General features: G+C 47.0%; 1 protein-coding gene across 1 annotated transcript; it reads left to right on the forward strand.

Annotated features, from left to right (window-relative positions):
* Positions 1–15,700: 15,700 nt before the first annotated feature.
* LOC144100633 (uncharacterized) lies at positions 15,701–44,564 on the forward strand. Its single transcript, XM_077633516.1, has 5 exons — positions 15,701–15,736; positions 18,626–18,730; positions 27,911–28,078; positions 41,625–41,708; positions 44,279–44,564. The coding sequence occupies exons 2-5, from the start codon at positions 18,665–18,667 to the stop codon at positions 44,369–44,371; spliced, it is 411 nt and encodes a 136-aa protein (XP_077489642.1). The 5' UTR covers positions 15,701–15,736; positions 18,626–18,664; the 3' UTR covers positions 44,372–44,564.
* The last annotated feature ends 27,525 nt before the right edge of the window (positions 44,565–72,089 follow it).

Here is a 72,089-nt window from a genome sequence, read left to right on the forward strand (position 1 = left end):
CGCGATACCCATCGCCGGCCATCGCACCACCGTCCTCTGTTCCGGGGTGCAGCACCAGCGTGACCCTTCTCTATTTAGCGGCACCGACGACAAGGACATCGACGATTGGCTGGCCTTCTACGAGAGCGTCAGCAGTTACAATTCGTGGGACGATTTCGTTAAATTGAGCAAGGTCCTCTTCTACCTCACGGACGTTGCCAACTCACGGTTTCCTAACCATGAAGCCGGCCTTCCCACCTGGCCCACATTTGTTACAAGCTTCGCTGACGTTTCAGCCGTCCCGGCGTGCGGAAACTCCGCGCCCAGCAACGTCTCCGTGCTCGCGCTGAGCTCCCGGCCGAAACCTTCCCGAGCTATATTGAAGACATCGGTGACTTATGCAAGCGCGTAAGCCCTTCCGTGTTCGAGAGAGGCAACTTTAACCATATCCTTTAAAAAATCTCCTATGACGCTTTCAAAGTGCTCCTTTCGAAGAACCGCACCGCAGTCACTAACGCCATCCAACTGTGCCAAAGCTTTGACGAATTACGAAAACAACGCGCTCCACGCGGCAGTCTAGCGTGTCTTTGCCCTTCCTTCCTCATCTAATGAGCAATCCCTGCTCATGCAGCACGTCAAAGGCTTCATCCTCGAAGAAGGCATTCATAAAGCGACCAGGCATACACCGCTCGCGTCATTGTGAATTTCTGCCGGACAGGCGGGATAAAAATGGCGAAAGATTGGGGGGGAAGATCAGCAGGCGCCCTAAATTGCTGAACGCGGCATCGCGGGCTGGTGACCAAGACGGGAGGTTCGGGCTGCCGGCAAGAAGCTGTGTTAAAGAGGCGATGATACAGACGAAATTTCGGATGAAGCTGCGAAAATATAAGCACGAGCCCATAAAACTGCAAGGTTATTTTAAGGTGGTCGGTTTGGGGAAGTCAGTGACGGCGCGAGGTTTGGCAGGGCCAGGAAGAACGCCGTCCTTGGAGATGACATGGCCTTATATCGTCAGCTTCATAGCATCAAAGTAACATAATTTCAATTTGAGTTGTAGCCCGACTTCGGTAAGGCACGTCAGTACGCGGTGAAGGCGCTGCAGATGGAAAGAGAAATATTTTGAAGAAATGACAGTGTCACCCAGGTAACAAGATTCCCATTTGAGCCCGGTGAGAATATCATCCCTCATACTCTCGAATGTGGCTGGGTCATGGCATTGGCAGAATGGCATCACACTGCATTCATACAAGCCATTTGGGATACGAAGGCGGTTTTCGGCCATTCAGCGGTGGCCATCGGGAGTTGCCTGTATCCGGAGCGTAAGTCTAAGGGCGAAAAATACTCTGCTCTCTGCAAGCAATCCAGTGCATCGCCGATTCGGGATAGAGGATAAATATCCTTGCGGGTAATTTTGCCGAGACGGCGGTAGTCCGCACAGAACCTGATGGCGCCATCTTTTTCGACACCAGGACAACAGGACAGGCCCAAGGGGTGCATGATGCCGCGCCGAAAGATATCGTCGACATTGTCACGCTGACGTGGCGCTCAGTGGGCGAGACACAATACGGTCGCTGGCGCAAGGGGGTGTGCGTACCTGTGTCAATTTCGTGAGAGACGGCCAACGCACGGCCCAAGGAAGGCTGGGAAATGTCAGAAGACGTGCTGAAGCGTTGGAGAAGTGTCAAGATCTCATCACGTTGGGCGGGCGGAAGGTCGGCAGCGATGGTGCAATGAAAGACATCGACGGGAAGCGGATCGGGCGTGGTCGCACAACATGCCAGAGCAGCAACCTCGGGATAGGTACAGGGATCAAAGAACTCGTAGGCAAGAGCAGGGTCCAGGTCTTCAATACGGCCGAGGCATTCACCTCGAAGGACAGACTAAGGGCAAGCAAATGGGTTGGAAACAGATGGCACAGTGACCATCATAAATCGCAAGAATGGCGAAAGCGAGCATTAGGCGTTGATGGCAAGTGGCAGCTCCAGTGGGTGTAAAGAGAACAGGGCTGCTGAGGGCAGAGTCAGGTATGAGCGGAACGAGGGCAGAAGAGAAGGGAGGTATATCTGTGTCGGCAGCGACAAGAAGCTTAGCAGAGCGCACCGCAGTTCGCACAACCAAACGTTACACACGGAAGAAAGCGCAAGTTCAGCACGGGCACAATCAATCACAGCACGGTGGGTTGAGAGGAAGTTGCAGCCGAGGATGACATCGTGAGAGCAGTCAAGCAGCAGCTACTTGACGACAGAAGAGATGCTGGCACTGGAAAGCGACAGCACGGTTTCGACGAGAGAGGCTTAAAACGAAACCAAGAGGAATTCTAAATGCTCGCAAGGAACATCCTTCAAGGCGTGTAAGCGAGAAGCCGGAGCCCAACATGGCGCGTGCTCCTCAGGAAGCAGGTCGACGTGGAGCTAGGTGGTGCACGATAAAAGACCTCCAAGGCGAACCTCACGCGTATCAGAGAGTGTTGCGAAGCTTAAGTCGCACCGCCAAACAAACTCAACAAAACCGTGCATCATTATCAGCATCATCAAGAAACATTATCATCATCATCAGCGTGATTACGCCCACTGCAGGGAAAAGGTGTTTCCCATGTCTCTCCAATTAACCCTGTCCTTTCCCACCTGCGGCCACCGCATCCACGCTAACTTCTTAATCTCATCAGCCCAGGTAACCTTTTGCCACCCCCTGCTACGCTTGCCTTCTCTTGGAATCCACTCCGTTACCTTTAAGGACCAGCGGTTGTCCTGTCTTCGAATCACATGCCTGCACAAGCGCATTTCTTCCTCTTGATTTCGACCAGGATGTCATTAACACGCGTTTGTTCCCTCACCTATTCTGCCCGCTTCCGGTCTCTTGACGTTACACCTATCAGTTTTCTTTCCATACCTCGCTGCTCTGTCCTTAACTTAAGCTAAGCCCTTTTTTTACCCTCCAGGTTTCTGCTCCATAGGTGAATAGCCGTAAGATACAGCTCTTGTATAGACCACAATCCAAAGGCGTTCTTTGGCGCGGCCATTTTCCTCCGACTGGCGGGCCACTGTGCGCGTGTTTCTTTAGGCACGGCGGGGCTGCGGCAGCTCCGCGGCGGCGCCTGTTTACTATAGCCGCTATTTACTGCCATTATGGCGATAAAAAACCTTCCCGAGCTTAATTCCGCTGCACCGTTGTGTTGCAGGCAGTCTTTGCGTCATCAAAGGGATAAAACGGATTCATTAATCATGACATTTAGTTTGACATTCACGTCAGTTGTGCCGGCGCTTAGCACGTAATCGTGCTATCGCTATGGCCTTAATACTCCATCGCAGAGAAAACGTTTTTAGTCAGCATCAATCATTAGTTGTATGGCTAGCATGCAGTTCCAGTTCCAATGCTCTCTTAATCCTTCCTGTCGGCCTTAAAGCACCCCCACAAATAGGGCTTCGTTGGTGGTCTGTGTGGTGGTGCGCCAGTTAGATCTGAAAATTATCGTCGAGTGAGTGCCCAACATAATACAAATTTTGTCATGGCTTATGCTATCTGGCGCATGAAAACGTGTTTTTTCTTCATTTTTCAAAGCTTGAATAAAAATTAGTAGAGAGAAGTCAGCTTCCATAAATTCTGCAGCCCGAAGCCGCCTTTATTTTATTCGGAAGTTCTAGACGCGTGCGACAGTGTAGCGTAGCCGTTCGGCCAAGTGTCACAGAACGTAATAAAATACTATATATTTTGCTGTGATTCAGGCAGATACCAAGAGCAGAAACATACTACCGTCAGCCGTTTACCTCACCGATCCCTCTGACATAGGAGCGGAAATAGCAACTTAAATTGGTAGCGGTCCTACTTACATTCCCGTACACGAAATGAGTTTGATGGGAACAATAGCATGCTCAGCGCATAGATGCCGAAGACATACTAGTGACCAAAAACTCACGCTTCGCCTAGCCAACCTTCATTCTGCGGCTCGCCGATCCGGTTACCTCTTATACATCACTACACCATGGAGTTGCAGCGACCTACTACGTACTACAATGGTCAGGCCGAACAAAAGGTCGACTCGCGCCAGCTTACGCGCAGTGCACGGGCAGAAGAGATTCTGCAGTGTGCGGACCGTCTGGTATATATATGCCTGGCTGAGTGGGCCTGGTAAAATATAATTGTGGACACCAGGCAATGAGGTCTGTCTCGTTCTCGTACGCCACAAACTGGTGACTGCGACTTTTGTGCCTTCGCTATCAGCTCCCCCCCGGCTTCTGCCTCAGCCTCTCTGCCAGGCTTCTCGCTGCCCGGAGCGCGATCCCCACACTCTTCGCTTTTCTACCTCCTGTGTGCCATGACCTAGGATTCTGCCCCTTATGCGCCGCCTTCTTCGCAACTAAAGCCAGTCCTTCCTGAGTCCGTGGCATGTGCCCTCAAGCTTCCCGAATTCTGGTCGTCGGACACCAAACTTTCGTTCATTACTATAAAATCAGTTCCATCATCATCGCGTAAGCACGCAGTTGACCATGTACGACCTTGTCGTCGGAGCGTTCACGCCCGAAACTGCTGCCTGTGTTCGTGACGTTCTACGATCCCCACCATCCGTGCGACCTTACCACTATCTTAAGGCTACGCTCATCCAGCGCACCAACGACACCGAACAGCGTCGATTTCCGCAACGCATTGCCTCCGAGGAGCTCGGTGACCGCAAACCTACTACCGGCTTACTACGCCGCATGCGCGCATTAGATGGAGGCCTTGCTACATCTACCCATAGCACCCTTCTGCGGGAACTTTTCCTGCAGCGCCTTTCACAGCAGATGCGCATGCTGTTGAATGTGTCTTCATCTACAACCCTGGACTTCCTGGCTCAGCAAGCCGACACGATCATGGAAGTCGGTTTTAGCTCTGTGGCTCCAATGCACCGTGCTCCTGACTCTCTGTCCCCCGGTGCGGCTGCTGGTGATTGCTATTCGCGACTCCTCGATGCTAACACGGAGATCTCCCGACAAGTCGCGCAGCTTACAGCTCACGTTGCTGCTCTTCGCACACGCCGGACGCGTTCTTCGCAGAATCGCCATTCCAGCCCCGGTCATGCCAGCTACCGTTCTCACCCCTCAGTTACAATTAGCCGGTACCACCGTCGCTACGGCTCTGGTTCCCGGCACTGCCGCCAGCCCTGCTCCTACGCGGAAAACGGTCGGGCCGAACTGTGGCGGCGACCGGTGTTCTCTGACCAAGATCAAGTTTCCTCCTCTATGTCACTGACCGTAGCACCAAGATTCGCTACCTCGTCGACACTGGTGCCGTGCTCTGCGTCCTTCCTCCTACACTAGCCGAGCGCTGCTGCCCTGCTGCATCGCCTCCGCTCACAGCTGTCAACGGATCGACCACACGGACCTACGATCGAAACTCGGTGGCTATGGACATCGCTCTCAGACGCATCTTTCGGTGAGTGTCTGTCATCGCGGACGTGCGTCAGCCAATAATCGGAAACAACTTTCTCTGGCACTACAAGCTCGTCGTCGACATGCGGCATTCCCGCATCTTGGACTCCGAGACGAGCTTAGCTGTCCAAGGCGTTTGCTGTCGAGCTCCAACGCTCTGTCTTCTCCAGGCGCACGCCACCGTTCCCGACCCTTGGTCAGGCGTCATTGCTGAATTTCCGGACGTTTATCGACCACCCTCTCTTAATTCTTCAGGCGCCCATAGCGTGACACACCAGATCGTCACTACAGGCCCCGTTGTGTTTGCTCGGAATCGTCGCCTAGCACCAGATCGTCTGGCTGTCGCCACAACAGATTCCGAGCAAATGCTGGACCTCGGCTTCATTCGTCCCTTCTTCAGTCCTTGGGCCTCACAACTTCACATGGGGCGCAAAAGGACCGGTCACTGGCGACCGTGCGGTGATTACCATGCTTTAAACACGGCCACCGTCCGAGACCGTTACCCACTTCCCCACATCCAGGATTTTAAGTAGGCACTGCGCGGCTGCAACACCTTCAGCAAGGTCAACCGGGTGAAAGCATACCAACAGATTCCTGTGGAGTCCTCTGATATTCCGAAGACTGACATTATGACACCCTTCGTATTGTTGGAATATCTCCGCATGCCTTTTGATCTCTGCAATGCCGCCCAGACCTCTCAGTGTTTCGTCAACCAGGTATTGTGAGGTCTCACATGTTGCTTTGCCTATCTCGACGACATCCTCATCTTTAGCTCTACCGCCAAGGATCACAAGCTTCACCTACGGCAAGTGCTCGCACGACTCAGCAAGTTTGGCCTTGTGGCTAAGAGAACCAGGAGCGAGTTCGTTGTCGCGTATTTGGATTTCTTCGGTCATCGCGTAAACGCCAAAGGCATTCGCCCACTCCCTACCCGTGTCACAGCCATCCGTGAGTTTCCTCAGCCGTCCACTATCAGGCAGCTAAGCAAAGTTCTTGGCCTCGCTAATTATGGCCGCCGCTTCATCCCTCGCTGTGCTAGCATACTGCAGCCTCTCCACGACCTCCTCTCGGGCCCCAAGACGCCGAACACTGTTGTGGCCTGGACCCACAAAGCTGACCGCGCATTGAAGGCATTAAAAAAGCCATTGCCGGTGCGCAGCTCCTCGTACTTCCCAAATGGGTTGTTCCCACTTCTGTCATGGTTGACGCATCAGACATCGCGGTCGATGAGATCTTGCAGCAGTTCGCTGCTGGTGCATGGCAACCGATTGCCTTCTTTTCCAGGAAACTTGCATCACGTGAGCGTCGCTACAGCACCTTTGGTCGTGATCTGCTGGCCATTTACTTGGCTCCAAAGCACTTTCGCCATATCCTCGAGGGCCGTCCATTTCATGTCCTCGCTGACTAGAAACCCCTGACCACCGCGCTGGCATCTGGTAGCATCTCTTATGCTCCCCGCAAAAAAGGGCAGCTCGCCTAATTTTCTGAATACACCAGCGACATTTTTCATGTCAGTGGCAAGTCCAACGCTGTTGCCGACGCACTTTCTCGCGCCGCAATCCATGCAACGGCGCACGGCGATGGCTGCCGCTCACAGTACAGATGACGAACTCCGAATGCTTAGCACAAGCAGCACTCTCTGGTGTTCGAAAATGTCCTTCTCCTTGACTGCAACGTGTCCCTCGTTTGTGATACGTCGACCGGCCCTCCCCGTCCCTACGTTCCTCGCCCATTCCGCCGGACCACCTTCGATGCTCTTCGTTCCTTGCCTCATCCTGGAATTCGCGCAGCCCAGCGGCTCGTCACATCTCCCTACGTCTGGCCGAGCATCAATGCAGACGTTCGTCGCTGGTCGTGAGCATATGCCTCAGCTGTTACCAAGCTCAGGTCCATCGCCATACTATGAGTCCTCTGGGCGCATTGCCGTCCCCGGACGCCCGCTTCAGCCATGTGCACGTCGTTATTGTCGCTTCTATTCCTCCCTTACGGAGCAACCGCTACTTGCTAACCTGCGCTGACGGATTCACCCGCTGGCCTGAAGCGACGCTGCTCTAGGACGTCACGTCGGAGTCGATAGCTCAAGTGCTACTCACTCTCTGGATTAATCGCTCATAGTGTACTTTTCACCATTACGACTGACAGTGGATGTCAGTTTGACCCCACATTGTCCGCTAACCTCTGTCGGCTGCTCGGCGTGAACCACATCAAAACTACTTCTTACCACCCGACATCGACTGGCGTCATCAAACATTTTCATCGAGAACTGAAGGCTTCACTCGTGGCTTCGGCTTTCCCTTCCACGTGGATTGAGCGTCTTCCTTTCGTCATGCTCGGCATCCGCACCACTCTTTACTGCGACTCTTTCTCCAGTGCCGCCGAGCTTACGTTCGGCAACGCTCTTCGCGTCCCGGGCAAATTCTTGGCCCCTCGCCAAGCTTTCCTACTGACGTTTCTGATTACGCCTGCCGTCTGCGCAGCGCTATACATGACATCGTTCCTCCTGGTCCTAGACAGTCTACTCGTCGTGTGTTCATCAACCCCGACCTTCAGAGCTGCACGCACGTCTTTGTGCGAAACGACGCTATGCGTACCCCCTTACGCCCCGCTTACGTCGGTCCGTTCAAGGTCCTCAAGCGGCAACACAAGTACTTTCTGCTGCTTCTCAACGGCCGGGAGGACAATATCCCCATTGATCGCCTGATGCCTGCTTCGACTCTTGCATTCATTGTATCACCGGTGCACATGGCTACCCGGCGGCACTGGTGATCGAACCCCGCACCTCCCGAATGTGAAAAGGGAATATGTAAGTAGTGCAGTAGTGATGCATAGCATACACCCACATACATCAGTTGATGGAGCGCATCAAGGACGGAAGCGAAGAAGACGTAAGCACGCTTTCTACGCGCGGAGCCGGCGCGACCCGCAGTTTACTTGGCCGCGCGCGCTGTTGCAAATGGGTTGCAAGCCCCAAGGGTAGCGTTGGCCTGGCGGCCTGGGGCAAAGCTGGAAACATCCGAAGGTCCCGGCAAAGGATGAGTCGACTGGCAACAGAACAACTTGTTTATTCTGACATCGCAAAAGAGCAGCCGGTCAGGGCGACCACGTTACTCGAAGGAAGAAATCGAAGTCTCTCTCTGGCGTCCGGGGCAGCGGCTTTTATACCCTCGGAGTCGAGGGCAAGAAGGAACGGCTTGGGATGAGTCGCCCGATACGGCGACGCTCGTTCATGTTCAGACGTGACGTGCGCGTCCGCCGGGCCGGCGCCGGTCAGACCTCCTCGCCTCCCAGTTGGGGAGCTCCTCTCCCCGGCTGCCGCGCTTTGACAAGCGTGGGCACCAACATGCACACACACACACGCACACACGACGACACGTGGCATTGAAACCTGCCTGGACGCGCTTGGCGGGAGGCGTTACGGCAGCACTGAACGGGCCCAAAATGACCGCCACTTTGAACGAAGCCCCGGCGTCCGTAGCATCCGCGCCGGCTATACCGCGGGTCGTAGGCGAAACGTAACAGACCGCCCCGCCGGGAGAAGGAGATCCCGATGGTCAGGGGACTGCATCCGCTGTCCAGAGGGATGTCGCTCGATGATGCTCGTAATCGAAACCGGTCGTCCCTCGACGTTGCTTGAGCGCAGCGCACAGAGAAGGCCTCGTTCTCAGGTTCAGGATCACACAGGACACTGCAAAGTCACTTCGGGAGAGTTGCCATTTTTGTGCTCGTTCCCAGCAAGCGTTAGAACTACGCCGAAACGCAACCGCTCAGTCAGCAAGCACGAGACAACCCTCACTAAGCTCTGCCAGGCACTTTCCCCTGTTATACTACTGCCTAGTTCCTTACAGTAGTCAAGCAGCACTCAGAACGCGCCCACAGATTGGAAAATTGCACTAGAAAGCACATAATCACTTTGAAACACTAAACAAAAGCAATATGTTAAAAATCCTGCCTCAGGAAGAAAACATCAGTAACAAACAACTTTGAGGCGGATTCCTACGTTAGGGGCCTCGACTTAAGCCATCGGCGTTACCGTTGAGACTCCCCTTTTTGTAACGCACATCAAAGGAATATTGTTGCAAAGCGAGGCTCCAGCGCAGGAGGCGGCCATTTTTGGGAGAGATGGTCTGCAGCCATTGGAGAGGGCAGTGATCCGTCTCAATGATAAACATCGAGCCGGCTAGGTAGCATGACAATTTCTGAACGGCCCACACGAGACACGCACACTCTTTCTCGGTGGCGCTGTACGCCTGCTCACGACAGGTCAGCTTACGACTAGCATACAGGACGGGGTGTTCCACTTCTCCATTGTCCCTTTGGCACAGTACAACGCCCATGCCTCGCTCACTAGCATCGCACTGAACAACGAATTCTTTTGTGTAGTCTGGCGATCGTACACAGGCTGGCTTGTTAGGGCGCTCTTTAGGGCGCTAAAAGCTCTTTCCTTTGTCTGGCTCCAGACGACTGTTTGGGGCTCTGTTTTTCTTAGAGCATCCGTCAGGGGAGCCGCGATATCGGAGTACCTGGGGATGTACCTCTGATAGTAGCCGGCGACACCTAAGAACGACGGAATATCGGTCTTCGTGCGCGGTTGCGGGAAGTCTCGCACAGCGGCCACCTTTATTTCAGAGGGGCGGCGACGACCCTGTCCAATCACGTGACCGAGGTAGACAACCTCGGCCTGTGCTAATTGGCACTTGGGAGCCTTGACTGTCAAGCCCGCTTCTCGCAGGCGGGTTAGCACTGCCCGCAAGTGTGCCATATGCTCAGACCAGGATGCGGAGAATATCGCTACGTCGTCTAAATACGGTAAAGCGAATTCTTCCTGTCCCAGCAACACTTTGTCCATGAGGCTTGAAAAGCAGTATGGCGCGTTCTTCAAACCAAAACTCAAAACTTTAGGACGGAATGTTCCCATTGGTGAAATGAACGCCGCATACCTACTAGCCTCTTCTGTAAGTGGAACCTGCCAATAACCCCTGACAAGATCTAGGGTGGAAATAAACTGAGCGCTACTAACTTTCTCAAGGCGCTCCTCGATGTTAGGGATCGCATAAATTTGATCCTTAGTGATGGAATTAAGCCTGCGGTAGTCGACGCAAGGACGAGGTTCCTTGCCCGGTACCTCAACTAAAATCAAAGGGGAGGTATAATCACTCTCACCCGCCTCAATAACACCGAGCTGTAGCATTTTCTTTACCTCAGCCTCCATAATATCGCGCTGGCGGGGTGACACCCGGTACGCCTTGGATCGTACTGGCTCTGGCGAGGTAAGTTCTATATCATGAGTAAGGACAGAAGTCCTACCAGGCCTCTCAGAGAACTGACCTTGAAACTCTTGTAAGAGTTGGTGTAGTTCGGTTTTCTGCTCAGGCGACAGCGGTGCTTTAATGATTAAGTCACTAATGACCTGATCAGTGTCTTCCCTGTTCGTCACTGAGCCTAGTCCCGGAAGCTCGACCGGAAGCTCTTCTAACTTGCCCGTGTCGGGAATTTCCTCTCCAGTACCTGGTGCCTTCAACGCTACAGGCTCAATTTTATCCAGTTCGGACGTGCTCGGAATATCAGCTTGCTGCGCCTCCGACCCTTTTTCATTTTTCGACAACGTCGGCCCCGCAACTACCGCCTTTGCAGCGAGCTCCCGAACTCTCGATCTGGTTTAGGCCTGAACGCTAGCCTCACCAAACAAAAGCCCCTTCTCGCGCAGGAGGTGACCGGACCTGTTCGGAAATAGGTACGGGTACTGGGGGGGGGGGGGGGCAGCATAGATGACACTACGGCCTCCGTCTCAAGTGCTCCGAAAGGTCCTTCAATAAGCACTTTTGCTACGGGCAGACACACGCTATGAGCTTCCACGGCTTGCTTGATCCATGCGCACTCGCCCGTGAACATATCGGGTTCTACGTAAGAGGGGTGAACTACATCCATTGTAGCTGCGGAATCACGAAGCACTCGGCACTCTTTCCCGTTCACGAGGAAGTCTCGCATGTAAGGCTCGGGAAGCTTCATGTTCTCGTCAGTGCTACATAATGACAAACACACGACTTCTCTTTTTGTTTCTGGACACTGCGCCGAAAAGTGACCCGGCTTCTGGCACGTATAACACACGCGCGCTTGCCTCGTCTCGAACCGCTTTCTGCGTTCGGCTTCGGCTGCCGCCGTCTCCTTACGTTCGGTCGGACTGCTTTCACTCGCATCCGCACTACCTGTGTCCCCCCTTGCTCTCATGGGTGTGAACTTCGGCCTCTCAGACTTGGAGCCAAATTCACCCTTTTGACCGTCCTTAGCTCCGCGAGCCCGACGCGTCACAAACTCCTCGGCTAGCTCGGCGGCTTTAGCCACTGTACTAACGTCTGGCCTATCCAAGACCCAGTACCGCACGTTCTCAGGTAACCGACTGTAAAACTGTTCCAGCCCGAAACACTGCAGAATTTTCTCGTGGTCACTAAACGCTTTCTCTTCTTTGAGCCACTCCTGCATGTTTGACATAAGCCTGTAGGCAAACTCTGTATATGACTCACTTCTGCCTTTTTCATTTTCCCGAAACTTCCGACGGAACGCCTCCGCTGACAGCCTGTACTTTTTTAGCAGACTCGATTTCACTTGGTCGAAATCCTCTGCCTCCTCTCTCTTCAAGCGAGCGACTACGTCGGCCGCCTCGCCGGGTAACAAAGTGAGCAAGCGCTGTGGCCACGTTTCCCGAGAGAACCCCTGCTTCTCGCACGTTCGCTTAAAGTTAACCAGGAACAAACCAATGTCCTCTCCAAGCTTAAACGGCCGCATCAGGTCAGTCATTTTGAACGATACCCGTTCTCCTGCACCGTGTGCCTGACTTCCATTACGAGCGCGTTCCATCTCTACCTCGAGACGCTTCATTTCCAAAGCGTGTTGACGGTCGCGCTCTTCTTTCTCTTTTTGCTCTTTACGTTCGCGCTCCTCTTTTTGCTCTTTACGTTCGCGCTCGTCTTTCTCTTTTTCTTTTTGTTCTTTACGTTCGCGCTCGTCTTTCTCTTTTTGCTCCCTCTCCTCAATGGTCTCAAGGCATTCCGACAGCTCGTCATCCTCAGCCTCCAACTCAAGAATAGCCATTAGCAGTTCTGGTTTTCTGAGTTTGTCTGAGACATCCAGACCCAACTCTCTTGCAAGCTCCAGCAATTTCGGTTTGCGCAACGACTTCAAATCCATGGCTGCTCCGAATGCTGCTTTCTCTACTGCCTACTATTGCCTTGCCGCAAACTAACCCGGCAGCAACGACAACACAATTACCAGCTCTGTTTCTGACACTAACAAAAGCCTGGCAAAACTCAGAAGAAGAAAGTCCCGCACTCACCAAACCTCGCAGCCAAGAATTCAGCGCAGTCGTTCCGCTGCAGGCAACCAGTCATCACACAGGGCTCGTTGCACTGCTCCCGGATGGTCGTTGTGCTGCTCAGCATACAGTCGACCGCATATCTTCGCTGCTGGCCTCCGTTGTCGCGATCCCACCGCTGCCACCAGTTGTTGCAAATGGGTTGCAAGCCCCAAGGGTAGCGTTGGCCTGGCGGCCTGGGGCAAAGCTGGAAACATCCGAAGGTCCCGGCAAAGGATGAGTCGACTGGCAACAGAACAACTTGTTTATTCTGACATCGCAAAAGAGCAGCCGGTCAGGGCGACCACGTTACTCGAAGGAAGAAATCGAAGTCTCTCTCTGGCGTCCGGGGCAGCGGCTTTTAAACCCTCGGAGTCGAGGGCAAGAAGGAACGGCTTGGGATGAGTCGCCCGATACGGCGACGCTCGTTCATGTTCAGACGTGACGTGCGCGTCCGCCGGGCCGGCGCCGGTCAGACCTCCTCGCCTCCCAGTTGGGGAGCTCCTCTCCCCGGCTGCCGCGCTTTGACAAGCGTGGGCACCAACATGCACACACACACACGCACACACGAAGACACGTGGCATTGAAACCTGCCTGGACGCGCTTGGCGGGAGGCGTTACGGCAGCACTGAACGGGCCCAAAATGACCGCCACTTTGAACGAAGCCCCGGCGTCCGTTGCATCCGCGCCGGCTATACCGCGGGTCGTAGGCGAAACGTAACAGCGCCGACAGTTGGCGACTGGCGTCGAGAGCAGGAGCGCACCCGCAGCCTGCGTGCGAGGGTATAAGAAACTGGTCTGTACCTTCCTCTATAGGTATACTGGCAGGCCATGGAGAACACATAATCGGCCCAATTTTGGAAGTGGTTGGTATCTCTCTGGTCCTTTGTAGAACCTGCCTTTGCCAATATGTTTGCAATATTGGGCCAAATAGCTGTGCTGTTTAGGTAAGCTGCCCTTCATGATCTGAGAGAGCTTGCCAAATGCGCTCCACCCAATTAGTTATAGTTGTTTTCCCCTCATGATCCAGTTCAGCAGATCAGTAAGAAACACAAGCGAGAGCAAGAAACCAGTGACATAAAAATGGTGCCGAGGCTGACTATATTAAAGCCGAACAGGATAGGATTAAACAGTAAGAGAAGTAAAAACATTTTTACCTCAAACGCGGTTCCAGATAATAAGTTTATGAGGATCAGTAATCCCTGTGGTCCCCATTACTTCGCGTCAATGATATAACGGGCCCTATGTTGTAAAGAAAAATTGGAACAGAAATTAAATATTCGGCGTTCTACTTCTTGTTTACTGACCAACCTAAATCGCTCTTCTTTGAATAAAATGCGTATTAAGTCCGCTCAGGTCACCTGGAGTATATAAGTGGAACCAGATTAAGAGTGTATATACGGACGCACTCGGAAGAGTCAGCATAACCGTAGCGAGTACATTTAGAACACTGGAGCAATTTGCAGTTGTTGCGCACAAGACCTGGGCCGCAGCCGCTTGGTCACCGCAAGGGCTTTCCAGACAACGCAACAAGGGCCAATCACCCAGCAAATCGTATTTTGTGAGGCAGATATCGTTCAAACCTTGTTTTAACTTCAGGAGTGGGGTGCTTGTTGTTGAGCCCTTGCCGCTGGCCCATCCCACGCACCGTACCGCTCCTGAGTCACCTCCGTCACATTTCGGAACACCTTTCAGGCTGTGGTCATCGGCCACACCATGTAGCGACAAGTGCACACTCAGCTTCACCTGGCTTGACATGTTGGTTGTCCGGGTCTTTTATGGTGCAACGGCGTCGCTTCAAATGAAAATACTTAGGTTGGCTGCTTCGGCATTGTTGAACGTCCCCGCCCCCACGTTGATGATTTGATACGCTCTGAAAGCAACCATGTCGGGCAGCGCTCCGGTCCGGGACAATTCGGAAGTATTCAACACAAAATGACTTTACTAGCAAGTCGTCATGAAGGAAAACTGTGTACATAACAACATGTCCGGTGGGCAGCATAGCTTCGGTAACAATCTAAGAAGCAGCAAACGTGCCGCCACAGTTGTCTTACAGCTGAGTAGAACTAGAAAGAACGCATAGAAATGACGTTCTTTTCTCCGTTCGTATCGTTTCTCCGTCCGTTTGTCTTCGATTACTAACGGTCGTCGTTACTCCCGAAAAGACAAAAAATCACTTAGAGAGTGTCATTACTCGCTGTCCCTCTTGGCGTAAGCCTTTGGAAAAAACCGTCTTGCTGAGAGTGACATAAACACGCCCATGAGGCCACTGCGCCCACGTCTGAGTCGCAATGGCGGTCCGGCACCGACGCCAACGGCGGTCTGCCATTCCGGTCGAGCTTCATCAGCGCTAACCGTGTCCATGCTGAAAAACTGGGCGTGAGTTATGCGACAGTTTCGCGCACTATTATCTGTGTGATTCAGATGGACTCGATGTTGCTCCGAGGGATCTGGCGCTGTCACTGACGGGCTGTTTACTGCCCCACCTAGTACTGATTTTGTCCAGAGTGTCGCCACCGCCCAATGAAATTGAAAATGAAATTAATCGTTAGGGAATGCGGCCTCAATTCGCGGTTCTATCGCTCGTAAGAAGAATGTTTGCTATTGAATTCATCACCAGATAATCAATAAAGAGGACGCAGGGGAACCTGATTTGTAATGCCTACCTTTGAAACTCTTCCAACAATTTGATATTTTTGTTTTCTCCTGAATATTTACATTTTGGAAGCACTTGATACGTAGTTACAATTAGCTGATACTTGCCTGCTATTTTGGTACCTAGATTATCAGGCCCTCATAACAACTAAATGTGCTTATGCCTACCAATATTGGGAGTACGTAGTTCAAGTTTATATCCGACCGAACTGATTACTGAAAAATTACCAGCCGTATAAGAAATGAGGTCTGTGCGCGAAACTTATCAAGTTAGACGCAAAAAGGAGAAAACGACGAAGTGAAACGTGAAGAAGAACGAGGGGAGAAGAGGAAGACGCTAAATTCTGCCACGGTGAGTGCGCTAAGCGTGTTTTTCAAGCCAATGTCAGTCCATGGTTGGAATCGTCACTTTGCCTTGGGATCTTGATAGCTGCGTTGACTTACTTTAGTAATGTGCCAAAATTGAAGGTATTAAGAATTGCTCATTGTGGCAGCGTAGGCTTTACTGATTCATGCACAACTCACCACTCTTGGAAAGCTGCTCCCACTTTTTTCCTTTCGATTTTAAATGCACTTGTCCGGATTTATAGTCTCGCCAATTCGGCTAGCTGATACGCTTGTGACCCAAAAAGACCTAAAGAATACATGCTTTCAAAACGATAGATGCATGTGGGGTATTCTCAGAAGAGTGGTGCAGCGCCACTTAAAACGACGTACAGAGTAAGTCATAAAAAAACTTCCTTTTTTCCTTTTTTTAGTAGATAATGGAGATCAGCTTTGTGGGTCACGGGATGGACGTTATGAAAATTGACTATTGCTGTCATTTAAGCCGTTCTGTTCCTGTTTTAATTATCCACCGGGCGCTTCAGTACACAATTACCGCTGTGACTTTTTTACTCAAGTAGTGTGCACTATGTTGCCGTGAATTTTTCAGGAAACTTGTCCCTATTCGGGGTTCAAACTGAAACTACATTGCTCTCAAGCTCTCGAGATTCCCTACTATCAAAATCGATGAAACCCAATTGGCTGCAACTCCAAATTGATTTTATAGGTGTGCAAGGCCGAATCTAGGTTAGCTTTAAATGTTTTGAAACAAAACACACCCTCTTGTGAAGGTGAGAGGGGTAGCATTTCGCCCACACACTTTTCAGGGGTATCATGGATAGTATTGTTCATTACGACAAGAAAAGGAAACCCCAGTCTCAGGCAACGGTGAGAAGGGCATCGGGCTGCGTGAACTGCCCGTCATACGGCGTGCTCCTGGATGTGTCTGTAGATTTCATATTCATATTTCTCTCAGTTACGACGTCTCGCCTCGCGTTATATCTATAAGACTTGACATCTTCAAAAAATGTGCCACTAAAACTTCTGCGGTTTCGGTCCGCTGGCCTCTCGGCCAACAAACATTCAGCCTGGTAACTTTATAAAAGAGTTGACAAAGAACGGCAGTTATGATATATACACTAAAAACAAATTTTATTAACCATGAAGGTTACTTTGCAACCGGCCTTTCAACAACGGCATATAGAATTATTTAATTATTCCCTTCAACGGCTTCTTTCGAGAAAAATGTGCACTTATATTTTTTGCGCTATACTTCACTATGGCATGAACTCTTGGGGACGAAAGTGTCCTGGACGCGTGACCTGGAGCCGTTGTCGATATCTGCTATTAGCCACTGGCTGTAGATCATGCTTGAAGACGTGAAGGTCTCACAGAAGGCTTTGTTTACCAAATCTCGAAGGCAATATTGCAAGTGTCCAGCAGAATGGAATGTTAGGCTAGTTGGATGCTGTTCATGATGTAAACAGGAGCGCAAACAACGCGGAGACACAGCAAGAAGACCTGTCCTGTGGTGGCTTGTACTGTGAAACCCTGTGAAGGCTTCTCCTGTGGTCTTCTTTCTGTGTCTCTGTTCTGTTTTCATCAAAATGCCAGTGTGTTGATCATTTTATATAAAAAAAATTTCGCTGCAAATAATTCAGTTATATTTCTCCTTAGATTTTAAAGGCCATGCACGCATGTTTGTGCAATGTATTTTAACCTTCTGTGCCTTTCACGTGGCGTAAGGTATCGTTACTGAGCATCTAAACTTTCCCGCCATGTGACGTTAACACAAAGAGCTGTGCCGTTGGTGCTGTCGGCAACACGGCCCCGAGAACGTTACTCTGTGACTGCATAAAACTAAAGATACAGTGAATTTGTTGTGAAAGCTAAAACACAGCCGAGAAGGTTGCACGAAGGTTTGAGCTAACGATTACGGGAACCTTTTATGTGTAGTTAGTGCATACGGGAGGAGACAGCTTTCCTCCGGGGTTTTTGCTTCGGTTAACACGCATGCTCCAGTAGATTGCAGGATTTAAATGTGATCGCATTTACGTTGTCGTCTACCAAGGAATTTTTGACTTCTATGTCACGAAATTATTTCGTTGATGCAGATGGTCTTGACATAATAAACACTATGTGACCATAAGTAAACCAATCATAGGGCACCAACATATTTGAAAATTAGATGGCCGCGAATTTGAAACTCACGCCTACCTCCGAAAAATCCTAGTGGACTCCAATATTTTTGGAAGCGGGCTCAGCCCTTAAAAAGGATTAGGGTGGATTATTCGGTGTATTAGGGTGGATAAGTTGGTCGGATTGGTGTAATCCTCTATGACAATGGAACAGTGGACCAGTCGAAGGCCACCGATAAATTGAAAATTTGAGGACTCTTAAAATATGAAACTTGGCCCACCCCCAAAATTCGAAACGAACCCGAAAATGGATTAAGATGTATTAATATTAATCACTCAAGGATGAATTTATATGCATTAGTGGGTTGGATTGGTATAATCCCAAATGATATTCTAATGACAGATACTCGAACATTCTAGAAGGGCAATGGAACCGGTTCCAAATGCAGTTCTGGCGGGAACATTTGAACAAAAACATTGAATACTCATTGCAGACAACACAGTAGGCAACCTAGTGTGTCACATTTTCTTCTTTAAGATAGTGGTTAAGAGAGCCCCCAAGCTGTTTTCTTTTTTAATTTCCGCCCATTATCCACTGAGCTTGAAATCGGCTTCTTAGCAACGTCTATTGCTGGAAATCACCGAAACGGGTCTCAGAGAGCGACAACGCTTGCACTAAGATTGGCAGCAGCCTAGGCAGAATACATTACTTCAGTACGTACCGTTACTGGACGGCGGGAAAACGTGACGCTGTCCACCATTATCGAACACACGCGCAGAGGCCTAAGACGAGCAGCGAGATAGGAGGGCCAGAAACCATGGTACAAGTCTACCTGCGGAGCTACACCAGGACCGCTGACGGATTATTCAACCTCGTGGAAATAGTGAGTATGGTAGAGGGGCGCGCACTAAGAGTGTACAAGGGCACTTGAACTTCGTGGTGATGAGGACGCGCGTTGCCGCCCTCGATGAGGCTCTCAGCGATTCATTCTCTGCTTCTGGCTAGGAATTTAATCCGACAGCAATAACCTTAACGCCTTCACCCGACGAGCAGTGCTTTGTGGGCAAGCGTAGGCTCCCCGTCGTAAAAAAAAAAAAATGAGAAAGTCGCCGGCCAAGTGAACGCACGAAAATTTCCAAGAAAATGAGTTCAGATGGTGGAAACCTTGAGGCAGCGGCTCTAAAAACAAGTAAACCACATCATTCATTGTCGCACCAGGTGGCGGTACTCAAGGAATTCTGTTTTATTTTTAGACTGGCATAAACAAGCTACGATTTTCCTTTCTTTGCCAACACTCTGTTATCTGCCGGGGAATTCACCAGCGGGCAAGAAATTTTCTTCGCATAAAAAGAAGAAAGTTACAGGAGCCTTGTTTCGGAACGATTCATTTCGTTTACATACGATTTATATTTGATATCAATTGTGTCGACGGAAACCGTAGGGTAGGTAAGCATACGACCGATCCCAAGAACTGTCGCTTGGTGGCGGCGTTGCCTCTAGTCACCCAATCGCCCTGGCACCCAGCCCTGTGGAGTCACAGTGACCGTACTCGCTACATTTCTCACATAACCAGCGCACAGTTTATTTGGCAAGAAGGCATTTCCAGCTGTGAAGTTGGTGAAACATGCCATCACGCTCGGTAGGAAACGGTGTCAATATACCAGTGTGATATGGGCATGACAGGTGTTTATTCAAATAAGCGCCATGATGGGTATGCTTCTTCCTTAGGCCAGTGTGACGTTATCTTCGCTACGGAGAGCAGCATCTTATTGCTGGGGCGACAAAACGAGATGAATTGTTTAATATTACAGCTACTGGTGAAGAAACTGTGCCGAAAAATGATTTCAAAATATGGAAGTAAGGTTTACTGAGAGCCTATGTCGCAGCGAGGATGTCACTGCATTCAGTGGAAATATAGAGTGACTGTAGGAGTATTATGGTAACTATACTCAGTATTCCAACGTAAAGACAAGATTTTTAACCGTCTTTTCGAATTATGATATCTTATTTTTCTCTCGTCTGGGGTACTGCCGCAGCCAAAGACCTAAGCAAGCTTGTCAGCTTACAGAAAAAGGCTTTCCGAATAAATACGGATGTCCCCTTCTTGAAGTGCACGGACACGCTCGTTACACATTTCGAGGTTGTTCGCGCAACCGGCTGTGCGTATTTCGGAGATAATTTCAATAGAAGTTGTGAATAAAAGCTGTGATAGTCAATTAGTTAACATTGCTAGCTTTGATATGCACTTTTCAACGACACGACGTTAAGGATTCCTTTGTGTAAAAACTCTGGCGTCGTCCTCGTCGATATTGTAAGCGAAATATTCCCGGAGGAGTAACCTAAATGAGCCACCCAGGTAACGTCACCTTTTGGCGTCATCACAACCTGCCCACCAGATTGTGTGCACATTTACCATCATGGAATCATCATCATCAGCCTTACTACGCCAACTGCAGGGCAAAGGCTTCTCCCATTTCTCTCCAATTAACCCTGTTCTTTGCGAGCTGCCCACCATCATGGCAGGTGGCATTAAAATATATTGACTGGTCACGAGAGGTTCCTAGGGAAAAGATACCTGGGTCGCACAAGCCACTGCGTTAGAAGTGGTTCGGGGACTTCTAGGAATGAATGTAAAGTCGAGAATGACCAATTGCGCTATGTAGCCGTTAACCATTTAAAGCCGTCTCGTTATACGAGCCATACCATTAAGGTGGAGCTTAAGTGTTCCTTTCAGTTTTTATGACAGAAGCACTCCTGATATCTGGCCTGACCCACACCCATGCACAAGCTGCAACCTTACATCTATCGAAAATAACATTATATCATTACTGTGGAAATTAGAGTAAAATGATTTGTTCTCCAATAGACTAGACTGCCATTTGATGTTTGTTCAGTGCTCTGTATACTTTGTGAAAACCACCTTGCCGCTCTTATTGCTATAAAAATAGAAGCCGCACCGGGAAGGAAACCCTTCTTGTATCTTTTAGTGTGTATTGGCTGGGACGCGCATGACGTCATGCACACATTAGAGGAGGCCCGCAGCGTGTGAAGCGGAGCCACAAGCAGGGCCGTTGCGTGCTGTGAAAAAATCCCTAAGTGGAGAGTGCGCCCATTTGTGTGCGCTGCGTTTATGTCGCGTGTGGTACATTTTTAGTAGAGTAACAGTCACACGGAGGCGCTTTTTCTGTAGCAATATCTTGGGTAAGATAATAGGTGTCACCGAAAGTTTCCGTCAGCGAATACTTTTTTGTTTTTGGCTGTTGTGATTGTTTTTATTTCGTGTAAAAATCCCTCCAGAATGAAATAGGCGACTGTCTGAACATAATATTAATGTTTACTCCATAACTACGCGTGACAAGCAAGCCTTTTCGTGTTTTCTAACAAGATTTCCTCTCGTGTACAGTACCCAAAACTAATTTTCAACTTAAGAATGACACAATAAAATCTTTTTGGGCAATCAGATTGGTCTTTTTCACATGCAAATAATTTTCAAACTTAATAAGAAGATTAGGGGTGCCGACAAGAGCTCTATGACACTTTGACGGGGCCCATGCTCTATAGAAGACGTACAGGAGAGAGCGTGGGATGGTGCTAAAGAGGAAATATATTTGCAGGAGTTACAGGTTCCTGAAGAGGGACTTCGTTTTGAGGGTCGCAGTGTTATAAAAGCAGCTCAACTGCAGATTTTTTCGTTTTATAAGAATATCATACATCTTTACAAGTGTGAATTAAGTTCTAGGTAAGTTTGTTTTTTGCAAGAAAATTTCAACAAGATTTCAGAGATTTTGTTACGCGCATGTGACATTTGTAGTACTCTTTCCGTCCGCTGACTACTCGCAAATTGAAGCTCAAATCCTGCCAAGCTTGGACTAGAGTAGATTTCTGCCTCAGCACCTCGTTTCTTGCTAAGGAAGCAAACAGGTGTTAACTGTAAACAGAAAAGAGCGCACCTGGAGCCCTTGATGTTGTGAAAAAGTCTAGAGACGCATTCCTGAAGATGTCATATCTTTCCTTGCTGCCTCACTTTTCGCCATCGCAGGGTGGGTGTCCAAAAAATACTTTTCGAACAGTCTGCAAAATGAGACAATGCGAAAATATGTCTTCACTCGCCATCTCTTAGCAGCAGGTATAGCACGTGAACGATCAATAATTCCAAGTGAAGCGAACCTTGCCCAAACGAGCGGCGCCATTTTGCTGGCCCAGGTAGGGTTTTACCTTTTCTGCAAGGAACTGCTCTGCGATGCTTGGGTTGCTATCTCACAAACTGCAACTCGTTCCTGAATTGCATGGCTTAAGACTTTAAAACACGAGGGACATATGTAGTTGTAATGTTATGATGAACGACGCATGTCCTGGTTTTAGCACTGAGACACAAAAGCTGCTGTTTTAAAGAGCCAGCCTAGTCTCTCTCCAGATGGGCAGATTAATATCCTAAGAGTGTTGCCCAGTGACCGCCAGGGAAGCCTTGCCAGGCATTGCTTTCTTTCCCGATGCCGTTATGCTTGAGCTGGAGGAAATGACAGGTCGCTGCGCAAGCCCGTCATTAAGGGGGGTGGTACATCGCAAGGCGTAGATGTATTTTTTCTTTAGCAATTTTTTTGTTCGGTGGTGATAAAAAACATGAAACTTGCCTGAATTTTGATTTATATGTTTGCATCAAGCACACTAAGATATAATAAGAGTTGTACCTAATTGATTACTTGAAATCGATTACTTGCCACCAATTACATTTTTCTGTAATTTCGGGATCAATTGATTACTTTTTCAAACGGTAACGTTTGGGGTAGATCAGTTACTCTTTTTCTGTAATGGATTACCGGTAATCAATTACTTCTTTGCAAAAAAGGCTACCGAGACGAAGCGTTCGTGACGATGCGATTGCGTCAAATAGTACGGCCGCGCACGAAGGTGCCCATGGCTGGCTTTGTGCCATGTTGCGCTTCGTACCGGTATAAATGGTGGTCTTCGTTCCTGGTTTAGTTAGCGCCATCTATGAACGCTTCTTGCAATACGTCCTGCCTACCAAGTTGGTTGTGATAAAAATGCTCCGTTTTCCTTGAAGTCTTACAAACAGACATAACTTCACCAGCGAAAGCACGAGACACCAGGTGAAGAAGAACACAGGACAACGCTGGACAATGCTGTGTTGTTGTTCTCCTGGTGTCTCGTGCTTTCGCTGGTGAAGTTATGTCGAAATACACCAACGAGCTCACGTGGTTACCTTATTACAGTGTTACAAACAGCGCCAATATGGGGTGGAGGACGAGAAGAATTACTAACAGGACGGGCGCTGACTACCATATGATTTCTTTAGTTTAAGAGCACATATTTTATAGGTACAACCATCGCCCGTTAAAAACATCACATGATCAAGCGATGAACCATATTTATTCGTAGAGTCATTGCTTATTAACAGCACTCGCCATAATTCTAAAATACAAAAAAAAACAAAATCGATATGAAACCGCCTTGCAACCTGAAATAAAGGATAAATTACCTGTGTTTTACAACGCATAATTTTATACCTCTTAGCCAGGCTTCATCAAAAGAGAAAAAGTAAAAAAGAAAAGGCGAAATCAAGGAACCAGTGCAGTTAGTTCAAACCACTCATAGCAAACCCGTGTCAAAAATAAAAAAGGCAGTCCCAGTCAAAGGGTATTCAAGGCATATCAAAATCGCAGAAAAGAAGACAGGAATCACCTTCCACAACTGAGAAGCAGCCTGCACGTGTCCGTCTAGAAATCGCCGCTATTTTTCGATGAGTGAAACGGAGGCTGTACTGACGACTTGCCTACCACTGTATAGAAATAAGAAAAGAAGGGATTATCTCTTGCTCGAATTTGTGTTTGGTGTGCGCAAGAAACTTGGTTTTGTTGAAGAGCGGTCTACAACGAGAGCTCTAAAAATTGTATGCCAAGAAACCACAGAATTTTTTTTTATGTTCAAGTAATGTTCTCTCGCCCTATCGTTGCAGCATGTTCCTGTTTGTACAATTTAAACGCTATTGAAGGTGAAGGGATTTCATATATAAATTTGATCTTACATTTTCTGTACTTACTGACATGCTTTTCAGACTATGATTCGTGCTTTCGAATACCAAGCATGGCACAGACCTTGTCGAGCTTGTTTGCGGATAGAAAATCCCGCAAATGTGATAACTATTTTCCATCTTTTTAATATTCTGCGATAGCCTGCGGAAATACGGAAGAACTTGGCTGTTCGCTTTGCTGTCTTTGTTGTTTGGCAAAGCAGGCCTTCTCATATGATGGAAATAAAACGACGAATAACCAGCATTAACTAGGCGAGCTACTTGGTCATCGAAGCTTTAACTTAACAGGTGTGTAAAATACTTATTAGGAGCTGCCTGACGATTAGTGCTAGCTACTTCCTGTTTAAACGGCTTAGGATGAGCGTTGTCGAAAGGTAGTGCAGTGTTCTGCGATCTGGGGCAACACGTCCAGCACATGTCTGACTCAAAGAACTTGATGAAGACATCGAAATACTGTATGGCATTGTCAACAGGAAACTAACAGCTGAACTTGAGTCCTACTGGCAATGGGCTGTAGATGCGTAGAATTTAAAGAGTGGTAGTCACCATGCTGTCAGGTTACACCTCTTGTAGGAAGACAAACTAATCGTCTACGCAACGGTACACCTTGCTCAGATGTAGGCCAATGAGGTTTCCTCGAATTCTTCGGCTCATCGCTCGCAGTTATATCTTGCACAACGCCGGAGCAACTGAGGAAGCTGTACATATTACGGACTTGTGTGCATAAAACTGATCACCGAAGCTGACCGCTGTGGATTCTAGATAGAATTAAAGTATACCTACAAACTGATCGGCACGACGCTCGGCGCTTTGTAGAGGACGTAGAAATTGGCATTGAAGCATTTTGGAACTACAAGCTGGAGCGCAAAGACTTACCCTCCAGAACTTACATCGAAAGTGTTCAGTGTAGCAGCTGATGTTTTCACGAGGAAACGTTGCATGCGGAATCAGCATAAAAATATTGAAAAAAAAAACAACTTCTGAGGAAATATAACAACGTGTAAAAATATCAAGCAAGCCGCACTATAGTTTAATGTAGTTTAAATCTGCATTATGATAACAAAGTTTGAAGACAAGTAACGCAACAGTAGTCGAGTACTGTTCTGTAATTGTTAAGTTACTTTCTGGGGCGGTAATTGGCCATTGTGATGAGTTACACTTTAGATGAAGTAATCGTAATCGATTGCCCAGCTACCATGGCGGCTCTCTGGTTATGGCTCTCGGTTGCTGACCCGAAAAACGCTCGTCCGATCTCGGCCGCGGCGGTCGATATTCGATGAAGGCGAAATTCTATAGGCCCGTCTATTTTGCGATGTCAGTGCACGCTAAAGAACACCAGGTGGTCGAAATTTCCGAAGCCCTTTGCGACTGCGTCCCTCATAACCTCAGTTGCTTTGGGACTTTAAACCTCCATAAACTAAAACAGACCGTAATCGCTTACTTATTTTCTGTAACATGTACAAGACTCGCTACCATGAAAAACTTTGCGCCGATGTAAAGTTAAACGAACAAATATATCTGTGCAGTGCATCATTGAGAAAGGCACAGTGGCACAGCAACTGTTCATCAGAACAATGAAAATTTACATCCATATTCTTAATTACGGGTTTTATTAAAAGAACATGAAGAATTGCGCAGGGATGCATATGCTTGGAAAAATAAATTTTTGAATTTTCATATTCAATTGATCACACCTGTTTCACCGATACAGATATTTATTAAGAAAACCTTAATTTTTATCCTGGTTTTTCGAGCTCAGTAGATGGATGAAGAGTACATTTAAAATTCTCACTTTTCTTTAGGTTGAAGACAAAATGTCCCTTAAATGCACAGAACCTGCGTTTTCAGAAGCTTCCTATTAACACTGGTTGCGCTATACCAATCCAAAACAGTGCCTGACGTCCAGCCGCCTTCACACTCCTTTGCTTGAAGTGGTTTATATAACCCTTTCTGGCACATTTCTTAATCTTCTACCTCTTCTTCCACTCGGCACAGCCGCTATTCTGCGGTTTTGTTATGAGGTTGTTGTCCATCTGCTTCAGCATAAAATGACAAAATGCATCTATACCTCTCAGTGGTTTTTCACAAATCATGCGCCTTTCTCACAGAATTAGAAGAGGAATGAGACATCACTGTCTCAAATCCTAGCCGCCAGGATTTGTAAAATGCAAAAACTAGGCTTCACATCTAGCAAAACAGCTCATGGCGGTCCAACACTAACGAACATCTCCAGTCAACCAAAAATGTCACTATTTAAACGTATTTAAAGGAAGACACGCTTTAGATCTTTTCCTTCTTTCGAAGCAATAGAAGCTACGAAAACGCATCCTGCATCAAGTCACACTTGGTTTAAATAGTCAATGGGTGAGGTTTAAACAACCTGAAAACATCTTCCATTGCTCATACGAGCACGATATTTGGCGGGCATGTTCCTTTAAGAACCCCGGCATTTGAAGTGCGAAATAAAGTAACTTTCTCGGTCGGCTCCCATTTTGCGTTTGCGTCACGCCTGCTCTTTATCCGGTGTTCCGGTGCAGACTGCCCAGCCATAACCGTTGTCTGGTTAAGCTCCCTGGTTATCCTTTCTATCTCTTCCTTAGTGGCAATCGCCAATGACGCGCAGCTGTTGGCTACTGGTGCCTCTAGCGACAAATACGCACGCCTTCAGACCTGCTGAGCTCTCTGGCTCAGCAGCCTCTCTAGCCTGGCTTAACATATAACCCCAGATTGTTGCTTCATGCACTGAGCTGTGGCAGCACCGCCGGTGGTAACCGGCTCACATGTGCATTCTATGCTCATCTCTTCTGACCGGCACAGGCACGCCCCGTAGGGATGCAGTTTCTAATAAAGCCCCTAAATAAATTAAACCTAACATCGTCTTCTGAAATGTACCGCTTTCCTCTCCCCTCTCTCTCACTATTAGAGTTGTTGCTCCTACTTATTAAATCTTCAAGTCGCATGATAGCGAGCGCATTATTTGCCGGCCAATGCTGCGGCATAATTCTTGGGAGTACGGCGCAAAAGGCCCCGAAGGTCCGCTGGTGCATTGTTTTGATGGGGAATTTGGTGATATCTGCGCTCTTTCCTGGTGGACTTCCATCCTGCAGCACAGCTTTTGGGCATAAAAGCATAGAAGGCACTTGAGAGGTATACCTTTCGCAGTAGTATCAGGGAAGAGGGACGCTACTCGTCAATTGATTGATACACAAACACACACTGACTTCTACGCAGAAGCATGCGCACGCAAGCGTTCATTTACAGACGAAGGAGTACACACGAATACGCGTGCACAGATATAAACAAATACACCTTAATGCACACAAACAGAAATCTCATGCAAAAGCACACATCAGCAAATGCAGACAGCTTAGACCCGCACATATACACACGGAGGACCAAGGCTGTGGAAACCGTAAGGCTCAAACGAAATCAATGCATACGTGTGCGCGACCCTCTGTGCCCGAATACAGGGAGCGTTTGCAAGCCAGACCCGATCTAGGTGCCGCCACCATCGGCGCACGAAAGGAGCCAGAGAGAACGAGCGCGGTCGTTGGAGGCGAATGATGATGTCGCTGCTTTTGCGCGAGGGATTGACTACGTGCGCTGCTACCGAAAGTTTTTTGTAGCGATAGCTACATTACGGTAGCATTTCGAGCCTTCAGCGTGGCGGCGCAGCCACAGGGTCACGTGGTTGGTTACGTGGTGCGGAGCAGCTGCCGGCGGCGCGGCGCCGTGGCTGATCACGTGGTTCGCCACGTGGTTGTTCACGCGGTTGGCCTCGTCAAGCTGTCCCGAGCAGCTTTTTGCCCAAGAGCTCCTACCATTTATATATGTGGTGAAATAAATGAATTTGATTTGAAAAAAAAAAGTTTCACTCACCCAGCTTAGCTATCGCGTCAGTCCAGGTTTAACCAGAGGTAAACCACCACCAATTTTTTCTGGATGGCTGCAGTAGCTTGGACTTATTGTAGAATCAGATAAGCTCACCTTGCACGATGCCTTACTTCCTTGCAGACTATGGGTTCCCTCTTGTGGGCGCTGTACAAGGCCCTGGGTGCCACGACCTGGAGCGAAGAGTTCCTATACTTCGCCGCCTCTGCCATTGCCATCAACTGCGGCGTCTTCCTGCTCGCGTCCGCTTTCAGCCTTCCAACGGCGCTTGTGATGCCAAGGCTCTTCTACGTGAGTACGCATTGACAAGTTCCTCAGATTTTTATTATGCAAGGGACACAAGCCCTGCTGCACTGCACACGAGAGCGGAGAAAATTTATTTCTCGCCTTCGGAACAATTGCAAATGATTTTTAGGCTGCGACAAACTTACCTTCAGATGGTCATGTAAGGCAATTATAAACAATCGATAATAGCCGCCGCGGTGGCTGAGTGGTTATGGCGCTCGGCGGCCGGCCCGAAAGACGCGGGTTCGATCCCGGCCGTGGCGGTCGAATTTCGATGGAGGCGAAATTCTAGAGGCCCGTGTGCTGTGCGATGTCAGTGCACGTAAAAGAACCCCGGGTGGTCGAAATTTCCGGAACCCTTCACTACGGCGTCCATCATAGCCTGAGTCGCTTTGGGACGGTAAACCCTCATAAACCATAAACCAATAAATAATCGATAAAAGCGAAAAGAGCTGGTAATTAGAAAGGACAGGCAGACCTCTAACCTACCGGTAAGATATCGTGGCTACTCTTATTGCACCAGAGAGCACTAGGGCGTTCATAAGAGGAAGAGAAGTTTGATATATTTCCTTGCCTTTTCTTGAGGGGGGTGGTGTCACATGAAACGATTTATGCCTTAGCCTTTTGTTGACGGATGCTTTCGTTCTTAGTCGCAAATGTTAATCGAAAGAAAAATTTTACTGTTCAACATAGGTCTCAGTTTTGTACAAGAAACATCTCATTTAGCCGGCCATTAGCTGTTGCTGGGTAAACGCGAGGTAAACACGGGTGGAAAGTCAGCCTGAAAATATAGCCTTTTTATTTCATATTACATCGCCTAGATTACAATCGATTAGCTGTTTAGCATTTATAGGGTCCTCCAGGCGGGTTCATGAATTCACGTGCTGTTGCAGCAGCCGTAGAGTGGACAGTTCATCCGCGGGTTTGAATCGCCACGCCACCACAATATTTCACCTCTAAGAAGAAAAGAAATCCTAGCTTTGAGAAAAAAGACTAAATTGTTACTTGTGGGGCGTAACTTAAAAGAAGCTACACATAGGCATTGTGGATCGCCGTTGTGAGTAACCAGGTCTGGTGCGCGGCGAGATCCCAGATCCGAGGAGCGCGGAGATTATGCTGTTGAAGTGTCAACGCAACAAGTAAGTCTCACTGATGCACCAACGTAGACGCACTACTTACTATGACAAGTTTTTTTGAAATCGGGTAACACACATGGGTATATCTCGTATATGGATTAACCATTCAAGGTAACTGGTGCAGGCATAACGCTGTTGGAATTCAATAGGAGCAGCATTTCTTTTGCTGTGGCCGTATTTCTATGCTAATGATGATTACGATATGTTGAACGTTTAAGGGAGCGGTACCGTGTGAGCAAAAAATTGAAGCAGTTCAAAAGTTCTCTTTCTTGCCGGCAAGCACGGACTGCTGGAAACAGTGTGGCCTGAAATATTGTTATCAAGTAGCGACAACGCACGTCCACAGTTTTTCACGTGCAGTCCACGCGGATCAAGCAAGGGTAATGCGCAGGTCACCACACAACACAATGTAAAAGATTATGCAATCTTGGCATCCTAAGAATTATCAAAACGGCGTTGTCTCGGCTGCTGGTCAGAGTTGGCGGGTGTGTCATCCACCATACGCAACTTTTTTAGCAGGTGGTGTTTATATCCATGTCACACTCAAGTGTAGAGCGGCAAATGTTTATCCTTTCAACATTTTGTATTTTGAAAACACTAAGAGACAATGCCCGCAAACTAGGTCGTGAACGGTGGCTAGTTATTTGCTGCTCCTATTAAGCTTTTATCTCATGATGTGTCGTTGCCAAAGGTCGTATACCGTTGACTTAATGGCCGAGAGTGTGCCAGCCGTGTGCGCTTGAACAACAGGGCGGACGTGAGCCTCGGAATGAGCGGTCAGGGGAATGGTGCAGTTTGTGCTCATGTCATTCATGTCGATTTCGGAGTGACTGCTTTGTTCTGGATTGGAGGTCAGGACCCAATGCAGCCTTCACTCACTTCGTCGTCCCTGGCTCGGACGTGGAGACGGGGGGTTGTTTTTCTTCGAGAGCATTATCGGGCTACGTATTTTCGCAAGTTCAATGCGAGGGATTTAATCTTTTGCGCATTTTCTTTACCCCGCGTGAAATATGCAAAAGTGGCTTCGCATATGCTTCCTGACGACCTGAAGAATGTGACGTTTTCTGTACTGAACAAATGCGTCAGCGCAGGAAGAGAAGAGGGGACCCGAATCTGTGGCCCGCTCGACCTTGCATACTGCTTGCCATTATCGCGCAGCTGTAACACGGGGTACACATTGACACAGTTTCTTCGTCACCATACTGCTGGGGCCTCGAGCGCGCGGAACTTATAAGACGAAAGATTAGGAGTGACTGTTTAGAGGATGTTGTTGTGTTTTTGAGCGAAAGCTCTAATTTTCGCGTAAAACGCTGAAGGTCATGTGGCTATGAAATTTGGCCTTCAAACCAGGAAGAGCGGTTGGCTCTGACGTCACGCAACGTGACTCGCCACTCCTCGCCACAGCTGCGTATGCGAAGCCGACGGCACTCTCGCGGCTGCTGCAGATCACGTGACGCGCTTTTCGCTATATAAATGCGTGTAGCGTCTGCATACCTACACACAAAGCCATGAATGATCAATGTGCCGGAACTAGTCTTTCGACGTTGTATCGTCGTCGTCCGAGCTAAACCACTGATATGCAATAAAGCTTTTCGCTCGTTTTAGTAGGTTCAGCCGAGTGTAACCACAGCTAATTTTTTTCGCTTACCGATGTCATCCGTCAGCGCCTTGCGGTTCTCTATATGCAGACGCCCCGAACCCCACATGACACCTGGTACAGAGGCTGGGTACTCTCTCAATACATCGGACTCCCCCAGTAAGCCGAGATCCAAGACCGCATGGGCCGTATGCCATTGAGCATGCGCCTACACTTTGAGACAGCAATGGCGTAGAGGCAGAGTGTCTGCCTCGCGTGTAAGAGCGTCGGGGTTCAAATCCCAATGCCGCGCCAGTATTATGTATATATGCTTACGGAATATAATTTTATATGGCTACAGAGTTGCCTTACGAAAACAAGAAAGCTTTTGGGCTACTTAAATTCTGAAAAGCAACATTCAGCAAACGGACGCCACGCAGGAAGGAACACACACACACACGAGGTTGACTAACAACTGAGCTTTTATTCAAGCAAACGAGCACATATATAGTGAAATGAGGGGGAGGGGCAGCGCGGTCTTATCCTTTGTGATGATGATGTGACACTGGGCACGTGGTCTATGAAAAACACGGTATTGGAGATTTTCACGCATTCTGTCCTGACCTAGCATTCATGTCGAAGCTTCCGGAGGGTCGGAGAATCCGCTTCTTGGACCCAATGCTCATTTTCAACCCTTACCACGTCTATTGGAAGTATGAGCCTCGTTCCATGAAAACGTTCCTACCATACGACTCAGCTCCCTCGAAGATAGTCAAGCGAGGGGTGGCGATGGCGGCACTTTTATCTGCACTGGAGCGTTCTTGTGAACGCCCTAGCTCTGCCACAAAGACAGCCAGACTGAAAAAGCTAGCTTTCCTGCGATTGTCTTATCTGCAGTGTATGAAATGTTATTTATGCGCTACACTGGTGTTTTGCAACTGCCGAATCTCCAGCCTTTCAACGGACGGCAACGCGCGAAAACCAAGACTCGTCATCCCGCATGCTCAAGCACTTGCGCACAATGTTAAAAAGGTTGCCGCAAGATGTGGCGTCTCGGTGCTCTTTCGGCACCTACGAATGCGATGTCGATGTGTGCACAGATCAACAATGATAAAGCGAAGCGCAAGTGGGACAGTAATAATTCATGCGAAGTCGGCATGGTTTATAAGTTACATCTGTCATGCGGGAAAATGCATATTGGCCAGACTGGTAGGTGATACAATGAACGTGCTATGGAACATGCAAGATCTGTCAAGAACACTGCTGGGAGAAACCTGCCTAAGCACTGTGAACACTATGGGCCGAGAGGATGTACTACCTCTCTTCAAGAGTCTCTATTCCTGGCAAGAAAAAATTAAGAACTAACAAGAGAAGTTGTGGAAGCAGTGAACCACAAAGATTCCTGCATTAGCACTCCGTCCATCGCACTGACCTATAAAGAATTCATTTATCTGGGACAATGTTATCGTTTTTAAAGACCACTGCTTTCAACCTTTTACCTTACTTTCGGTGTGGCGCTTTACCCCCCATTGTTTTTCTTGTTTGCATAATTTTCACTTTTTGATCGTGTTTCACTCTATTGACGCGACTACTTCTGTTCCCCCACCATCGCGCATCATACCTAACCCTCTATTAACCCCTCCCCCTCACTTCACTATATATGTGCTCGTTCGTTTGAATTAAAGCTCAGTTGTTAGTCATCTTCGTGTATGTGTGTTGCTTCCTGCATGGCGTCCCTTTGTTCCCTGATTTGTTTCCAGTATATCACAACAACCAGCTCAGACACAAGTCCTTTCGCTTAAAATTTTCGGTTTTGCTTTCATTTAGGCTAGTACGGAAGCCATCTGACAACCCAGGTTGGCTTTGTCCAGGAGGACAGAAATCGTTCAATGTTTGTGCGTTTTCTCACGTTCTCATTTTTTTCGACATTTTTACTCGCATCATGCGGGTTATAGTGTCATGATTATCAATGGTCCAAGTGCATAAAATAAAACTGACCAACTAGCTGCTTTGTTCTTCTCCTCGAACACAGATGAGATGAGCTTAGTGGCTGCGAGTCATAGATGAGTCCTTTGCCAGTGCTGAAGTGTTTCATTCTGAATATGTATCTACCGAAAAGAGACACACGCGGCGGAGGTGTATTCTTAATCGTAAGGCAAAATATGGCAAGTTTTGCGGACGTTATCGGTGGTGTTAAATGTGAATTAGTGTGGTGCAAACTGATACTTGAGAATCCTGAACACCTCATGATAGGTGCATTTTACTGTCCTCCTATTGATGACTTTGAGTCTATTAAAGCCCTTGAAATGTTCCACTGAATATTTCAAATGATTATTTCCTGACAAGGGGAAATTTTATCATGATTGATGTTCGGTGGCATAAGTTGCCAGTGCTCTCCTCCCACTCGTCCCTGTCTAACGCAGTGTAGGAATTTATATACATAAATGACCTTTTTCTTTTCTTGCACCACCTACCATTCCTCTTGTTTGTAAACTCCCCTTTGTTGATTCAATCTGTCTCAGTTGTGCCTGCAATACGCCACCATAACGCTGTAATAGCATGCATTGTTAGCATAAAACCTTTCATCGCTCCCTGGGTTCCAGCAAAATCAAGTAATTTGAGAGGACTATCAAAATATTATCCAGGCCCTACAATATTATCTGGACAGATTTATTCATTATAGAGCTGCCTTTCTTGATAGCGAACTGTAGTCTAACTACAAACACAAGTTTCTTGGCTTAACTGCTACTTATGTACCCTACGAATTCCTTTGGGTAAAACGTAGAAGGTCTAAGCCATGGTTGTCTAAAGAAATGGACGCTTATTAACAAAACAGATACTATGTTTAGGATGTACAGAGATCAGACTAACTCATCTGCTTTTTTGAGATTTGAGCAGTTGAAAGCGGAAATAAAAAAATATTCGCGAAGGGTTCTTTGCTTCTCTTAGATCAAGGATTACAAGTAATCCAGGAAATCCATGGAGTTTAGTGAAAGCCAACACTAAAACTAACATAGGAATCCCATCGATAACTGCTAGAAGTAGCATTGTTTTCAGTGATGTTGATAAAGCAACCTGCTTTAACTAATATTCCCCTATGTTTTTTCGGACTCGACACCATGCCTCACTCTAGTTATCGTGCATGGCAAGGTTATGCCTGAAATTACACTTAATAGCTCGGTAACTCTCAATGTTCTTCGGAAACTAAAACAAAATTCTCCTCCTGGCCCTCACGGTTTACCCAACTTTGTTCTTAAACCTTGCGCGGACATTTAATCAGTTATCTGCACCGTTCAAAAATATCTGGTCAGTTCTGAACACCTGCAATGTGGAAAACAGGAAATTTAAGACACTTGAACGTGTAATTTGCGCTAGCATTTGTTTCCATGTTGATAAATACACTTTATTTGTCGGTTATCAGCATGGGAATAGCCAATGGAGACCTTTTGTTAGCTGTTTAAATTTATAGAAGAGGTATTCAGCTCGCTCGCTAGTGGCTTTTAGAGTCTGTCACGCCCTTTTCTTTCATAAGCTATCCGCTCAGACATTTCCTCAGAATATTCTTTCCTGGCTGCAAAACTATCACGTCGACCGTTCGCAGAATGTACTCATAAACAAAGTAGAATCAGCTGCTGCTTCTTTGTCATCCGGGCGACTACAGGGCTTCGTTTTAAGCCCTATTCTTTCTCTAATTTATGTTAGACGTATCTGTGCTGGAATAACATGAAAAACTCTACGCAGTCGACCGTATTTTATACAGAAATGTGTGTAATTATTCAGACCGATTAGCTTTAAATGAGATCTCGATAGTGTATCCTTTTCGTATAAAACTGGCTTTTGGCTACAATCGTCTCCAAGTCTTGCTATAGCCGATTCACCAGAAATCGTAACTCTGTGCAATCACATCCCATGAACGGTCAGCACCTCGACCAAGTGAATCATTGCGTTCAATGCATGACCAAGAAAGCAGGACGCGTTCGTAAGTAGCTTTGTCAAAACAACTTTAAGGCGAAAGCCTTTAATGGCTCATACTCCCGTCCCTCCGTCCGGCGTTACATCCAGCGCTTCGGATGACTCATGGATGAGCGCAGCTGCTAAAATATTAGGGCGAAATCCTTTAACGGGCCATGCTCGTGTCCGTCCGCCCATCTGTTACGCTCTTCAAGTCGATAAAGAAAAAAATCCTTGTGCACGATGGGATTCGAGCCACCATCCTTCCGTTCCGCAGCCGAGCGTGCTAACCACTGCGCTACTTCCTGCCAACGCACATGTTCTCCTTGTCTAGGACACTGGAGAGTGTTTGCAGAAAGGCGTCGAATCAAACGGATGCCTCCCAAACGCCCTCCAGTACCTCCAGCATTTGAGATTCACCAACAGTTGTGTACTTAATCAAAATCTTAACCACACATCAGTGACACAAGCAGCACCACCGCACTAAAGGCTTTCGCCTGGCCGCACTTTAGGTCAACAAATCCCCCCCCCCCCTGATTTTTTTTAAAGCACGCTTCGTATAATATTAAAAAAACTATATATATATATATATATATATATATATATATATATATATATATATATATATATATATATATATATATATATATATATATATATATATATATATATATATATATATATAATCAACGTTCGGCCTATCCTCAAATACGCATGCATCGTGTGGTGCTCCCACGCACAAAATCTCATTAATAGCTTAGAAGCTATTCAGAATCGTGCCGCTGGCTTTGTAACCAGTTGGTACCCTTTCCAAGTAGCATCTGTGATATTAAATGCCGAATTAATGAAGTGGACATGTCCTCGCGCCGTGAACAAATTTGCGTCGCCGTTTTGCGGGATGCACTGCGCAAAAAAAAAAAAAACGATCCCACAAAATATATATATATACAGGAACCGAGTAGCTTGTCTGAGCGATGTCATGATAGCCACGGAGACCAAATAAATTTTTTGCTCGCACGTGGCATACTATATTAAATAGTTTTTACGCGTACTATATGAGTCAGTGGAATCGGCTACGTTCTCTGATGCCCTTAGCCAATATGCATAGCTTTGTCCGAATTTGACTTTGCTTCTGTCCAATTTGCTGTTTCCCTGTGTTTGTTGCTTGTGTTTATTTTTTCCATTGACAATTTTGTACGATGCAGTGTCTGTCTATTTTACAACAGGCACTAATGTAATGCCCATCAGGGTGATATATGTGATTCCTGCGTTTGTTTCATTTACAACTTTAGGGCCGTTAAATGTTCCTTTATTTTGCCACGCCGTTCCTATAATTATGCCAGCGAGGGCGATATGTATAAACTTGAATAAAAAAATTAAATAAACAATCAAAAGGGAGCCGACATTAGCGACTTTATTACGGTGAAAATGAAGCGTAAAAAACTGAGGTGGCTTTAAAGCGGTAAAGGAAAAATTGACACCAGCAAAAAATAAAGTGTACTATCGCGATTGAATGAAATGCAAACAACGCGGCGCCTATACGCTCCGCTGTTCGGATTTATTTTCCCCACGCTTTCACTTGGGTGGCAATGAAAAGACGCTAGAGTCGTTTGTGTTGCATTCTAGACCAGTCTAACGTCTTTTTCTTACTACCCATGCAAAAGCGCGACCAAAATAAATTCAAACAGCTGAGCGCGTAGGCGCCTCGTTGTTCGCGTTTCTTCCCATCGCGATAGTACGTGCTAAGGGCCAAAGAGGGCAATGTCATCAGGAATATGGATAAGACAGTTAAAGTAGCCGAAGAGTTCTACGCAAGTCTATGGAATGGCTAGTGTAATCAAGACGTTAATACGAGAGGCATCAGCGCAAAGCAATAGGTCATTTCGCCATTAGAAAAAAAGATAAAGAAAGCCTTAGCAGCAATGAAAATGGAGAAAACAGCAGGTGAGAGTCAGGTAACAGCAGGTATGTTGAAGGACTGGGGCCCCAGGATACTGTGCTAGAAAAAGTAGCCACCTTGTATACGCAATGCCTTATGGCCTCGAGCGTACCAGAAGCGCCGAAGAACGCTAACATCATCTTGACCATTAAAAAAAGAAGACGTCGAGGGCTTAAAAACTTTATGACGGATCATTTTATTGTCCGTTGACGACAAGCTATTTACTACGGTAATAGCTAATGTAGTCCGCAGAGCCTTAGACTTCAAAAAACCGGTGGTAAGGTAGGCTGTTGTAAATACTGCTCAAAAATAAACCATGGCTACACTGTCAATCAGGAGATACAGGAACGTGCAGAATATAACCTATTCCTACATGTAGCCTTCATATATTACGAGAGGTGGTCATCTGGCTCAGTCGAAACCTCAGCATTCATGCAGATTTTAGAGAATGAGAGTGTAGATGAGCCCTATAATAAAATACTGGAACATGTCTATAACGGTTGCGCAGCCACCATAGTCCTCGACAAAGTCACCGATAAAATTCCGATAAGCAAGGGGGCCAGGCAAAGGAACATGGTATCGCCAATCCTATTCACCGCCTGTTTACAGGAGGTATTCAGAGGAAGGAATCGGGAATAGTTTGGGACAATAGGCAATGAATAATACCTTATTTATCTGCGGTTAGCTGATGATATTGCCATGCTAAGTTACTCTATGGATGAATTTAAAAGTGTAATGAATGCCTTCGACAGGAAGGTGGGTCTAAAAGAGTAATATGTAGAAAACGGAAGCAGTGTTCAACAGTCTGAAAAAAAAAACAGCAGTTTACGGTTGCTAGCGAGCTGCTGGAAGTGGTAAGGAAATCAGTATTCTTAGGGCAGGTAGTGACCCCAGATCAGGATAAGCAGTGTGAAATAAGCGAAGCGCGAGGAGCAGGTTAATTTGTTTGTCATGAATGGCAGTTTACCAGTATTTCTCTAGATTACAGTATAAAACAAGTACATCTGACCGGTACACACCTATGGGGCAGAAATGTGGAGGCTCACGGAAAGGCGGCTTGGTTTGACGTTCCAAATTGATCCAGGCTCTGAGGGACACCGTAATGGCGGGCTCCGGTAATTTCGACCACCTGAGGTTCTTTAGCGCGCACTGATATATCACAGTACACGGGCCTCTGGCATTTCGCCTCCACCGAAATGCGACCGCCGCGGCCGTGATCGAAATCGCGCCTTTCAGGTCAGCAGGATAGCACCATAACCACTGAGTCACCGCGGTGGCTCGCTAAAAAAACGTGTTTAACCTAAATTGAGGAGCGAGGAGTGAGCTATGGAAAAGAAAATGAAAGGCGTGATGTTAAGAGGGAGGGTGAGGGCTGAATTGCTCAGGAAACGCCTGCGGGTTAGACATCCTAGTCCAAACAAAGAAAAGGAAAGAGGCTTCTGTAGGTTACGTAATGCGAATGAAAGACATCCGGTGGTCTTCGTTGGCAAACGACTGAATACCATGAAAAAGCAAGAGCAGCAGGGCATGGCACAAAGTTAGGCATGCGGATGAGATTCAAAAGCTTGCGGGGATAAGAGGGACCACAGCTGGCAGAATGTAAGGTTAACTGGATATACAGGTATATGGGAGAGGCCTTTGTCCTGCAGTGAACGTAGTCAGGCTGATGATGTTGACCAAGACAGCCGCGTGTCCAACACCTTAAACCAGAGCTTGGACATATCAAGTATAACAAAACGTGAGGACCGAAACATCTTGCCCAGCACTACCTTTAGCGCCCTCACATCCACGAATATGCAGCTGTCTGTCAATACCCCGCCATCCGTAATGCTGCAGGAACCACGGCAGCCACTGACCTACGTTTTTCTGGGTGCCGACCCGGAGGATTTATTCGAAAAAGTTGAGCGCGTGGCCCAATACAAAACAAGGGCAGATGACTTTAGGCTGTGACGTGTGCTCGTTTGGCTGGCGGGCGCGGCTCGTATGTGGTTCAAGAACCGGGAGGCCGCAATATAGGCGTGGAGCTAATTCAAGGCTTGCTTCATGAAGGATTCCCCTGCTGTTCTCACAAGGAATAAGGCGAGCGCTTCCTTGAGTCTCGAGTTGTACTCCTTAACGAAAGTGTGCTGGTCAACTTCGGCGACCTGACAATGCTGTTTCGGCTAGCTGGACCGAGTGTGTCTAAGAAAAAGAAACTTCGATACCTTAAGAGTGGAGTCAACAAGCAAATTTTTGCTTCACTGATTCGCATTGTGCCAAGTCAGGTCGTTTAGTGCGTGTCGGAGGTTTTCACAGTTGAGAAGACGCTCGACGTTAGATTCCGGGAGTACGAGCGTGCGCATTTGGTTCTGGATGCAACTCCCATCGACAACATAGCAATAACACTTACGTGAAACCGTACGAGCTGCGGTCCGCGAGCAGCCTTATTAGCTGTTTCCGGCTAAGACTCAGCCGGGGGTTTCTGCCCTATCGGAGCTGTTCGGGGAGAAGTCCAATGGGGAGTTACCAGCCCAGCTCCATTTCATCAGTAGCACTGCCTATCATGACATACGCCGCCATGCGCTCTGGACCGCAACGCGTCCGAGGGGCCACCAGAAAACACCTGCGTATACATATGGCCTCAGCCATGTGCTCTTTCGCGTTGAGAGCGCTCCAGTGCGCTGGGATCGCGAGCGCACGGCGATTAAGAGGCGAAGAAGGTGACCTTTGTTATCTAGGGGATGCTGTTGTGCCCTTGGCTTACCGAAGCCTGCCGCCATACCCCAGCTGTTGTTATCCAGATGACCTGAGCCACGAGTGACTTCTTTAACTATGCGTGACAGTTCGAACTCTTTGCGCTGCTTGCGGACAAAATGTTAGCTTTACGCGCCCTCAAGCTAAGGTTCTGTTTACGTTAGCAAATTGTTAGCAGATATAACCGCTTTCTCCTTGTTTTCGGCATTTTAAACTTTGTATCCATCTAATTTTTTTTTATTTATCCAAGTTGTAAACGACACTTCTGAAAGTTCAACCGCTTACTGTTACGGGCAGCATGGTCGTGAAATATGCAAACCCTAGGGGTAATAGAAAATTGGTTTTTGAGGAAAGGAAATGGCTCTGTATCCGTCTCACTTCTTGGTGGACACCTCTACAGCGCCTTAAGGGAAGGGATAAAGGAAGGAGTTAAATCAGAAAGGTTGAAACGAGTTGCGCAGTGGAAGCTTCTGGAATTATTCTGACCATCTGGATATCTTTAAAGTGTACTGGCATCGCAGAGCACTCAGGTGCCTTTTTCGTTTCGCCGCCGTCGAAACGCGGACTCATGCGCACAAACTAATGAAGGCAGCGACCTCACGGGGTGAAGAGGTTGGTGTTGTCACGCAGTGAGGGTAATGGCGCTTTCGACATCAAGACATTGGTCCGTGCTACGCACGGGTTCAGGTTTTAGGTCTTGCCGAAGCGCGTTGGATACAACCGCCACCCGCACTGCACGCAACGCCTTCGTGCGTTCGGCGCTACGTTTTCAACAATTGCCTGCTCCACAGAGCCTCTCCCGCAGGCCCCGTCACAACAAGCCGTGAATCAATCAGTTCGTCGACTCAAATCGGACACAACCCGAATCGCAATGCGAACGCTACTGCTTCGCATAATTACGATTGAGCGTCTGTCACTTTTATATATTTCGCCTCTACCGAAATAGAGTCGCCGCGGCCGGTGGCGAAGCCGCGACTGTCCCGTAGCGCGCGTTAGCTTTACCTTCCCTGTTGAGCAAAAACACAGCTGTTTGTGTCCTTGTTGACACTCGATGGTAGCGATAAAAGATAGCATCCTCATGGGATCTAGCAGGTGGCGGTTAATTAATGAGTGGTTTCACGAGGTTGCACGGCAAAAGCAACCGGAGCTGCACAAGTCTCATGAATGGCAGCACATGCCATTCCAGGGAAGAGGCGCATCGCTTAACCGCTGAACCATTGCTCTGGGAGAGGTATGAAGACTTTCCGCGATTCATGAATGTGAATTATACATAAAGGCCAATTCTGCATTTAAGGGCATTAACCTATTAGGCATCGCGTCATACCCTTAAGGTGGAGGGCGGGCCGCGGTGCGGCAGCGACTGCCTTCACGAAGTTAGCACGAAGACCAGAAGGGGTGCAGCGGAGTCGTGGCGGCGGCTAAGTATAGCCACGCTGAGGTACAACTGCCAACTGCGTGGCATACCCGGTTACATCATACCGTAACTCATGACGGCCGCGATCACAAGGTGTGCGGGCGGGATTACGCCTTCTGAAACATTAGCAGTCTTATGTGCCTCACCCATCTTTTTTAACGCGATAGCGTTAAGGCTGCTGTTGTACGTAAGATCCGGCGTCGTCGGTGTTGTGAGCGAAAACTCCCCGCTGAAGCAACCTAGTTTGAGAAAGAGGATGCGGACCGGGCTTGGTTCTTTGGGCATGATGCTTATTACAGGCTATACTTTAGGGAACGAACACAGAAGAAGGAAACACAGACGGAATAACGAGCACAGAATTATCCTTCCTTTCTTCTATGTTTGTCCCGCAAAGTGTAGCACGTAATAAACATCCAGTTGGTCAGCTTAGGTCACGTGATCTTGTGGCGCCATCACGACCGTCTCGCCGGACTGTGAGAAAACTGACCACCGCGGCAAGTGGCTGTTAAATTTATTGGTCGTGAGAAGTTACCCAAGAGGAGCAATCTAGGTTGCATAAGCCCCATCGTTGACAGAACTGGCCATTTCAAGGCCATTGCTTAACCGCTACACCACTGCGCCAGAGTGACCTGTTAATGTAAAATCGAGGGGGGAACATTACGCATACATGGGCGTTAACTTAATAGAGCTATCGCGTCGTACCCTTAAGACAGACCTTAAGTGCCCTGTCTTGTTTTCTATTGCAAGGATGTTCTTAATTACCACTTTCTACAGTTTTAATTATCGGTTCATCTTCATTTCAGTACAGCATGTTTCACCTCACAGCGGCTGTTTGCTACCTCGTCGGCGGTGTAGGGAGTCTGAGGAACGCTTCAATCATTGACGGGGTAAGTGCCAGTACGTCCATTAACACTTGGCGCAGTGCGGAGCAGAAAGGATTGTCACAAGCGGTCGACGACAGAAGCAGCGAAATCGCACTTCAGGACGCTGTGGCTCGCGAACACACCGCCAGCGACAGCATGGGGGAAGGCGCCAGGACGCTACCTTAACAAGCGTCAAGGTGCTGCTCTACTGATTGTACTGATTGCTGATTGCAGCTGTACTGATTGCTATCTATGCACGTGATGTTCATTTTGACTCCTTCGCCGTGACCAACGATGTCGTCATTCTTCGGAATTACATTACATTTATGACCTGGCTGGGTTGATTTCGGGTGCATCTGTTTCAGGCGAGCATCACCTCTTGATCGTTTCTCCCTAATGCCACTGAAACCAATTTCCTACGGCAATCAACAATGACAATCAACTATTATTTCCAGCTTTACCGGTCACTCTCCGAAGCAAGCTTTTTGTCAAAAAAAGAGAGAGAAGAATTATTGGTAGAGGATGAGTGTCTACGGAAGTTGCCTTGAACCTAAGATTCTGAACAACTTGAGACTCGTTACCGGCGTTTACACTAACCGCAGCGCCATGCTTTGCATTCTCGCCGCTCTGTTTATTGTTCACTAAAGCTAATATATTTTACTCAGCTGATTGCATTCAAATTTTTATAGACAAAATTACTCCTTACGAAATAGTGACGTCACAAGAACCAGTCTTGGCCTGTCGAAGAAATGGTACCTCGGCAGCCCGTTTACTTGCAGAGAAGAGTGCGTTTTCAGCTAGAGATTATAAGTTGTCCTTAAGGTGCACACTGACCACCTGCTTTTATTTTTCGGCCTCAAGGCTCTAGGCTCTAGGCTCTAGGGTTCTAGGCCTGCAAGGGAATGAAATCGTGTTTGTCGTCTCACTCTTCAGCAAAATTCGTTTTTGCCGGCGACAGTTTAAACCCTTAACGTAATGTGCACCAGATTTTGATATGTAAAATGTTTGAAAGGCTACCCGCAATCTCGGGTCGTGCGAAGGTTCCGCACAAAGTTGCTGGTGTAACATCGTCTGCCGCGATACGCAGATAAACCGACGCTCATTCGCGCACCCGCTCACGGCTTAGTTGCCCTCAACGAATGCAGTAGAAAGGAAGGATGAAAATAGTTTTAAAGACGAAGGAATAAATGTTAATTCTACCACATATAATTGGAGTCAAACACTCAAACTTTTCCGTCATCGCACTCTACAAAGTTAATACGTGAGTCGGACCCACTGCTATCGGTGTTTCTAAAGGAAGAGTAGCTACAGCATGCGCTTCCGCTTTGCACTAACCGCAGTCATAATCATCATTATTACCTGATTAACTACACCAACCGCAGGTCAACTACATTCGACAGCTTCCTATATTAATCCTGTTTGCTACCAGCTGCGGCCACCTAATCCCCACAAGCTTACAAACATTAATATGACTCTGACACCCCCTCCTAGGCTTGCCTTCTCTTGTAATCCGGACCGTTATTCCTAACGACCATCAGTTATTTTGCCTTTGCATTACATGCCCTGTGAACAGCGATTTCTTCTTGTTCATTTCGGCCTTTCTTACGCCCATACTTTTTTTTCCGTAGCTCAGCAATGTCATCAGTTTTACCTGTAGTTATTCTCTTCGAGGGGTTGGAATCTGAGGTCACTTCCGATTCTTCTTTACCGTTCATAAATTGTTCTGTTTCGAGACTGTTCAGCATTACTTTAGATTCTTTCATAATATTTTCAGACCCTTCCCTGTGCTTTGCTGCGTATATTCTCGATCATGCTTTGTAATTTGGCCCAGAGTTTCGTATCAAGGTAACGTCATCAGGAAATCGGAGACTGCTAATGTATTCTCCAGTTGTTATCCCCAGCACTTCTCAATCCTCTTATCTTAATACTTCCTGTAAATATTTTTGGAGAAATCGTGTGTCCTTTCCTGCCAGCCTTAATGATTGGTGTTTATCACTTTTCCTGGCAAGGACTATAGTCGATGTGCAACCATTGTAAACATATTCGTGAATCCTTACCTACGCCTCTTGTTCACCCTAGTTACGCAATGCCTGCATAACTCCGGAGGTTTCAACAGAGTAAAATGCTTTCTGGTAATTTATGAATGATATAAACAAAGTGTTCAAAGTTGAACTTTCAGGATTTCTAAAACCAACATAAAGAGCACTGTTCAAAAGTACTTTTTGTAAATGGATTATGCGGCCAGGCGGATGAAAACTGTGATGATAGTTTTCATCACAATATCATTAATTAACTGAATGCAATATCTACTCTTTACTAGCCACAATTAGCTTGAATGTTTATGTTGAAACTTTGAGACAGTGGCATTTGATGACTTTTCTATTTTGTACAATCTCAGTAACGTGTTGCGTCCTTAGATATGCACGTCTAAAATTTCCACTCAATCCGTCTAATCACGCATGCGAGAGCGCAGAGCAGAGTAGTTGAATCATCGTTCGTTCATCCTTTAGAGCTCTTAATGCGGCCGGCCCAAGAAACACCTCTTTGGATTAATTTTCATTGTCAATGTTCTTTTCTTTATTGTTGTTTTACAGGTTACCGCCACCACCTGCGGCACCTTCCACGCCGTGAATTTCATGTACTCTATGCGGACCTCGCCAATTCCACCTTTGACGCAGCAAGCCTGACTGGCAGTCATCTTGTAACGCCTAGTCTTTGTATAGGCAACAATTCGAGTTTTTTGGTGCTTTACTCGAACGGCTCAGCTTAGATATTGGTGAAAACATATGCGGTAAGAGAAACTGTCTTACAGAAATGACATATAAATCTGTTAATAACGCTAATGACATTCGGAACGGCAGCAGATGTGGCCCGACAGACACAGGCTGAAAATAATTAAAATTTAATTTGGAAAAATTTATTGTTTATAAGAACTTCGTCATCTTTTGTTACGTATTTATGCAGATTTTCTTCAAAATATGCGGCTGGGTTCTTCTGGAAACCATTGTTAGGAGTCTGCTGAGGAATGCCGTAGAGAATGGAAACAAGGACACAGACCACTGATAATTGTTGGGAACTGTTTAGTTATCGCTATCTCTCTGTAACATATTCAGCATACAAACGAACAAACACTCGCAACTAATCGCAGTGCTATCGAGTAGGTCTCTATCGTTATGCTTTTACCCTAAACAGTCTCACATCATCCAGCGTCCTTTGCACCCCATGAACCCTTTACCACCTCTTACGACAGATTCATTCACCTTCTTCGTCCATAAATTTTGCTGCGTACATTAGATTTTGCACATCAAATTTTCACCTACCTTTCTGCTTTGCATGCTTAAGTCATTGATGATGCTTTGCAGTTTTTTTTACTGAGTTTCTTAGCAGGGCAACGTCATCGGGGAATCAGAGACTACAAACATTTTCAGTGTTAATTCTCATCTCCAAGTGTTGGCAATTAAGTTCTACGAATACCATCAGTAAAAAAGCGGTCAATAGCACTGGATAGATCGCGTCAGCTTTGCAAACACGCTTGCTTATTCGGATTGTATTACTTTATTAATGGAGGATTTAGGTGGCTGTGCAGCCCGTATAAACATATTCCTATGTTGTTGCATGTGACAATTCTACAGCCTGCTTCCGCAACGCCTGCATGACTGCCATGGTTTCGGCTGAATCGATTGCTGTCTCGTCATCTAAGCAGACTCTATATAGAGGCTGGTAAAGTTGTTCCACAATGTTGTTGCAGCCTTGCACGCTTTTTTTTCTCAAAAGTTTGCAGCCAGCTTTAAATTGAGCACGGCCGAGAGCGGCGGGCATTCTGTTCGACGACTGACTGCCGAGCACGCTTTTTGCTATGCCGCTGCCGAGTGATTGTCCATTGTGGGCGCAAGTCGGCCCAAATAAAAAAATTTCTTTAAACGTTGTTTTCGCTGTTGTTCTGCTCCCCGGATGGCAGTCACCAGTTCGCGAGAATATTCTGAATATTTATTCATCCCCTCTTTGAAAGCGCGAATATGGTCTAATGTCGAGTAATGTTTTTACGAAATCCTGCCCACCAAGTTTTTGGCTGATTGAAGTTAAAGTTTTGATGTTATTAGCGATCACTTTAGTGAATACCTTGTAGGCAATGGGCAGTAATCTCTTAGAACGGTGATTTTTGACACCTCATTTACCAAGTGAGAGAAAACCCGTCCGTGTGCGTGTTGACACTCGGCGTTAACCATAAAAGGTGGCCTCTTCATGCAACCTGGCAGTAGGCGGTTAAATTAATGATTGGTGGTGCAAGGTTTCTCGGGACTACCTGGATCGCACAAATTTCATTAGTGGCAGCACCTGCCATTCCAGGACAGTGGCGTACTTCTTAACTGCTGCACCACTGCCTGAGGTGCGGTATAGGGTCTCCCAGGAATCTATGAATTTTGAGTAGAGGAAAACGAATTCTGCACATGTGGGCATTAATCTATTGGCTATCACGTCATACCCTAAAGGGGGAGCGCAGGCCGCGGTACGGCGGCGACTGCCTTCACGGAGTTAGCGCGCAGACGAGAAGAGGTGCGGTGGGGTCGCGGCGGCGGCTACGCTGAGCCGTGCACAGGTGTAATTGCCAGCTGCGTGGTATCGGGTTACTTCACGCAATACCGCGCGGCGACTGTGCTCACAAAGTGAGCGGGTGGGCTAAACACCTTCTCACACGTAAGCAGTCTTAAGAGTTTCTGCCGACTTTTTTTCCAACTCATTTTTCCCACCGTCCAGTCTGCTTTTACCTGATGCACACCAGCTGCTTTCATCGTCGCATTACTCCTATAGGGCCTTGTTTACTCCCTGTTTCCTTAACGGTAGGATGTCTATTGATTCTGCACTCCTGCCTCTCTCATTATCGTCCTGATTGTTTCGGCTATTGTACAGATCTGTGTACACTTCGGCAGCAACTCTATCTACTTTGTGTATGTTGGCAATGAAATTGCCGTCATTTGTCTCTTTCCTCTCGGCTGCCTTTAGGCTATCTTCGTTCTTATCGGCATGCTCGATTCTCTCCCCACTGTGCTTCCTTATCTCGGTTTCTGTACTCTCATTTACTTTGAATGCTCGGCCAGTTGGTTTCTGTTTGTTGGGTTAGACGCTTTCGTTCTTCGACGTTTCTTAATTAGATCTTCCATCTAGTGAGAGAACTTATATACTCTCTAATTATCTTAACGCCCGCATCTGTTGATCATTCCTTCATAATATCGTAAGATTATTTTTAATTGCTTCAAAACGAAGGCCGTTGCTCTCGAATAAAGCGGAATATCCGTTCTGAAGAGAGATCCTTAATTCTTTTACTTGCTTACCAACGGCTCGTCGACTACCTACTTCCTGACTAGTTTCCGGCGTTCTCTAGTCGAGCCCTTACCATTATTTCGAGGCCTTACCATACTAGTGTCACTGCCTCGCACCTCCGCATCTTGCACGGTGCATATCCTGTACAAGGAAAGTGTATAAAGATATTTAAAGGCCGGTTAAGTTCAGGTAACAAAGGCGATGTTAGAATGCCGGCCCGGCGAAACAAATTCCGGACGCTGAACCTGGCTGCTTCAGAGCGTGCGAGAGTTTCTGCGAAGTGAAAGGCAAGACAAAGTGTCAGGCGTGAATAATCATCCAGGAAGGCATGCTGGAACCTCGTGTACCTGGCGTCAAGGAAGCAGATTGGGCAGTCGGTGCACTCGAAGTTGTCGTCAAAACAGAGCGTCTTCGGGATGGGCGTACGTGTGATGTGCACCTCCCCGGCTAGCTCGGTCCAATGTGATTGCAGTGAAAGCTGGCGTAGTGTAAAATGCATTTTTTTTAGTGGGGCGGGGGGGGGGGGGGGGACAAAAACTAGCGGAAAGCAATTTTTACTGTCATACTGTTCTTGAACTGGTGCACTGGCGGGGGTGCAGAGGCTGCTGCTGCTTGGAAGCTGTGACGTCGCGCGTTTCCCTGCCTGCGTGACCCGCCCTCGCGGTCCCTTCGGCGTCCAAAGGTGTAGTTGCGCGAGAAACGATCGCAAGTTGTAAACAAACCGAACTGGTTTAGTTACCATTGCCGTACATAATAAACTACTCTGGTCAACACCGGGTGGAAAATGGAAGATTGAGCAACAATTCTGACACAATGTAATGCTGACGTTTGTCGTCCATGCGCAGCCTTCAAGTTGCTGGCATTTCTTTAAATATATGGTACACTATCCTTCAACATAGAGGTTTTAAAATCTTGGCAGATATACACTCGCTTGTTTGCCTGTGACCACCAGTTTCACTGCTATAGCATTCGGAATTAACGCCGACATAGCCACAATTGAGCTCATTACCCTTTGTTCAAATAAATTGGGGCAGAAGCAGATGGTTAGTAAACCAAGGTGCCCAAAGCAGGGGGCTTTTAATGCGAGATAATTACTTGGCTTATTGTGAGAAAACCCCGCCGTCATCAGATACACGTGGCGGAAACGCGGCACGCTGATGACGCCTTTACCCATCCTGAACCAACAGGCCGACGGCGTACCCATCGCCACATACCTCGCAGCGAGACTAAGTTGCCCATTGACCAGCGGAGCCGGTTATGCGCCTTTCCTTCCCTCAGAATAAACTGAGTCTAACCCCCGTATTCTTAAACAGACCTCCACTTGAAATTTCACTCGAGTTGCTCCTCGAAGCCCGTTTCGTGCTTCTTAAACCCCCCTCCACTCCTACCGGCCCTCGAACGGAGGAACTCCTCCACGCTTTCCTCCAAAATCTCGAGGTGGCGCTGTTGCTACCTTGAACGCCTCCTCGGCCGAAGCGTCCCCCTCAACCGTGTTAAGATGGCTGCCGGCTCGCTCGCCGAGTTCGCTGAACATGTGCTACGTGTGGACGAACTGTTCCACGGCGGCGCCGACGATAGCGAAGCTGCAGTTGTGCCACGACGGGCGTTGCGGGACAGAATAAACCCGCTGGAGCATTTCAGCGATGGGGAGTTCCTATCCCGGTACCGGTCTTCCAAGGACACCGTGCGAGAGCTCCTGAAGTGCCTGCCCATGGATGAAAGCGTCAGCAATCGCTGTCACCCGCTACCACCGATGCTTCAGCTGGCCATTGCGCTTCGATTTTATGGAAGTGGAACGTTCCAAGTCGTCACCGGTGACTTGGTAAATGTTTCGCAACCGACGGTGTGCCGTGCAGTGGAACGAGTATCCACGCTGATCGCGGCACATCTGTTCCCTAGAACTGTGAAGTTCCCCGCTACTGCGGCCGAGTTTCAAGCGGACACGAGAGACTTCTACCGCCTTGGCCGTTTCCCTGGGGTGACTGGGTGCATAGACTGCAGCCACATTAGAATCAAGTCTCCTGGCGGGCAGCTCGGAGAGGTATACCGCATCCGGAAAGGCTACTTTTCGATCAATGTGCAGGTGAGCCTATTTTTCTTTTTGCAAAACTTTATCGCGTTCTAGGTGGCATTAAATTGTACTAACGCGCGTTGATATAGAACAAACTTGAGGGCCACTTTTCTTCACATTGCCCATCTTAGCTGTCGTCTTCTTCAAATAATGTTAATTTAAATATTGAGCAAAAAAAAAAGGATCGATCTCTTGGAGTGCTGAACCTGCACTGCATCACTTTTCAAGATTGGAGGGTCCGGTTTAATTATTGCGTGTACGTATACGCAAACCCCTTTTACGTCCAAAGCGACTGCTATCAATACATCAGTGATGCAGGTATTTTTTGTACAATATTTTTGTTATGCCTCAATATTTGCCTTGCCTTGTATAAACACCAGCACATCTAATGAATTTACTCTATATTTATTAGCTAACATTGTATATATAGGAGCAATAATTTGTTTTTCGCATTGCTTTTTTTACATTTGATTCTTCCTGCACCCTTTTCAAATGCCTGTATGACACCGAGGGTAAAAATAAATAAATACCATGAATGTTACCTAGCGTTCCTGTTACATGATGCACCAAATTTTCACTCGCATTGAAAGTAAACAACTTGCACCATTTCAATGAAAGTGCTAATTTTTCTGGCTCTTGTTTCCTGTAAAACATAGAACCTAAGCTTTATGAATATATATTAATTGCTGAAGAGTAGAGTGATTTGACATGTAGGCACAAAAATTTATTTTCATTTCCTGAGAATATTTTCACGACAGAGACATAATATTTTATCCTCAGGCAATCACGGGGCCAAGGCTTGAATTTTATGACTTGGTCGTCGGCTGGCCTGGATCAGTTCATGACAGCAGGATTTTTGACAACAGCCGTGCACGGGCCCTCTACGAGACAAAACGAGTTCCCGGGTTGCTGCTGGGAGACGCAAGTTATCCCTGCATGTCATTTTTAATGACACCTCTGGCAGATGCCAACCCGCCAAATACCCCAGAGGGCAGGTAAGTACAAGAGGGAACGTAGCACCATAGTTTCTTTGATTGAAGGCAGCACAAATGTACGAATGTCATCTCCTTTTGTTGCTGTACTGCTCCGTAAACACTTTACAACAAAGAGTGGAATCTTCATTTTTATTTGTTACTGAAACACATAATTTTTCCATGCTTTTCCCATTTTTTCATTCAAATTCAACAAGAATTAAAAATTCAGATTTAGTATACATTTGCCACCAGTTGACGGACAACGCCCCTGAAGCTGTCTTGCTACTTTCCGAGGCGTGCAAATGTAATTACAGCTTTATTATTAGCTGCAGAGGGGCCACTGAGAAAGTAATGCGCAGACTGCTGTGGTCTTCAATTTAGCACATCTATACATATTTTTACTTCGAACTGCTCGTCTTTCACGCAGGTATGAGGCGGCCCACATCAAAACGAGAAATAGTGTGGAGAGGGCTTTTGGAGTTTGGAAGCGCCGCTTCCCATGCCTAGATATGGGCCTCCAGAACCGCCCTGAGCGCTCCGCAGTTATAATAACTGCTTGCGGCGCCCTTCACAATCTCGCCGTTCTACGTAAGGACCCGGAGCCACCTGCTGTGGCCCTCCCCGTTACCCAGCAGCCACGGCCCAGCGTACAACCACAGCAGCTTCATGTGCCACCGCAGCTTTCTGCCGACACAGTGAATGGCTCTCGTGTCCGGGTGGGGCTTATAGCCAGATCGTTCCGTTAAATGTCCCAATTACCTTCTCCGAAAATGTACAAGATACATTTCTAGTGTTAGAGAACCGCTATTTTTATGGCATTTGCAGTGTTTTTGTCTATTTCTTTGAACTGGGTTCTCTTATAGCATATAATGTCATCATCAGCTGAACCTCGTCCATGGGAGGGCGCCTCTCCTGTATCTTTCCAATTAACCCTGTGCTGTGCCAGCTGCGGCCACCTTGTTCTTGCAGAATTCCTAATCTCATCAGCCCACCGTACTTTCTGCCGCCTTCTGCTATGCTTACCTTCTTTTCGGATTCATTCCGTTACCAATGGCCCAACATTTATCTTGAATTCACATTACATTCCCTGCCCATTTCTTGATTCCAGCTTGGACATTACCAACTCGCGTTTATTCCCTCATTCATTCTGCACTTTAACCGCTACTTCTATCATTTTCCTTTCCATAGTTCGCTGCACTATATCTGCCCCATAGGTTATAGGCTTTGCCCCACAAGATATGGCTGTTGAGGAATACTAGTAAACTGCCATTCATGGCTGGAGAGTGCCTGGCAAATGTGCTGCACCATCATTCTTATTCACCTAGTTAGTTTACACATGTGGTGCAGATCTGTGGTCACTATGCTCTAAATAGGTGCGTTTACCTTACAACTTTAATGCTTTACTGCCTCTTGTCGGCTGTTCCGTTCTGAGTGTTAACATTACTGAAGATCTCAATATGCATTTTTACTCCCACCGTTCTGCTTCCTTTGCTTTGCTTGTCTTCGATCATGTTTGGAAGTTTGTTCTCAGCTACTTAGCAGTGAAATATTTTTAGAAAATCTGATATTATTAAGGCATTCGCATTCAATTTCATCCTCAGTTGTTTCTTCTCGAGTTCTCTGAAAATATCCTGGAAGCACGTGACGAATAGTACTGGAGAGAACGCGTCTCCCTGCGTGACACCCTTCACAACTGGTATTTTGTCACTTTCCTCGTGAACTATTATGGCCCCTTCCAATTTCTGCCAACGACAGATTTCTTGTGGCTGCTTTTAGGCTACTTCCCTATTTTACTGCTTGATCCCTTCCATATTATATTTCCTTATGCTGTTTATACATGTGCAAGTGTGTTAAACAAAAAACATTGTTTTTAAGAAACTGAAGGAACATGCAAATACTGTACGACTGCATCAAAATGACGACAGTGTTGGTAATTGTACACAGAAGTGTTCCGAGACAAATATGTACAAGTTAATTTTATTTCTCTATTTAGCGCTTCAGTGCTTCTAACTGCCGTTTTTTGATTTCAAAATCCAGAGAAAGCAGCTTGCGCTGCATTTTGTTTTTGAGCCGCTGCTCGGCCAGCTGGCTCCTGCGGAGTTGTAGGTCGAGTTGGTGTAACTCTTCCTTGCGCCGGTCCTCAGCTTCAATAGCCTTAATTCTGGCTGCCACTTCAGGAGCCAGTGTCCGCTCTACAGCAGCAACACGGGGGCCACCTGCACTCGTGCGAGCAATTTGTGCTGGTGCGATGTCCTCAGACACGCTCTGGCACGACGGCACGACAGGCACGAGCACTGTTGGTCTGCCTGCACTGAGGCACTCTTCTTGAACAGGAAGTGCTTCGTCAGTTAGTGGTCGGCTGTTCAGCCATGGTGACGGTGCTGCCTGCATTGATGTGGGTGCAGGAACCTCGCGTGCAAAAACATGAACACACATACAATACCTTCATGAGAACTCTGCAATGCTGTGACAAAATTGGTGGGCTCTTATGCTTACATACATACTACTGTGGTATGACATGCAAAGAACAAATAAGACCATAAACAGAGGCTATTCAGACCATAACAGGGAACCAAAAACAAATGCTTTACATGGTCGGGACTAGTGTAGACATCTAAAAACAAACTTCTCAACATATATGTGACATGGCGAAAAATGGACCCAGTACGAGCCCGCCAAGAAGTCCTGATAAATATGTGGCCCGCATGCTTGAGCACGTGCACATACAACGAGCAGAAAATAACTAGTGCTTGCTGCAGTGCCGCTCGATAGCCGAGCACCAGTTGCGGATTGAATCTGGGATGCTGCGCCCACATATCGACAGGTGCGAGGAGTTGTGTAAACGCCCGTGTAATGCGGCATGTAAGCGGGTGTTAAAGAATCCCTTGCAGTTGAAATTAATCCATAGCCCTCCCCAACAACGTCTTTCTCAGCCCAGGCGCAGGTTTTGGACTTCATGCACGAGGAAAACAAACCGTGACAGTTGTAACTAGTATTTAAAGAGGGCAGCCTTACTTACTGGAAAAGTCGCCTTGGCTTGGTTCGTTGTCATTTACCATCGCCTCCAATAATGCAACAGGTGGCAGGGACAGCACTGCCTCGCTGATATGGGCCCCGTCGCTGTCAAAGGGATTTGGCAGTCTGGTCGCCATATGGTCGGCGACTGCACCAACCAGTTCTGTTGCCGGACTCATTGGCCGGCATTCAAGGGTACCGCCACCTGCACCAAAATTCTTAATTCTGCATATCCTACAGCACAATCCGTGCAGTGAAACACACCGATGTGAAGTGCATTCTGTGCGCAACACGCAATGCTTGAAAAGAACAAACAAACAAAATCGCTAACCAGTAGAGTACCACCAGTAATGTTTTGCTCAAAAGTAGTACGCAGATTTTTAACAATTTTTCACAAAAATTCACAATAAGAAAAAAGATTGCACTTATGCTTAAGGACGGAAATGCGAAAGCCTTCCCTTTTTCTCTTGCTCCCTCTGTTCATTTTTTAGTTGGAAACTTCTTATTTCATTTAATTTATTTTGTAGTTGCTTGTTTTTCATTTTTTAATTTGTTTTTTATACTAATTAAGCCTTGTCGTGCATTTACATCGTTTTTCATCGAATCGGTCACACAAAACCTGCTTCAAACACAGCAATTTTTATTTCATTATTTCAATTTAATTAACTAATTACAATTCATCAACCAAACTTTTCCCACTTCAAGATCTACTCGCGCACTGCCTAACTCAAACTTTTGCATATTTATCTCCACAGAACAACATAACCGTGCAGACAGAATTCGCGGACACGTCTTGCTGATGCGAAGTAACTATATAATTTTTTCGCATTATTAAATAATGCCAAATTGTTAGGATTAAAATGATGTCAGAAGATGAAACGTGCGGACATGCAGGAAAATGTATGGGATAGTTTTTGAATGTAAAACTGATTCGCTCACCTGTCCGAAAGATTTCCCTCGTTTCTTCAGACTTCTTTTTCCACCGGGACTTCATATTATCCCACAGTTTTCGTAGCTGTGCTACACACACAGTGCGTGTGCCGGCCAAGCTATTGTAATCTTCGCAAAGTTGAGACCAGGCTTCATCCTTTGCCTTTTTAGTGGTATTGTCCGTTCGTTTGTTTTCTATCACGTCGCGATACTTCGCCATAATGTTCCTAAACACGTGGCGTTCATCTACGGTGAAGATGAATCGCGGACCGGCGGGTCGTTTCTTGGGGGGTTGGGTTGCGTCCGAAGCGGATGCCGATGGTGTCGTGCTGAAGTCCGAAATGTCGAGATCGGACATTGTGCAACCAAAAAGAAAAAGAAGGGCAGACACAAAAACACGTGCACACACGAACAGTCTAACAAGCGCAAGCACAGACACTGCAACAAAGCTGCAAGAAGCGAGTCGGGAGCACAGCAAACGGTCGAGAACACGCGGCGACCAAGCGGAGAAAGGAAAGAGGGACCGTAACAAAAATGCCGCGCCGGACAGCTGCGACTGCTGCGGTTGCCAGACAGGTAAAGAAAACTGGTTACTTCTGCTGAAAGTACACGTTTTTTTTATGGAAAAACAAAAATATGCATTTTTATTGTTTTTACCTTGCATTTTACCGCTAAAATAGACAAATGACTTCTATATTACTAAATAGGTGGTGTTTTATTTGCATAAATTTACAATACTCTCGTCATCGGCAGTTTCTTTCTTCTCCTCGAAAGCACTGGAGTGGAGGAGGGCTACTCGGCCAGCTCCTCGATGGAGGAATGTTCGAGGTGTGTTCAAGAAGCGCGACTGCTCCTCGGGCCGAGGATGAGCGCTCTCCTCCACTCCCAGGAGTGGAGGCGCAGCGTCGAGTGGAGGGTTGTTTGTGAATACGGCGGTAATCCTTCTGCTTGGTTTGAGGAAAGGAAAAGCGCATAATTGCCTCAGTTTATAGCTGGACGCCACTGCCTACTCGCACCGCTATTTGTGTCCACTGACCCAGTGATCCACTTACACTTGCTCTCGCATTTACACTTAATAAGTACAGCTTGGGTGCCGCAAAATTTTTTTCTGCTTGTCTCATCACCTCATCATATCCAACCTCAAGGAGTCGCCCACCTTACAAGTTGGTTGACAGTGACGAGAGTGCGAGCATTCGACGCTTAAAGCCTTCTGTTTGATATAACAATGCAGCTGCACTGGTACTACGTACCGTTTGTCGCCACACCTTATCAAACTTTTTCTGAAATTCTGCCGCAGTTTACCCAACAAAGCTTTCTATAGAAGTATATTAACTTGCTTATTTGTGAGATTCCTTCTTATTTATGGCACTATCAGCTCTCCGCAGAATTTACTCGAATCACCGAACTTAATGGGATTGACTCCTGGAGCCACTGTGACCATATAAAATTTGCAGACACGTCAGTTTGTACATACGGAACACATGAACTGCATTACCAGTGGAGCGATTTCGCAACTTGTACTGTTTCTACCCATGCATATAGTTTGTCTGCCCACTGGCTTTTAGTGCAGATTAAAGTATCCCCCTTCCAAACGGCATTCGTAGAGTAGCCAAATCGCTTGGAAATATTAAGAGGTGTGCGCAAGAATACCTAAAAATATAGTTTCTTCGTGAAACTGCTGGCGTAATGGCAGTGAATTGTGAGTATTACATTGTTTCTACAAATTTTTTGTTATTTTCAGTATTTCCCGAAAAAAGAAACAGTCTCTTTCTATTTTTTTTTTCAAGCTTCCCGAACATCTATAAATTTCACAGCACTATGCGTTTGAGCAAGGTACCACGAAGGGGGCATGCTGAGATTGGCGCTGCTTTTTGCTATCGATTGTGTCCGGAGTCTTTTAAACTCGAAAGTGGACCTCGCGGCCGTTGGGCCAGCGAAAGGGAGCGCCGATCCCTTGTACCGCTCGAAGTTTTAAAAGTAGCGCTTTGGGAAGTGATCCATAATGTGAGTCATTCCTGAAAAATTCTGAGCTGCCAGCAGTACGCATCTGTGTGGCGCAGCCGTAGGCACTAACCTTCCACTTCTAATTTTTGTTAGGGACCCATTCATCGACAGAAACAACGAAAAAATTATTTCGCTGCTGCCTATCCTCAACATCTCGCCGAAAGAAGAGCGCCCCATGCCTGACGCTGTCCCGTCCACATTTCATAGAGCACGCGAGGAAATGATGGAATCGGTGCTTCCGGGAGAGCGGACCTAAAGCACATCAAAATTACAGGCCGCATATACAGAGAACAATGTACGATGCATAAAGTGCTCACTGTTAAGCATGTGTTGGGTACAATTAATTACATAGAAGGTGAAGGGTGAAATTGCAGCAGCATTTTTTGCTTGTCCACTTCAATTTCAAGAGTGGATTCTGGAGTATATGCATATGTTGATGAAAAAAAAAATCTCGTATGCAATGCGGAACGAAGATGAATTGGAAACGCACCCCTCTTCCCCATATTCTCACTTTGCACTACGTTCACTAACCGGATGGTCCTGAGGCCATATGTATATTTAAACTAGCAGAAAAGATATATTTTACTGCTGTTTCCGTACCAGAATGCGGAAATATAATGAAAACCAAGTAAAGAGACAGCTTCGGTAGCGACAGAGGCGGTCGGGAAGTGACACCAGCGGCGTTGTTTACGTAACAACGTTTACAATTTACTAGCCAAGCCCAGGTCAGGAAAATTGGCTACCAGGCCCAATTCATGGGAATAATGCATGCAAGTCTGACAACGTAGTAGGAATGCTCCAGTCGTGCTCAAACAATGAAGCGTATTTTTTCGCTTTGTCGGTGCGCTTGAGCTGGCAACTTTCAGAACTTGAAGCTCAATCGGGTATTGGTGCAGGATACTTGAAAAAGATGGATCATTTCTAATTACCCAGTTTTTCTTTATCCTAGTCATTGCGTCTGCCGATAAATTGGTCCAAGGTTTGATTTGCCGGGTTCAGGACAGTCTCGATCCAGGATTCTCGAGGGAGCCGGCGCACACCTTTGCGGAGCTCACGCAAATACCCCGTTTGGACCGTCGGACTTACACTCCTCCCCACCCCTCTCTTACGCACTCCCAACAGATCCTCCTCAGACGCCTCCATACCCGCTCTCTGTCATCCCCTCAGCTTTTATCCCACTATTGCGGCACATCCCCTGCATGCTCCCTATGCGGTGACCCCGACGCCACACTCTCCCATATCCTTTTCGGCTGCCCTGCTGACCCTCCCCGCGGGGACAGCACGCCATCTCGAGCTGGGAGGACTGGGAGGTCCTGTTCATGTCTGCAGACCCGACATCGCAGCTTGCTGCGGTGACTCGGGCTGCCGCCGTCATGTCCCGGCATGACCTACTTGACGCAGTGCGGCACCGCGCAGTGGCCCAGGGACCCAGCTGGGTCTAAAACTCACTTGTTCAATAAAGGTTTTCTGTCTGTCTGTCTGTCTGTCTGTCTGTCTGTCTGTCTATCTGGCGAGAAAATGTTCCGAAAAATCATTCCAGGAAAACATGACGGACATAAGAACATGGATTGTACTGCGCGGACGTACCATTTTGCTGGGTTTGCACGCATGGGAGAAATGTCGGGCGCTTCCGGTTCATTTAACGCCTCGTCGGTTTGTGAGGCGGCGTTCTCTTGTAGCCGCATGATATACCGGCTCTTGTTGTTCCAATATCTCAATAGTAAACGCCACTTCCACAGCCGCTTTTTACACTGCAACTGTCGATTTCTTGCACGTTTCAGTGCCGCCACCTCTGTAATTGCAGGCGTGGAGGCTGAACCAAAACCACAACAGCACGAAGGCAGGCGGTCACCGTAAAGCACATGACATCACGGACACCACGCGCCTGCGCGGCAGTGTGTGGCAGGCGCGCATGAAACAAACATAAAACCATTCGTGCACAAATAAGTGAAATAAAGACTGCACTTTTGGATAATTGCAAGCTATGAATAAGATTTTGGCGAGCTCAATGAACGGCCTAATTTTGCTTCTGTTTTTAACATTATACGTTAGTTCGAGGTTGAAAACGGCAGGTGGCTAATGAACCTACCGAAATCTTTGCAGCACGAGAGATTTCCCTAAGGTTCGTATATTAAGTCCGAAAAATATGCGTTCACAGATGCCCGCAGAATGTTTGTTTAATTCTAAATGCAGTACGCGATATGTCCTAAAGTGAAATTCAAGTGCCAGGCCGGTGTTCGGTACCTCATGGCAGTCAAAACTCTCGGCTTTAAAACATCAGCAATCTTTACTGGGAGGTAATATTCAGCAGAGCGCTTTATTAAGCACTATTTATTCATTAGGAGCTTTCATGGATGAGTTATAATACTAATAAGATATGGAGGTAAGCGTGTGATTGAGAGTTATTTCACCGTAACTATAGACTGGTACTGCGATTCCAAAAAAAAAACAGCCTAGGCGAATGTACCTGTTTGCTGCGCTAGGGCAATATCGATACTGATCACCATATCGATGGGCACCTTCCAGACTTTTCACCTCTGCTCACATGACAGATGCACAAGTGAAAGCACCATTATTCAGCGTAAATATTCCTTCCTGTTGGATTTCATTTATTTTGTTAATTGCTATGAAAAATAATGAAATATTCACCTGCCTTTTACACACTGAAGTTCTTACACCGGGATTACTTTCATTACATACTAGCGCATGAAGGCCTCTGCGCAAAAAAAGCTAATCTGTCAATGCATACTCCTCCTTCTTTCTTCTGTGCAGATGCACCTCATAATCTATGCGCTGGTGACAATGAAGTCGACGTGGCTTCCTTTGTATACAGTCTTATGCAGGACACTGACCTCGGTCTTCTGAGCGCTGCTTCATCACAAACCGTGTGTCCAATTCATTTCACCTTATCCACCGTGCCGCCCACCTGAAACGACGGCGTATATTTTACGCGCTTTGATAGAAATTTGTCTCTGAACAAAGAGAGAATACAGTAACGCCGAAAGAGGAGGGCCTCTACCCACACTTGGCGTATCAAGGGTTAAAATGAGGGACAATAAATTCGTATTCCACGAAGAAACGACCAAGATGTACGCTGCAAGAACCGGTACTCTATCTTATCGAGTGCACCAGCTACGGTACTCTCTCTAGCGGTACTCTACTTCACCCAAATTTGCTAAAGAATGAAACGCCTCTTTCGGGAAAGATTAATGTTGCAAGTGCTCTCTGTCTGCGGCTGGAAGGAATTGGGGAAAGATCATTTTCATCACTTGTCTAACGCAGCGGAGCTAAATAGTTTACGTGCCCCGCACGCATACTACGCCCGTCACTGCTTCCGCTCAACGTGAAAGAAGAAACGTCCTCTTGAGGGACAGAAAGGAAGCGATATGCCTGAGCAAAGGTTCCCATTAAGTGCCATTCTACGAAGGCATGCACTTCCGTACATGCTTATGTCTTGTAACTATCGCCACTTTTCGGCAGCAAAGATCTATCGCTCATGAATAAATTTGAAGCCCTGCGGAACCACCATTGAGATTTTGGCGCATCGGTTCCAGAACAGCGACCTTCTGAGGAAAAACGCTTCGCGGAAATGAGCGATGCTTCCGTTGAAGGAAAAAGACTTCTGTCAGATCACGTAAACCTTCTAACTTCGCCGCGAAAAATGAGTATAAATACTTCACATTACAGTGCTACTGCTGTGTGAGTGGTCGACGAGAGCTCAAGTGAAGCTACAATTTATATTTAATGCAAATAGTTATGCAAAACCACACCAGTTGAATTGTTCACGAAATGCCAGCCTTCAACATACCGTGCCCCATGAAATGGCTTTCGAGTGGAGATGCTCTGCTGCATTCAGTTGTTGTCTGGACTTCTACATCGTTTTCTGGGCTATGTTAACTCTAATACGGCACCAATCTGGGGAGCTGAACAAAAGAAGTTCGCGAAATATACACAGGACGCCACCGTGGAACAGAAAATGAAGTGTGATGCAGTGTTCACAAGCACTGCCGCTCGTTCTAGCGGTAGTCAAGAGGTAGCGCGGCCTTCTTGCAGCCCAGAGTTCTACGGTTCGATCCCCTCTTGGCTGCAGCTTTTCTTTTAGAAGGATGATATCCATTCCTGGAGACGGCGTGCGCTTTGAGGGAGCGCGGCTGGAAAAAGGAGTGCAATATTCGACAAGCGTACACTCCCCGGAAGACGTTCCCAGCACTCCTTCAGATCTAAGAGTGTACGTCGCGGAGTTCACTATATAGGCTCGACTAATCAGACTTTGGATGGACGGACAGGCGGAGACCAGCCTTTTTTCACACTGGCGGGGAACAAGAAATGGTCGCAGTGGCTTTCCCGTTCAAGTAATTTTCTTTTGCAAGCCTCTCAAAGCGCAACTATTCGTCATTTCCTTGAGCGCCAAGTGACTGCCAAGGCGGCTAGCTTACTAGTTTGTGCGCCTATAATCGGCGAACTATGATGCCTGAAGAATTGATCAATACTGCCGATGATGCTTCGACAAAGTCGTTATTTTTTTGTTTCTCTCCTGTTTTCATGATGTAAGGTAAGATACTCAGCCACCGAATGTACCAGACATCCTGTGTTAAAAATCAGCTCATTTGACCAAGACGCGTATGCACAGATGGCCCGTACGGTGCGCCACATACGTGCCTACGGTCAGCGCGTTGAGTAGTACACCGGAGCATTTACGAGTTTTTTACGTCTCTACTGAACACTACTGCACATGTGCACATCACCCGAGCTTTTTATGTCGGGTCTCAAAAAGTATTCAGCTTAGCAGGCACCGTAAAAATTGCACCGGATGTCGCATGCCCCGTGTAAACACACACAGGAGCGCGCTGTTTGAGTGCTCTAGGCATATATGCGAGCGTTGGCTTGTATTGCAGATCTCAGTACTACTGACATCTGACACCACATGGCGTTGGTCCGCCGAACTAACTACAATATAAAAGGACGCCTACTGGAGCTACTAATATCATTCCTCTGTAACAAAAGGTTCCCTTGTCAGCGACCGCATTCTGGTGTCTTTAATTTTTTTTATCGCTTTGTCTTGACCTCAAACGTTCTGGTACCAACACAAGGTGGCGAAGCAAGGTGCCAATCATCCCGACGGCCGGTCTGTACTTGGCACCGCAAGTAGCCACCCTACTGCCGCCTCATCATGTCCGGCCGCGCCACAATTATCGTGCTGTGCCAATTCACCTCACATCAATCCCACTGGTCAACGCGGAAAAATTTCTTCAGCATGTCAAAAGCGGTGTCATGCTTCTTCATTAGTCGCCGTCTGCGCCAGCCTGCAGTGGGCCACGGGCGTTTGGCACCTTTGTTTAAGGAAGAGGCATCACAGAGGTCTTTGTCGTGAACAGTGCGAAGTGATCCCCGATGGCCTATGTCATCGGGAGGAGGGAATAATTGCGGGTTACGAAATGAGACGAAGACGAAATCAAGCGCTACAAAACCCGAGCTCAGTTCTATACGCTGCCGGCATACAAAAATTGTTACTACTAATGTCATTTCGAAAAACGAGCCAACTTATTCCACGAAAGATGCGCATAATGGCGCTTCTGCTGCTTGAAAAAAAGAATACGCAGGTTTAGCAGAACAGTGTAAACACACACTGATTACAACAGTTCACGACAATTAACGCACCTTCAAAGCCAATCTTGAGCGCAGAAAATAGCCGAGCATCGGAGTCTCGTCCGTTTTGCAGTGATATTTCTTTTTTATTCTGTCCTCCACGCAGTGTACGTAGACTGAGTTAGGAGAAAATAGCGAATTAAAAACAAAACAAGAGCGAATATTTTGTCGTCTGTCTACCATGTGCGGAAAAGTGAGAAAAAAAAGATAAGCAGTGTTTACTAAGGGTGCATTATTGCTTCTGAAGAGAAGTTTCACTACGCACAAAAACAAATTCCTCAGAGACGCACAAGAGACTGAGCACACACATTGTTCGCTGAAGGCCCGGCTCTCAAATTGTGATCGAGTCAGGAAGCCAGGTGAAACGTGCTGCCTCACTAAATGGTAACGCTCTCGGTTCCCTGTGACTTTGGCTCCCCTTTATCCAATAGTGTTTGTCCAATGGTAAACCTACTGCTGGAAGGCCGCCGGTTTCCGGATTGGTGCGGCATTACGCCGGAAAGGCGATCACGTTATCATGAAGTACTGAATGCAATTACTTTTAATAAGGCTTTTATTGTGGTTGTCCTGTGTTGGAGTGGCACATGCAAACAGTGGGGATGAGCTCTCGTTCTGCAGGAAAGCCAGCGTCGTCATCAGCCTCGTCATCGGCGTCGGCAGTGCGAGCGAAAATCTCCAGGAGAAGCAGCATAGGGGGCCCACCTATGTCACGTTGTGGCGTCATCACAAGCTCCCAACAAATTGTGAGCAAACTCACAAAGTGACGACAGTGGCAAAAGCGCCAGTTTGTGGCTCGAAAATAGCAGCCAGGGGCCGAATTACGGAGAGAGAAAATCAGAAACTTGTCAAAAACTTGTCAAAAAGGGACAATTAGCTCACTCCTATTGGTCGACCGTGCCCGGCGGCCATATTGTTTTTCTGCATCATGGATGGCTGCATATTACGTCATGGATGTTGCGGAAGTGACGAAGTTGGACACCTAATTATGCAGGCGCAAATTGATTGTTTTTTTATGGTCACCTTTAGGCGGTCAATTTGACCGTTACATTTGTGATACAAAATAGCGACAGTGTACGCGGGGATACGACTGAGGTGGCTGCGCCGGCGCGATCAACGGCAATGGAGGGCGCACAAAGACGCGTGTGACTTGCCGGACGAGTTGTTTCGACGCCATTTTCGACTGGATAAGCAGACTGTGGAGTAGCTGTGCGAGAAAGTGGTCAATGAACTGGGAAGTGCGCGTACAAGCGCGTCGTCGGTGTGGCTGCAGGTGCCGTGTGCACCGCGATTCTTTGCTACCGGCGGCTTTCAACCTACCATTGGTAACGAGGCGCACGTCGGCATCGCACTACCGAATGTGAGCAAATGCGTGTTGCGGGTGCTGGAGGCAGTCTGCAAAGTCAGCACGCAGAAGTTGTGGGTTCTTGTGCTCATTTCTGTGCCACAGTACATATATAAAAGCCGTCGCGGTGGCCGAGTGGTTACGCCGCTCGGCTGATGGCCAGACAGACGCGGGCTCGATCCCTGCGGCGGCGGTCTAATTTCGACGGAGGCAAAATTCTAGAGGCCCGTGTACTATGCGATGTCACTGCGCGTTAAAGAACCCCAGGTAGTCGAAATTTTCGGAGCCCTTCACTGTGGCGTCTCTCATAGCCTGAGTCGCTTTGGGGATGTTAAGCCATCATAAACCGACCAAAACCAATGTATAATCAAAAAAGCACGCTTATGCTCGCAAAGAACTTTTTTCCCAGCAAATCGCACTTCGTGGTCACCTTCTGTTTACCAAGGGAAAAGAAACAAAGAACCACACATCGCACACTGCAACACTTCACTTTTCGGCAATTTTTTCATCGATGTTAAGCGCCGAACAAGACAGACTTGAACAAGTTGTCTTCATCGCTTTGGTACCAACTGCTCCTTGCAAGTTTTCTCGGCAGGTACGTATCCTTCACTGCCTTCGTTAAAATTTATTGGCATACCTAGGACTGCCACACAGTAGCTTGATATCAGAGGCAGTGTAAAAACCAATAACACTGCATGGAATCAGCTGCTGTCGTGCAAAGCGGTTTGTTGATGTTTTACTGCCGTCAGCGCACCCCCGCTACAGCAAAAGAATAGCAAAACTTCATACGCTTTTTGGTTTGCTTAATATTTTCGAACTTTAAACAACAATTTTTGGCAAAATACAATATTAGTTGTTTTGATCGCTGCGTATTACTTGTCTTTTTATAAAAAAAAATGGCAGACGGTCCCTCGGCATGCAAATAAAAGCTCTCGGTGCGCCGCCCTGCTGTAGTTGACTGATTCGTCGTTGCGTCAAGCGGCGACGTCACATCGTTACGTCATTTTGACCTCACTGTCAATAACGTTTGATCGCATTTGTTATCGTTCCGTAATACGACCCATGGGTCACACAAGCCCCATCAATGGCAACACCTTCCTTCGCAGGGCAGTGGCGGATCGCTTAACCGCTGCATCTCTGAGCGGTATGAGGATTCCCAGGGATCTAAGCGGAGAATTGCCAATTCCTCATATATGGGCTTTAAAGCTATCGCGTCATATTCTGAAGCGGAAGCTTAAGTATCCACCCCCAATTTTTTTTACACGACACTCATGACCACTCAGTATGGAGTTCTGATTCAGCGGAGCAGATTCTATTCCTTGCATCAAAAATATGGACCTCACAGGATGGGCTTGTAAGCCGTGTAGCACCTGTGGAAGTCATGCGCTTGGCAGCAATGGGGACGGGAGCCCATTTCACCACCGAAATATCTGGAACACAAAATATAGGTAGATAAGAAGAGGAGGAAGGCAGGGATGTTAACCAGAAAGGATTCCGGTTGGCTACCCTGCACTGGGGTAGAGAATAAGGGGATTAAAAAGGGGAGAGAGAAAGAACTGGAAACACAGTCACAGTCTGTCAATCAAGGTAGTCCTTCGTAAAAAGAAAAGTTTCTTGTAAGCCTTAATGGCAGTCAACTGTTATGGACACGGACAGAGGATCTTGTCCTCTGCGACAGGCCGAGGATCAAGGCGGCCCAAAGCACAACGCAGCTTACGTCTTTCGATCACAAAGACAGGGCACTCACACAGGAGATGACGGATTGTCTCTTCGCAGACACAGCTTTCACCAGAAGGGCTGTCGGCTATCCCGATCCGGAGAGCATATTGATTTTTGAAGGCGACGCCGTGCCATAGACGGTACGGCAATGTTGCTTCGCGACGCGCAATGTCACATGGAATACGGAGGCGCAGTCCGGGGTCCAATGCCCTTAATATGTTTTCATACACATTGTGCCGAATATCTGAAATCCGGGACTGGAGTCCGCGGGTATTCTTGCTAGAGTTTCGTTGGAAAAGATAGTTCCGAGGGAGCCATGGTGTCTCCTGCTGTGGAGCTGCAAGAACTGGATGTAGCGCTTCCAGTACTTGCAATGCGTTGTTTGCTACTGGTGCGCGCAGGCTGGAAAGCAGAGCACGCATAACATTCATCAATGACGTGAGAATTGCAATCACTTCTATATCTATATCTTGGCCATGGTCCGAAGTGTGCCTTTTGCCCAAATCAGTCGTAGGTGTTGCAGACATGTGGTGCGGCAACGTACCTGACACAGAGTGCGCTCTAGGCTTTTGTATTGGTGGCCACATTGTATGAGGCAGCGGTCATGTGTCACCAGACGCCGAGCTTTCCTGATTTAATGTGGGTGTTGGTGGAGGCGGACAAACTGCAGTGCCCCTTGGGGTCTTCTTTTCAAATGTGACTGCTTCCTTCCACGACCTTCGGCGGCGCGAACGACGTCGTCGCACCTTTGCAGCGGCTTTTCTGTCGGTGGAATGGTCTCGCACCATTTTTTTCAGTACCGCGCTCTCACTCTTTAGGAGAGGGCAGTCCTTCGGGGAAGAGTCATGAGGGGTACGACAGTTTGCGCATTTCAAGGCAGTCTAGCGGCAACTGTCGCCCCTGTGTGGCTCGGAGCCATGCTAATATTTTCTGCGCAGTCTGCGCTTTGCCTTCTTACTGACGACTGGTACAAACCAATCTCGGTCTAGGAGTCATCGCTTGGTGCCGAGTACAGAACAGTGTCCTCGCGGTTTGGGTCACTGAGGGTGACAAGCGCTTCCTCTGGGCGGCCGCTGCCGACGCTGCGGGTTCCACAGAAGGCAAAGCAACCTCCAGTTCCATCGCCGTAACACAAAGGGAGCGGCGCCTCCCTAATTATGGCACAACATTTAAAAGAAACTGCAGAGACGAAATATCTATAGGCGGCAGAGCTGACTACACGCGAATTTAGTATACTCTGAGTGTATAACCTTTGTGTGGTGTACTCTGTGTGTGTGTGTGTGGAAGGGGGGTGTTATAGAGCGGAATTTGCCCGCAATGCAGCATTGTAAAGAAAAAGCTAATCTCTATCACACACCTCCTCACATTTCTTAGCGGCAAATCATGGGGGTTCCCGATTCTATCAATGCTGCAACTGTAAAGAGCATTCTTTTGGGGATTTTTGTGGTATAGTGCACGAGTGCGTTCAAGCAGACGCAAGACGAATTTGCGTGCCCTCCCAACTCTACAAGGTCAGGCACTTCGCACATGCCTGGGTCTCCCTCGCAGCGCGTCAGTAGTTGCTACCATTGCTCTCGCCCAGGACTACCCACTCTCGACGTATATAACCCTTGAAACTCTGCGGATCCACACACGGCATCTAACAAGGATTCCCCAGCACTATCATGTGTCAGTGGCGGATCAAAGACCACACGCAGCGTTTTCAAAGGTTATAGCAGCTCAACAGTCGTCCATCCCATCCCAGTTGACCCCGGCAGCACGGCCTTCCTCTGAGCTGTGGTGTCTGCGGGAGCCATGTGTGCGCCTTAAATTCCGGGCATAACGAAAAAAATCTAACCTATCGACACCGTCCATTAAACAGTTGATACTCTACCTACTCCACGCCGCACATAGTGTCCGCACTCACATGTATACAGATGGTTCGGTCTCAAGTACAAGTTCAACCTGCGCCGTGGTCATTCCTGCGAGACAGACCAGTATTATCCAGCAAACATCGCATCGGACAACCTCCACCTGGTCTGAGTTGGCCGCTCTTCGTGCGACTGTGCTGTACATCGGTGCACAAACACCCCACAAATGGGCTTTGTTCTGCGACTCAAAAGCAACCCTACAGTGTCTTAATTCTGCTTTAGGCCATGGCGATCACGATCAACTCGTAGCTGAATTAAGACATCTCCAACACCAGCGCAGGAAGAGGGTCATGACATCGTCTTCCAGTGGATACCGGGACACTCCGACTTTGTCGGAAACGACGCAGCTGACGCTACAACTCGAGCGGCTCACGGCAGTGCCAACATAGTCCAGATACCGTTGACAAGAGCCGACGCAGCGAGACATCTGCGAATGCTTGGCCGAAGAGAGCTTTTAGCGTCATGGTCTTCTCCTGGCAACTCCACATGCCGTCTGCACCACCTAGACCCCTTACTCCAACTCAGTCCTCCTTCCGGCTTCTCCCGCTGTGATGCTACGCTGTTGTGTCACCTGTGGCTGGGAGTGGCTTTCGCAAAGGCCTACTTCCACTTAATCGCAATGGCAGACTCTCCTGCGTGTGAGATCTCTGGGTGCAACGAAACTATGGAACACATTCTTTGTAACTGCCCTCGATTTCAGCTTGAGCGTGCACTCCTGGCTGCAACACTCCGCCATTTAGATTCTCGGCCCCTACTGAAGCCAAGGTTCTGGGTCCTTGGAGTAAGCCTTCATCGCAGAGGACAGCTTTGAAGGCACTTTTCAAGTTCTTCCCTTACAAATATTTCTTTAGACAGTCCATAAACTTTCTATGGACTTTAGTCTACGAAGTCTATAGACTGTCTATAGACAAAGCCTTTAGACTAGTCTATAGACAATCTATAGATTTATGGCCATACACTTTTAGTAGACTTTTATCTATAGAAAGTCCATAGACAAGTGTCTACTGAAAGTATACATGTCCATAGACAGTCTATAGACACAGGTCCATAGACAGTCTATATAAGATTTATAGATTTACTGCTATACACTTCCTATGGGCTTATGTTCATAGACCGTCTATAGACAAATGTCTACTGATAATAGACACAGGTCTATAGGCAGTCTATAGATGATCTATAGACTTAGGCCATACACTTCCTGTAGATTTCTGCCTATAGACAAGTCTACTGGTCCAGTAGACATAGGTCTATAGACTGTATATAGACATTCCACAGTTATGTGGCCTGGGAATGCTGTAGACATTTGTCTATAGACAGTCTAAAAGAGCTCTGTTAAAAAACCTTAATAGACCATTGTCTGTAGACTGCCTATAGACAGTCTACAACTGTTGAAAAAGGTCACCACACGGTCTTCACAAAGGACATGACGATCAATATACTTACAATTTAGTTTATTTCCAAGCTATGCAGGCAAGGAATATGCAATACATGCACCATAAAAATACACCACATAAAAATAAATGTTGAAAGTAATGGTCCGACTATAGTTCCCTCGGAAGCAATCTTGCAACCTGTTGTCTGCAGTCAGTCATCCGGGCATGTTGACCTGTACAGTGGAAGGAAAAAAATAAGAGGAACAGAAAAAAAATTCCCACTCCATCTCTACAAATGCGCTTTACAACACAAGGCATATATATCCTGGCTATCCCATTCAAGAAAGCTAGTCGATGTTTTGGTTTTGTTTTATGTGGTCTAAAAACCCAAGGTGACTCAGGCTATGAGAGGCACCATAGTGAAAGGTTGCGGAGTAATTTCGGCCACCTGCAGTTTCTTACCGTGCACTGACATTGCATAGAACACAGGCCTCTAGCATTTTGCCTCTATCAAAACGCGACCGGCTAGACCGGGATCGAACCTGCATCATTCAGGTTGTATTAGTAATACGGTTTATTTGGGACAAAAAATATACAAAATTTCTCCTGGGTGAGAAGGCTAATGGCATTGTTGCCTGATGAGGCCGTCCCACCCCTGACAGCAGTAGCAACCACTATAGGCCTGTTCGAACACATTTGCAGTACAGTACATCGTACAACAACCAATATGTATAGAAGCACACAAACCAAAACAAATGGACAACCCTGAGGACTGTGTGCATGCTTCTGCATATGGAAAAAAAAAGGTTTACAGATTCCCGAATACTATTTACACGTACAACACACCGAAATATCATCCATTACACAAAAGAAATTATTTGACTTATTATTCCATTAGGTACATATGTCTTAGTGTTTTCTTTAGGAAGTGATGGGTAGATTGGTAATAATTCAAAGATGGCTGGATATTGATTCAATAAATTTGCTCTTTGCATACACAATCTCACATCACCATAGTTGGTGCGAGATCAGGGCACCTGTATTTTATCTTCCCTAAGGAGATGTGGAGTGTTTCTTTTGGTATTGAACCTCAATATTTGAACAGTGTAACGTATACTGGTGCACGATTTCCAGAAATGACTTATATTTGAATAGCTTACTGATCTCTAGTATGTCATTGATCTTAAAGTATGGCAAGCAATGTTGTATTTTTGTAATTTTCGAATACCACATATTGAGCGCTTTTGCAGAGGGTGCAGCTAATCAAGGTTTCTTTGTGTTGTGTCTGACAATACCCGGGAGCAGTATGTTAAACGTGAATCAAAGAGAGCATAGTAAGTTTGTTGCTTCACTGGCAACCTGTTTAATATGCCAAAAACTTGTGAAAGTTCAATTCAAAAAGCTTCTGTGTGCGAATTCCAGAGAAACGTTTCATGAAAGATAACACCTAGAAAACAAATCCTCTTAGACTGGTTGATAATGTTATTCCGTTACTTCAATTTGAACTCTGTATCTTTTTTGCTACCTTTAGGCTTGAAAATCAGGTATTTTGTCTTGTTTATCTTTAAGTGTAGTTTATTAAAGGTTAACCAAAAGTCTAATTAGTGAAGCCATTCATTTGCTTCCCTGTAAACGAAGCTTTCATTGCAACCTGAAAAAAAAATGCATTAGTGTCAACTGCATTTAATACCATTTCAGAGCAGCCTGGGGTGTTTACAATATCACTCATATATATAAAGAATAATATGGGACCTAGAATGGACCATATGGAACTCCGTATTTAATCGTGCCTCGATCGGATGCGATGCTCTTTACTGTGGTGTATTGCTCCCTGCAAATAAAAAGCTTTCCATCAGGACATGTGCTGTACCTTGGATTCCATAGTACGGTAGCTTTATTAATAATACATCATGATGGACAGAATCAAAGGCTTTCCTGAAATCAAGAAATAAACCCAAAGTAAGCTTTCATTTCTTAATGTTGTCAGGAATTTTCTGTTTAATATAAAGTAAAGCAGTTTCAGTTGCCTTAATCTTTCTGAATCCAAACTGCTCTTTTACTATCAAGTTATGCAGAGTGAGGAAATCGACAATTCTTTTGCTGATCATGTGTTCAGCAACTTTTGAAAAGACTGAAAGCACTGACATTGGTCTATAGTTGTTCAAGTCTTCAAAAGCACCACCTTTATGAATAGCTGGAACACGCGCAAACTTTATTTGGTTTGGAAATATCCCTACTTGAAGTATGGAGTTGCATATATGCGTAAGGACTGGAATTATCAGTGCGGCTACAGCTTTCACGGGGAAACTTTCACATCATCGTAGGCTGATGCACAGTTGTTCTTCAGCGTCATGATTATGTTGAGGACTTCTTTGGCGCAAGTTGGAGCGAGAAATACAGCTTGAGGACATTGAACATTCATGTATTGTTCACACGATAATGTACCATGAATATCATTTGAGGCACCAACTTCTACAAAGTGCATGTTGAAAAGGTTTGAAATGTTTTCGTCAGTTCAGCCCTGTGTAGGTAATGCACAGCGGTTATGTCATCTTGTGTAATAGCCTTAACTTGCAGCTTTTCTGCAATTTCATTTACTTCGCTTAGCTAGTCCTCATCCTGGGTTTCAGTCAATATATGAAGCTCTAGGGTTAGAAAGCGACTACGCCTCTCCAAATCATCTAGGTCCTGCTTCAGCTGAGTTATATCACTACCTACATTGTTAGATTCCAGCCCTTCAACTCGCTTCGTTAGTTGTTTTGTAGTTTTTTCTTGAACAGTCAGGTGGTTCTGAAAGTCGTCAAACTTATCAGAGAGCAACTGCATTTGCGCCTCAAATGAATCTAAGTTTTTTGACAAAGGCAAAAGAGCATTACGCTTCTTTTCAGTCTGCAGTCATCTGAGTATCACGTCGGAATCATGCTGCGGATTTTCTGTGGTGCTTGTGCCCTTGTGGTTGCCTCGACCAGAGTCACATTTCCATGCTTTCTTTTTGGCTTCGCGCTTAGCATTGAAAGATTCTTCTGTTATTCCCGCACATGCACCACGATGAAAATTAAATTTGCACTCTGAGCATGTTGCAAAGATGATATCAGTGAGTGGAAGACGGCAAGCACAAGAACGAGCTATAGTACACTCAGATCTTTTACAAAAAACCCATCCACTTAGCAGCAGCGACGACATAAAAGGAAAACAAAATCACATTGAGTGAGGCATAATTATGCACAAACCAGCACAAAGGCAAAGACAGTTACATGATGCTCGCAGTTACGGTCACCACTGCCAACTTAGGTCCCAGTGGAAGGAATCTTCTTTTATAGCCCACAGTGAACCGTTGATGCTGTGCCGGATTTCCGGGTGACACCGACGACCACGCCTTCCTGGTCCGCTGCTCGAGACTCCCGTCTGTCTTCAGGGCACGTGCGATGACCAGTGAGAAGTACGGCTGCACAGTGGGTAATCTGCACAGAGGCAGAGACGGTTATGTGATGCTCGCAGTTACCGTCGCTACTTTGCAGTGGTGACGATAGCTTGAACACCTGAAGAACACGATAACCACTGAGCCATCGCGCTGGATTCATCATTTCAGTAAATATGCATGACAAATTCCAAGTGGCTGTCATAAAACATTGAAACTAATATCCACATTCCGTGCAGCACTCTACCTCTACACTAAATACCTACTGCGAATACTGACCTCTGTATGCTTTCCCTTTACATTAATTTGAATAGAATACTTAGAAAACTTGTGCCACTTATCATCATTGACTCGCCACGAGCTGTTGAGAATGCTGCCCCATAAAACGTACATTCAGTGCTCCTTGCAAAGGGATCCAGACTGGAGAATATTCAAGCATTTATTCTAATACCCGCTATTGAACAAGCGCTTCAAAATACCCTGCATGAAGCCTGGTACGTATGCCGATACTCAAACGGGCACAAGCCATGCAGAACCTACCAGGCAGACTGCGAACCAGTTCACCACGGTTTTGCGCCTACAACTTGAAACACTAATACGAAACAGCATACTCTTACACCAGCGTGCGCTCTATGGAACAAGCGGGTTACAGAGCTTCCATGCCGTGCTCATTATCCAGAAAAA

The sequence above is a fragment of the Amblyomma americanum genome, chromosome 8 (genome assembly GCF_052857255.1).
Source record: "Amblyomma americanum isolate KBUSLIRL-KWMA chromosome 8, ASM5285725v1, whole genome shotgun sequence".
NCBI classification, from domain to species: Eukaryota; Metazoa; Arthropoda; class Arachnida; order Ixodida; family Ixodidae; genus Amblyomma; species Amblyomma americanum.

Excerpts from the sequence above, each read along its gene's own strand:
- LOC144100633 (XM_077633516.1), top strand. The coding sequence starts at position 18,665 with ATGGTACAAGTCTACCTGCGGAGCTACACCAGGACCGCTGACGGATTA. Across the intron at positions 18,731-27,910 it reads TATTCAACCTCGTGGAAATA|ACTATGGGTTCCCTCTTGTG; the intron begins GTGAGTATGGTA and ends ACTTCCTTGCAG. Across the intron at positions 41,709-44,278 it reads ACGCTTCAATCATTGACGGG|GTTACCGCCACCACCTGCGG; the intron begins GTAAGTGCCAGT and ends GTTGTTTTACAG.